The 60948-nt window shown below is 39.8% G+C and overlaps 2 protein-coding genes across 7 annotated transcripts; one reads left to right on the forward strand and one right to left on the reverse strand.

Annotated features, from left to right (window-relative positions):
* Window positions 1-4565: 4565 nt before the first annotated feature.
* On the reverse strand, window positions 4566-23654 carry LRRC38 (leucine rich repeat containing 38). Of its 3 annotated transcripts, none has more exons than XR_015260845.1 (3): window positions 20065-20315; window positions 8404-8471; window positions 4566-5749 (listed from the first exon to the last, which is right to left on the reverse strand). XR_015260845.1 is itself a non-coding variant. In XM_086764547.1 (2 exons), exons 1-2 carry the CDS (start codon window positions 23652-23654, stop codon window positions 8218-8220), a joined length of 882 nt encoding a protein of 293 aa, XP_086620673.1. In that variant the 3' UTR covers window positions 6207-8217. The 3 variants fall into 3 exon arrangements, 1 of the variants encoding a protein (XP_086620673.1); XR_015260846.1 differs by lacking the exon at window positions 20065-20315 and adding an exon at window positions 10791-10855; XM_086764547.1 differs by lacking the exons at window positions 4566-5749; window positions 20065-20315 and adding an exon at window positions 23027-23654 and having other exon boundaries at window positions 6207-8471.
* A 19372-nt stretch (window positions 23655-43026) lies between these two features.
* PDPN (podoplanin) lies at window positions 43027-59959 on the forward strand. 4 transcript variants are annotated; one of them, XM_086764543.1, is made up of 6 exons: window positions 43027-43291; window positions 55382-55467; window positions 56074-56206; window positions 57619-57654; window positions 58020-58121; window positions 58753-59959. In XM_086764543.1, the coding sequence occupies exons 1-6, from the start codon at window positions 43222-43224 to the stop codon at window positions 58767-58769; spliced, it is 444 nt and encodes a 147-aa protein (XP_086620669.1). In that variant the 5' UTR covers window positions 43027-43221; the 3' UTR covers window positions 58770-59959. The 4 variants fall into 4 exon arrangements, with proteins under 4 accessions (XP_086620669.1, XP_086620671.1, XP_086620668.1 ...); XM_086764545.1 differs by having other exon boundaries at window positions 56113-56206; window positions 58020-58131; XM_086764542.1 differs by having other exon boundaries at window positions 43028-43291; window positions 58020-58131.
* Window positions 59960-60948: the final 989 nt, after the last annotated feature.

Genomic DNA, 60948 nt, shown 5'->3' on the forward strand with positions numbered 1-60948 from the left:
GCTGATGTAATCACTACTCCAGCCCCCTTTCCAGCCCCTGCGGAGGACACACGTCTGTCTGTACACTTGCTCTGACAAGCCTCTCTTTTCCTCAGTGCCAAGGTTTTTACTGTATTTGACTGTGGTGCTCTCTCCAACCTGCTCTCTCCTACCAGGCATTCACGCCGAGCTAGGTTACAGTCTTGCTTTATTCTGGTGGGAGGAGATGACTCACTATTTGTTCTGTAAGAATACAAGGAGACACCTTGAAGCAAAAAAAAACTGGCTTGCTTGTACCAGCTTGCTTCGCAGAACAGATGGCTGGGCTAGGCTGAGGTTAAAGACATTCATTATAAATCCATCATCAAACTAGGACATAGATGTACAGTGATTATCAGATCGAGGGAGTGCGCTTAAAATGACAACTTCTGTGTTGCTGTCTGAGCTGCACAAGACTGCAGTCGAGTTTTGGTAAGTAGGGTCAGAACCTCCTTTCACTGAGCAGAGCTCAATACTACTGAATCCAGAAAGAATCTGGAAAAGCTGTACAGCTGCTATTTACACAGAATGTCTGCAATCTCCAAGTAATGCCACCTATAATCCTAAACAAAATCAGCATTCACCTTCCAATGCAGAAACCACAAACCGTACTGAGTACGTGCACAGTACACACAGATCACCACTACAAAAGGCCCACACGGAATTATTTTCTTTCTTTCTGTATGAAAACACAGAGAATAAACACACACACATAGACAGCTGCAGAGTTTCTATTGTCCATGCCGTATCTTCATGAGGTAAATCAGCATATTGCAGGAGTAAAGTTAATGGAGCCCTACCGATCTTTACCAGATAAGGAAGGGATTCCAAATAATTTAGTAGCGAAATCAGAATCGAGGCCACTGTACAGTTACAATTATTTTTGTCAAAGTGTATGTCAGGTTAAACAGAGAGCAATGACTTCCTTTGATGCACTCGTAGAGTCTCACAAACTCCGCACACGACTCAGTAGTGGATAATCTGCATCCCATATGCCAATACTGAAGAAAACAGTCTGCATGAAATACTTTCCTCTGAAAACAATACAAGCTTCCCAGCCTAATGACTTCTGTTCCCTCAAGGAATAACATCAATTAGACTACGTTCAATCTGTACTCATTTTCCTGCCATATAGTATAATGTTCATGAGTTTATGGTTAGAACACTTTCTGCTTTCATTTCAAATCCTACATTGCAGGGTTTACTTTAATTTGGTAGTTAAAAAAGCCATTCCAGACCGAATAATCTCTAAAGCAGCTTTTTCTTCCTATTTTTGTTTTAAAGAAGATTTTATTTGAAGCTGCGGACAATGTATCTAACTTTGCACTCACAACATTATACCACTCTTGGAAACATACTTTACTACTGGATTTTTAGAATTTCCAACCTCAAGTTACTCTACGATAAAGTATTTTAGAATATATTTAGACATCACTGCCCTGTCACTTTTTACCAAACTGTTATCTTACATCAGTAAATACAATGACATTTAAGACTTGCTAGAGGAAGAAAGCAGTGAATCCACTTACAGAGCATCTCCTTGTTCTGTCTATTGAAGATGCAAACTGGGTTTTATTAGGGTCTTTTCGTGTCTGGTTGGGTTTTTAATCAACACAATTACAAGGCAACCGAATTATTCTGAACACAGCAAGGGTCTGCACAGTGAAGCAGCACTGAAAGGCAGACGTTTCAGGTTATTAGCTAGGACACTGCAGCTGTAAACCCCTATCTAGTGCTAATTTACAGCCGATATTCCACACTTCCCTGATGGTATACAGGCTATAATATCACTATGTTAAAATTAAGGTAAGTACTCAAAAAAGTAGCTAACTCAAAAATAACGGTCACCTGTGAAAATACTAGTCAATCTAATTATGCCACAGTTTCCTTGTTAATGATTTTACAATACATCTGCCACATCTCGCTGTTTGGCCTTGTATTTTTAGAACTATCAAATGCCATATTTAAATGGATTCTTTTGGAGTGCAGAGAAGGGTTTTCCCATCAAGTATACAATTCATATTGTTAATAAGGGCCTCTCGATGCATTTGCCCAACTGGCCAAAATGACCTTATGGGATTTATTCTGGTCATTTCCTCCCGTGACCCAAATTCACATTTGAAGCCAGATCTTCAAAGGATAAAGAGTAATACTTTAACCCACCGCAGATTGCAAACCTAATCTACTCTTAAGAGAGAGCAACAGTTTCTCAATTTGAGGAAAACTAGTGGGCAAAATTAGACTGGAATTGTTTGTCAGATATGTTCACAGCCACTTCATTCCCTATGAAGACCAAACATTATTTCTACTGCAAAATCTTTCAACACTTGTCCTAATTAAAGAGCAATGCTCCCACCCCCAGCAGCAGCAAGCTATGCTTTGGAACGTCAGTTAGCTGGGCTGTATCACATTTAGATTTTACGCTGACTTTTCTCCTCAATTCTCAATTCTTTTTTGCTCACTCGTCCAGCTAAGGGGAGTTTCCAAGGTGGTGTACAACACCTCTATCTTGTACTTTGCTTAGCTATTGATGAGTAGCATGACCAGGAGAAATAAATGGAAGAGTGAAAATCCAATTGCTTATATTCCAGTGATGTCAGCTTGGAAGAATGACCTCACATACCGAAATAATTGAAGCATATCTTGCTAGCACCATTGTCTGACTTTCTCAGTTCTGACTTTCTCAGTTCTGAGTTGATAACGGTTTTTTATACAGTCTACTAAGTGACACATCACATTTCAGATTCAAATTAAGTCTTTTAAATAGGCAAATGGTGCTTTGACTTGCAGCAGTAAACTTTAGAAATTCAAATTACATCAATTTCTGCTTGACATAGACTATACTACTTCATACCTGGGTGGGAACTGGCTAACCTCTAGACCTCACCACTGCCAACAGAAATTGGTGCAAAAGCAGCTCCGAGATCAAACAATGCTGCTTTGAAGCAAACTTGTCTTTACTGAACAACTCCAGCCCAAGCTGTTTCACTCCATTTTTGCCGCTCGCCTCCCTGCAAACGTTTCACTTCCCACAAAGCTAACAGCAGAAGCCTGCTCTGAAGTAGTTACTCTTTTTTTTTTTTTTACAACTCCCAAAAAAGCACATTATGTGCTGCTAACCCAGTGTCACACAGTTTCACACGGCTTCATGGAGCTCTGGGTGGGATGTGAGAGCTGATGGGAACTGGAGAGACACATCATAATTCAGGCATTCTGCTTTGCAACAGGTCTCCTGTTGCTCTGTCAGCTTCAAATTCAATAGTTTTTTTTTCCTGTTAAGTCTTTACAATCACAGATGGATGGCTGGGCAGCACCAACAAAACTGTGTTTTTCCTAGTCTGCTGGTTGGTTACTGCTGCTGGTGATTTGCATTGCTGTACCATGCACAGATAGTACCAAACTGGGACTCTGTTTCTCCAAACACAGTCAAGATATGAAGATACAGAAATCAAGACACAATGGGGAAGATGATGGCAACATGAGAGTAGGAATCTGATTGGCAAACTAAGAATTTTTATTACAAAGCATCAGCTATCATCAGATGATGTATCTGAGGTTCTTCCATGGCTATTTTCTACAATTCTAAGGCAAGGTTGTATTGCTCCAATGTTAACAGATAGGACATGAACTAAATTTTTCTGGTGGCTTGTGGATATTACAGGCTGCTTTGCACTCAGAGTCCATGGTAGATCTTACTCTCCAAGAAATTTAATTTCCTAATATATATTTCTGGTTTCTTTTGGAAAGAGTATGCAAGGATTCAGCATTTCAACATCACCACAATGAAACACGACTTACCTCCACAGCAAAGCATCTCAGTTGCCACTAGAGGTCCGTAAAACTGGTTACATCACAAATGAAAACATCGTTCTCTGAGAGGAATAGTCAGATTCAGAAGCTCTCAAAACCCCTGCTCCTTTATTCTGGGGGACATGAGCTGAACTTATCGATGTGCCAGCTAGCAGCCCTGCAAACTAAAGTAATTTACTCACGTAGCAGACAGGCAGCACATGCTGAATCAGTAAAAGCCCTGCACAGAGTTGCTCCGGTGGGTTTGAAAGCCAGCACAGAGGACCTTCCACTAGGGATGAAGGACTGTCTCAAGCTCAGCATCCCCATCAGGCTTCAGCTGTTCCACTCAGGCTGTCTACAGGGGTGATAGTTACAGCAAGCTCTAGTATTGTTACACAAACACCTTCTCCCCGCCGCACAAGTGTGCACACCCTATGCACACGTATAGGTGACTGCACACAGTTCTTCCCACAGCCGAAAGATGAGACCATTTTTTGTCACCTCTAAGCATACCAGGCTAAATTTTAGCTGTCAGTGTACAATGGTTCACTCTCTATTGCATATCTGAGGTAGGCAAGCAGTATGCTCCTCTTTACGAGCTTCCAGAACCACCCCTTCAAGGTACTTTCTGAATGCATCTTTCTGCTGCTCTAAAAAAATGAGCAATTAATATTCACATCTGAGTAAGAATCACAGCAGGACTGAAGCTGCCTTAAAAAGCTGATGGCTTACTGAGGATGAAATGCTAGTTTTGGACAGTCGCTTCAGGTGATCTTTATTTTACTGTTCTGTGGATTAGAGTTTTTTTAAACCAACGCGCACACTTCTAAAAAGCCAGGCTATCTCAATTACATCATGCAGATTTGCTTTCTTGCACATTTTTTGGATCCTCACACATACCAAGATCCAGCATCTCATCAAGGAGACCTATCTGCAGGCAATGTGACAGCTGCTTCCTGACTCTTTGAGCCTGCAACATTTTATTTGGGTCACGCGTAGTATCTTTCCTTCCCCTTGAAGCAGGTAAAATGTCTGCTCATTGCTGACAGTGAGAGACATCACCACTAAAGTAAAGCCATTTTAGAAGAAGTGGAAATGAGGACAAACTTGCTGCTGCACATTGAGAATCACCTACAGGCAGTGCTTCTTGAACTAACGACGTATTGCACAGGGAGCTAAATTCAGCTCTTATCCTTGGCACTGTTGTAACTTCCCTAATCTTAACGGGGGTTACTGCAGCCTGGGAAGGGAGTGCATCCCACAGAAGAACCCTCCACGGGAACACTTCCCACATCCGCAAAGTTGGAGTTGCGATTACCTCCATGTTACTGCCTTCGTGGAGGTAAAACTGCAATAACAATCCAGCCTGCAGGCCACTTTCTATTCATGGTGAAACTGGCTTTCAAAGTTTGGCAGGGGATCACGATGGTGATCACTCGTTCTGGCAATATTCCAACAGGGGAATGTTTTGCTCTGAAGATTACTTAAGAAAAATCCCACTAAGCACTAAATCCAAGTTCTGTCTCATTTACTAGCAGTTAGAAGTATGCAAAATCAGTATTAATAGCAGGTAACTGCTGATGCTTACAATGAATAAATATTACTGACTAGATGAGTTCAATACTTATGAAACATACATTACTTACAGGGGAAAATACCATTACAGTTTCTTATCTGGAAAAAAACATACTTTGCAAAATCACTTTGATGTGATGGAGCATCCAGAATGGCAGCTTCATTAATAAAGCTTTACTAAGCCTTGCTCTTCAGCTTGCACTGGATTATGTGGGTGTCAGCTTGCTCTGCTCCTTGCTGCTCTGAGGGGTGCTAAGTTCCAAATACAATCAGTGCTTTCAGGGCTTTACGCTGGGTTGAACAAAAAGCTACGAACTATAAACAAATCTAGGTCTTCATTTTGAGGCACCACGGTAGGATGAACCTGCAAGTAAGAGCAGAACCCAGTCAAAATAGTTGAGCCTGAGACGTGACCTCTGCAAAGTTACTCAGCCTTACAGGGTAATGAAACAAAACCATAAATTCGTTACCAGAGGAAGGGTCGACATTTGCTGAAACATTCACTGATGTCTCACTGAAAAGTTTTGTAGGACAAATCATTTTGCTAACTGGTTGCAAGTTTTGAGTCCATAATAAAACTTGCAGACAAAAAAGTATGACCCAGTTTCTCATTCCACGACTGAACAATTTGCACAGGTCTAAATATAAAACTGTTGATAACATATCCGTATTTGTTGCAAATGGAGTGTACTTCATGAACTGCAGTGGGCAACAAGTTGTATATTTCCAATCGTACTGCAAAACCCAGCTTCTAAACGATGAGAGAACCAGGGATAGCTTTTCTCCTTTTTTTCACACTCACACATAAACAAACATGAAAATCCATGTTGAAATTATAAATATATTTGTGTTCTTTATAATCATGGCACTACACAGTGAAAGTCATGTCATTTCATTTTTCTTGAAAGAATCAGAATAGAATAAGACAGTATTGATACAGAATATCCTCTCACTGTCCTACTTAATTCTGTTTCAGTGTGGTTTCAGAAATAATAACCTTAACAATGGTAGCATTAAGTCGCATTGAATAAGCCATAGAGCTAACAGAAATAAACACTCTTGTCCTGGTTTTGACCTCAGCATGGTGCAAAATCCATTGGGAACTCTGTAAGACAACGGAGCAACTCCGCTGGTGTCAGTGAAGCCATGCCGATAGGAGATCAGATTAGAGCTATGGCATAGCATCTGCCTCAGGTAAGGAATATAACCACTGTACACAGCCCCAGTATAGTGCCCCCACTGCATATCTCAAAGCACTTGAGAAAGAGAAATAATTGTTATGATCTTCCGTTTATAGGTAGTGAATCTGAGGCACAGACAGATAGCGATTTGCTGAAGGTCTTTAGCTGATGGCTGTTAGATGGGGACAACGCCCTTGTTTTGTACCCCATCTGCTGGACCACGTTACCCCTTAACGCACAGTGTCACTCACTCTGTCTGCCTAAACAAGCAGCACAACAGATACAAGAGATTTGGAACCAACTGTCCATAAAAGACCATTCATATTAACTGAGCAAGGCAATATTTTAACCAAAGGTTGTTTTTTAAGAAACAATAGTGGTTACAGTAGTTACCTATATGCTACTTTTTATCAATCTAATTCTTTCATGATAGCATACAGTCCTTGGATCGCTTTTTACTGTTACTCATTACTCTAAGCCCTCAGAGCTACTCTAGATAATACTTTAAATACACAGAGCTTTAAAAAAATATTTCCGTTACAAATATTTTAAAAATATACTTATCCTAAAAAGCTGTCCAGCACTATTCCAAAAATCTCTTGTAATAAATGTCTTTTTTAATTTTAACAAAAATATCTACTGTTATATAGAAGAGCTCAAGTTTTGACAAGTCTATAATACAGTCAAACATCCTGGGGCAGATTCCACTCTTGTTTATACAGTTGCCAGTTTGGATCCTGGTGTTCACTGCAGTTGTGTTACTCTATTATAACCAGGAGCAGAATATAGCCCTTAGCATTTTAAAATAACTAAATGAACTAGATACTGCAAGACTAACTTGTGCCTAGCATTACAGGGAAGGGAAATCCTCTACTTCATTGCATCTAAAAATGCAACAGAACGTTATATTTAGTACTTGTGCCATGACCAAAGAGGTGCCAGGCTGCTGCAGCCGATGACTCAGATTTAGAATCGTATTCACTCAGAGAAAAAAAATTTGGGGTGAATGATGCCTGCAACTACTGTCATCGAATGGAGGATGAATGTATATAGAGAAAATTTGTAGAAAGAAAATGCCAACCTTCCTATGATGCTTTCTACAATTCTGGGAATAATTTTAATTGCATTTTGTTACTTAGAAAGTTGTGTAAGTTTAATAGAATCTCCCACTACGTAGATCTAGGAAGGACACTGTTTTAAATTGCTTCCGTATTTTCCAGCTGATGCCTCCATCTCGCCAGGCCTTTCGGAAGCGCGTTTAGAACAGGCTACTGAGCACTTACAGGAATCTGCATCTCATCAGAAGGACAATCTGGAAGCTGTGAGTTAGTCTTTTAAAACACTGGAACTTTTTTTTTGGCCTTTCCCCCTTTGTCCTCCAATCTTCAAGTATAAATGCAGTGTTTGATTAAGGATCAGAGAAATTACCCTGGTCTCATTGCATCAGGTTACGTACGTATGCAAAGCTGACAGTCTCAGATGCAAACTGCAATTCCTTCCTGTGACCACCATGAGATTAGAATGGATCCTTACACATTGCGATTTCATTTAATTAATGTTTAAATCTTTTGCTCTACTTGTTTTCTTCCTAGACTTTGGCTGATGATCTAGTAACTTACAAACCAAGGAAACTTAAGCATATACACTAAATTCAGTCCTCACTGTCGTCTTCATCATCATCGTCATCTTTACTGGGAGCACATCTTTGGAAGCAGTGTACTAGAGTTGCTAAGAAGAAGCTTGATAGAATAGCAGCAATGGAGACTGCGACTCCAGAGAAGATGATGATAAAAAGGTCCGTCAATGACAAACTAAATTTGCATTCACTAAAGCTGACCTCAGATAACTCATTCAGAAAGATTCTTCTATTTTCTACAGGCAAGGAACACTGGATTTCATGGAGACCTGCAAAGAAGAGGAAAGGGAAACAAATCAGTGGAATATTGATGAATCCTTCTGTTGCTCAGATCAGAGATTGAATGGCTGAAGAAAAGTTTTAGGGTTAATTCTAGGTTTATGAATTTGTACAAAATTCAGGAAAAAAAACCCAAACAAAATCTGTCACTATCCAAAAGCCATTACATAACCCCCTTAGGTGGCTCCTGGAAATTAAGTTATTTCACCTTCAGTTTTCCAAGAGGTCAAGTATAACCTAGGACCATGATTTTGACGTGAACGTTGAATCCCGGGTGCATCTAAATCTGCGGACCTGGAAGCACTTCCCAGCTACTCCATCGAGCACAATTCTGACTCCAAAACAGAGTAACAGGGACACTGAGGTTCCTTCCACACTACTATTTCCCACGTAGTTCCAAAACTACAGTTGTCTCTTTCTTCCAGTCAAACCAGCAGCTTAGGGTTAATGGATGCTTGTTTGCCCATGACCTGCTTTCCCCTTTTCTCTCTGACTGTCACAGGGACATGCAGACTAGCAGATATTATTCCTCCATGCATTATTGAAGAATGCCTAGAGCTGGGTTCTTTATAGTGAAAGCAAAAAAAAAAAAATCCAAATTTAAAAACTGGTGGGAATATAGTTTGATACTGGACAATAAAAGCATACAGGTCACTGCACATGCCCAACTCCCCCTTCATTCACCACGGGGGAAAATCAGGAGAGTCCACTAAAAAGGTCAGAATAGAACAAATAATGAAGTTAATTAAGTCTGTATGGCTGTTGGCAAGACAGCTTTTATCTTGCTATTAAGGACGTGAATGTAAAGAGGAAATACAAGAATTGTGTATTAATGACACGACATGAGAACGGCCGCTGGTTCACTTGATACGCTTTTCTCTTTGTCTTCTACTGATCACAGAGTGGACTCCCTGGTTTGGACTCTGTGTTGCCGTGTGCACACAGTGCATAAGGCGTTTCCATCACACAGCTCCACCCTGTAACCATTATGTCACTTTAAAAAAGGAATGTGTGACGATAAGATTTCCTCCTTTGTGAATTCTCTTTTTCTTGTGGCTCAATAGCTACGGCATATGACGTCTCACTATTAAACCCAGGCTCTGAGGGTTAGTGATGCAAACCTGACTGGTTATCTGGATCCAGCCCAGCTGTTCTGTTGATTTGAGAGGGAGTGTCAGCTAAATCTACTATGGATCCAATTATCACCTTAACGTATTTGACCTTGTAATGATGATTGTACTAAATTTTGATCTCTAAAAGCCATCCTGTGTCTGTCGCATTTGCCTGAAGTTCTGTTGCCTTCCCTCTTTCTCACTGACAATGTAATAAAGCTGCCAGCAGAACAGGACAACAGTCAGCACGCCCAAGGCTGAATGGTTTCCTCTAGGCAAACTGCCACTTGAATCCATGCTAGATTTTTCCTCTGAGCCTGGAGCGCACTGGCGATGGATACCAGATGGCGAGGCAACTTGCTCTGCAGATCTTTGAAACCTCTTGTCTATGGAACTGGCCTGGAAGGTAAAGAGTCAGATGGTTTCAAACACCCTCTGAGACTTTTCGAAATCTGGAACCTGCAGTGTTCATATAGACCATGTCTTGTATACAAGCTGACATACCGGAGCACTTGAGTGCACCTGGGACTGCATGGATGGCTAGAGGATGGCTACTGTTGCACCCTATAGCTTGTGACAGCTTTTTGTACAAACCTTTCTACTGAAACAAGTGAGGGTTGTTCACAGAGTCCATATTTTCTTTTCATCAAGACTTAGGAACAGCAATGCTAGGGAGTAACAAGCAAAAAGGGACACAAATGGATATCCTTCCCTATTTAAAATCTTGAGAAATAAGGAAGGAGTGAAAAACCATAGGCTGGAATTTCAAGACCTGTGTCTTTTTAATCAGATTTTTAAAAGCAATCCGTTTTCAATAAATCAAACATGATGTTGACAGTAATTAATGCAGTTACTGCTGTTGTGTACAAACAGCAAGAAAATAAATGTTACATATCACAAATTCATTCAAAAAAGAAGTTCCTTGCTAATAGGAAAAGATCATTGCAATATTTTGGCAGAAAAGCCTGGTCCAAGTGAATATGGCACCTAAACAAATTCTATTTTACTTGTAGCAAGCACAAGAAAAAACAAACCGAACCACTATAGTAGCTGTTGAGACCTTGTGAGAACTGGTGTTTTCATAGCCGCTGAGCCAGTCTCACAACATGTCTAAAGAAACAGTGCACAGGTGACCATCAACAGCTCTACTTTTTCTATTTATGACCAACCACAAAATAAATTCTTTGGTGTTCTCACCTGCCAGCTCTAAAAAGGACCTCTGTGCTGGAGTGACCTCAACAAGCTGCAGTATCGGATCTAAGCTTCCATAAGGAAGGAGAAAAAGAATATATTTTAAAAAAAGAGACAAGAGTAAAAAAAGACTCCAAATGAAATCTATGGTTCTAAGTAGTTCTGCATACTGCAGGCCCTTGCCTCTAGAAATACTTAGGAAGGTAGTGTTTGCCCAGGATCCTTGAGATGGAAAAGTCAGAGCCCTCTTATTCATTACCAACAGCAGTTTTGCCATGGAGCAAAACTGAGCCCGTATACAGAGTTCTATTCCTGTTTCCCAGAGGCTTTCACCTAACACCACAGCACACAGAATACAAATAGAAAAGAATCTGAAACATACCAAGTCACTTAGAGGGTATTTCTTGTTATGAGAATCACTGTACTGTAACGATTTGGAGTCTGATTATACAATAATGAGAAACAAAAAAGCTCCTCTCCATGTAGCCATGGGTACTGCAATCTAGGTCATGTTCTCAAACCAAATAGATTCGATGGGAATTTTCTACTTGCTTTCTTCTGTGACTCCAGTGTGCTAACTTAGCCTCGACTTTTTACAGAATTCTCAGTCATTGAGAATAGTAGGTGCCAATCGGCAAAGTACAGCACCATAAGCCAGGGGCCAGCACAGAGGCATCCTGCCCCCAGCTATAGTTTCAGCCACTCTGTTTACGTACCATCTTTTCAAGAAGTCAGGAATGAACAGAACTCTCCTATCCACACACAGGCAAGTTTGTTAAAATTGTGCGGGAAGCAACCTAGAAGGGCTGTGGAGCTCGGTGGAAGCACATACCAGTGACTGAGTGCGAGAGGAACATTTGTCCATCCTGTTCAGCAAATGTTTTTCTTCGTGGTGTTGTGACACTATTGCAAAACCCAACACAGTTAACAGAAGCTTTTCTTTCAACTCCAGAGATAATCTGGAACAGACTGTTCAGTTGTAACAGCAGTAAGACTAGCAGCTGTATCTCTGGTGGCACAAGGAGCTTCTCCTCCCAAAGCGAATGCAGCGGTTGTGGCACCAGAGCCTCCAACTGCTTACCGGAGAACACCATAACCTGAGGGTCACACACGTCTGCTTAAGATGACATATGAACAATACCATTTAATCTGCTTCCTTCTGTAGCAATGTTACTTTCTTTACATTATTTAAAAGCAGGTGGTCCTTATGACATAACAATCCAGTATGTGTGGAAAACTGCTGCTCTGTACTCCACATGTCCTGTCACATTCCTGCCTAGCGAGAGACCCAATTTTGTTCTTTGCTTGGGGAGGAAGTAATCCCATGTCATCATACACCCTCCGCGTGAACAATGAACAACAGAATGGCTACTATAAAGCAATCAGTATTAATTAATTATTAATTAATAAAAAGGTGTGGATTTTTTCCTCTAGCTGATTCCATTGCGTACAGACTGGCTCAATCAAATTACCTGTCCCCACACACAGGACCTCCAGAGAACAGGAGAGGGTACTGAACCTTAGTGCTCTGCTTTCACAAACGCTTTAACCACTTGAATGTTGTTCGGTTTTTTTTTTAAGAGCTTGTTTGGATCTTTTTTTTTATTTCTGTAGAACCTGTTCAATTTATTCTTTTTAAAAAATCAGCCGGGCTTCTTGTAAAGGGTATCTCAAAGAAGTCTGATATTTAGTGCTTGGCTGCAGCAAGAAACCCTTTGATGATAGTTATATATATCTCATCGCTCCCACAGCATGTTCAAAGAGTTGCTTCTTCATACCAAACAAACTTGTAAATGAAACAACAAGTGTGAGTGTGTTATAAATATATAGCTTATGTTATTTTTGTCAAGGCCATCACATTATCTGTAATAACTCGAGCTGTCCCAAGGACAATGTCAGACACTATCTTTCTGCTACGTCATCTGAAGAAGCAGATGTACTTATACAGGCAAGCTGTAACATATTGTTTGCTTTCAAAAAGAGAATGCTTTGAAGTCCCAGTTGAGGGACAGGTGCTAGTTTCTATATAAGCTTGTCTCTTAACGCTGAAAAAATAAAATAAGATTAAAATATGGGTCTGTACCCTGAGGAACAGATCGTCTACGTGACATGGGAAATGAGAAAATGCTGGAATTCTAGAGTCATAATGTTAAAAGGAGAAGGATGTTTTTTAAAAAAAAAAAAGATATATGTGTTTATAAAGAAGTGATGCAGGAAGATTCCAGATAGAGTTTATTTCAATGAAATTCCCTAATAGGTTTTAGAACAATATGACTTTGAGATGCCTTACCATTAGAGGATTATAACTCCACTGATGTCTAGCACTTAAGCCTTGACGATATATTGTAGGTAATTAAGCTGCAGCTAGAACCTAACAGACACTTTGCATTTTTTTCTGTAAAGCATTACTCACAGGCCTACTTGTCTTGCAGTCAGAGGCTGAAATACTTCCCCTGTAAAAATGAAACTCTCAGAAAATGGATGCTGTCTGAAATCAGGTTTTATACAAATTAATAATTTCCTTGTAAATTAACGAAAAAAGGCTGACAGCACTGTAATGTCCCAAGTTATAATGGCACTGATCTTCCCATCCCAGAAAACCTACAAAACCCCAGATAACAAGTTTCATTAGCATTCTGCTAGCACTTCGTAGCCATAATTCAACTGGTTTTCTCATAGGTACTGTTTGACCAGCAATTTTCAAACAGTGCATTGGCTGGACCATTGGGTGCATTGAAATTGCCTGCTCTTGGATCTGACACGAGTTTTTCCTAGATATCTTGACATACTGCATTGTGAGTTTGTTTTTACATTCCTCCAGCTAAAGACAAGCAGGAAGAGGTATCACTTACTCCAGATCTACTTGACTTTGTTTTGAAGCATGTCCTTTTGTGTTTCTGTCTTTGCTTATTTCTTACACCTATCCTAACTATATCCTTTGTTGGAGAACTTCCGAAATTCATAATTACTTCAATATTACGGTCCATTAATCCTCAGAGTGAGGTTTCCCAGCTATAATTTTAGATGTTGAATTTAAAAAAAAAGAACAGGAGGTCCCAATTCTGTTAGATCTTTGTAGAGGTCACAAAAAGGTATCAAGAGAAATAGTCTCCTAAACATTCAGCAATGTACAACAGTATAAGATAACTAAAATGCCCACTCATACATACACTGGTATGTATAGGAGATACATCCAGAAAAATATCTGAAGCCATAAACATTTAAGTGAGCTTAATGCACATGAGTTCATTACTGTCTGTACAATAAAAGCACTACAATACGCTACTTCAACATCTTTTTTTAAAGTAAAATTGGTGTTTGTCCTTTTGGGTGGAATTCAGCTGTTCTCTCATGCTGCTGAACATAGCTGACACAGATTTGAAACGTTTTAATGTGGCATTTTAGTTCTTGTATGGTATTTTGCCTTCAGCTATAGTTCTCGTTAATCTACTTAAACACTGTCACTAATGTATTAGCTGTATTAACAGGCAGTGAGAGAGGCATTGCCTCTGAGGAGATATGAAATTCCATTGGAAACAGCCTCAAGCTACCAGAACAGCAAGGCTTAAAAAAAACCCCTGAAGCCTAGATTGAGGTCCCTAAATAAAACTTTTTATGGCCAAGTGCCCTAGGGTCTCACAGATCAACATTAGAGGGCACTTAGCAGTTTGTCTCAATGCCTAAATATAAAATTTAACATTAACTGTTCACATCTGCAAATGCTGTCCTCACATCTTCAAATCCGTGAAAGATGGAAATACTCCAAAAACTCTTAAGATGGAAGAAACAGAGTGAAAAGCCAGTGGCAGTCAGATCATTTTACTGAAAATGACTGGGATACCAAATTATATATTTATATATGTATATATATAGAAACTGATTTGATGTGCTTGTTAGGGAATCTAATTTCTGCTAGGAGTTTCTGCTTGAACAGAATAAAAGCTGCTGAATGTGTGAAATGTCATAGGGCTTTTAATTCCTTCCCAAAAAAACAGATATTATGTTCTGTACTAGCGATGTGCTAGCATGTGCAGGGTACTCAGGAAAGAGCTGAAAGGCTGTAACGGACAGAACAGTCTGTCCTTTTCAGCTGAAGCTTGCTCTGGTTCTGTGTTAGCATATGAAGTTCAGGCAGCCTTCTCTACATAGCAGATCATAGAATCATAGAATGGTTAGGGTTGGAAGGGACCTTCAAAGGTCATCTAGTCCAACCCCCCTGCAAGGAGCAGGGACATCCCCAGCTAGATCAGGTTGCTCAGAGCCTCATCCAGCCTGGCCTTGAACGTTTCCAGGGATGGGGCATCCACCGCCTCTCTGGGCAACCTGTTCCAGTGTTCTATAACTCGCATTGTAAAAAAAATTTTTCCTAATTTCCAATCTAAATCTACCCCCCACTATTTTAAAACCATTACTCCTTGTCCTATTGTAACAGACCCTACTAAACAGCCTCTCCCCATCTTTCTTATAGGCCCCCTTGAGGGGGTACTGATAAAGGTACTGATAAAGAATGATAAAGCAAGAGGACTTGCAAAATGCTCAAGTTTTTCACTAGCTTTTAGCTAGGTTAGAAGGCTGAATGAAACCTGTACTCACACGTAATTATGATGCTTTGATTTGAAGACAATGTTTGACATTTTCAGTGAGCCTAGGGTTACTATAAAGGCCTGCATTACTGGACTAAGACATTATTTTATTTACAGAATAAAGTTAGTAATAGATTTTAGATTGGAGTAGGATTCTAGAAAGAGCCCAAGAAACAAGAGAGGATCACCTCACAGTGCAGTCTTTCTAAATAGGCTTACAAAAATCATTCCAGTCTCCTCACTACACTAACTCACTTATGAATCTAATAACTGCTTTCTTTTAGTACTGAATTCAGTCTGAGCTTCCTTTCCCAGAACACTGCTTACAGTTTCATTGTCACTTGCTCTTGCTTTTTTCCTATCCCCTCTCACTGCTATCCTTCTCTCCTATTCTTTTGCACAGACAGCCTTTACCTGGAAATATGCCACTTTGCCAGAGTTTACCTATCCATCCTCATTGAGGAGGTACTAGCTACAGAAGTCTTGAAATTAGCTAAACAGCATCTATATCGGTATTGGCATTAAAAAGCCATTTGGGTGTCTTAAAAGTAGTCTTGCACACACAACTTTCCAAAGTGGAGCAACACTGGACCAAATGAGGAGGAAAACATGGTCCTAGCTTTGTGTTGTGGCATAGGATTTGCTACCACTAACAAACTTTCTTCCAGTAAAGTTCAGCAATGTTCTGGTTTTGTTTAGTGAGGGGGGGCCTAAGGTGGCAGCTTCTGTAGGAAACTGCTAGAAGTCGCTCCCCTTTGCTCAGTGGACTCGGCCAGGCCTAGGGTGGACCTGCTGCTGGCCAAGGCCAAGCCAACTGGTAGCAGAATGTCCCGTGATAACGCCTCTGCGATAACGTATTTAAGAAGGAGAAGATGTGAAGAAAAAAAGAGGAGAAGATGTGAAGAAAAAAAGAGGAGAAGATGTGAAGAAAAAAAGAGGAGAAGATGTGAAGCAGCTGAGCAGAGGCAGAGAGGGGGAGGCATGAGCCTTGTGGGCCTTGCAGGCCTCACCCTCTGGCCTCCCGCCGGGCGGCCGACTGGGCCCGACTCGGCCCGGCCCGGCTGCGAGAAGTGGAGAGGAGATGAGAAGTGAATAAGATGTAAAAAGATCCTGAGAGGCATCTGCCAGCCTGTTGTGTGGAATTTTTCTTCTCAGAGGAATGGCTGCAGACACCAAGGTCAGTGAAGGAGGGGGAGGAGCAATGCGGCTCCTGGCCAAGATTCCCCTGCAGCCTGTGGTGATGACCGTGGTGGAGCAGGTTGTCCCCCTGCAGCCCATGGAGGTCCACAGAAGGGCACCTGCAGCACCCCACGCCGGGGCAGGTGGAGGCCTGAAGGTGGCCCGTGGAGGGCCTGCTGGGGCAGCTGTTCTGGAGAGACTGCACCCCGTGGAAGAGATGACCCACGCCGGAGCAGTTTCACGAAGGACTGTGGCCCGTGGGAGGGACCCCACGAAGGAGCAGGGGAGGAATGTGAGGAGTTCTTCCCCCGACAATGAAGTAGCAGCGTAAAACAACCCGTGATGAACTGACTGCGACCCCCATTCCCTTTTCCCCCCTGTGCCGCTCGGGGGGCAAGGCAGTAGAGATAATGTTAAGCCCGGGAAGAAGGAGGGGTGGGGGGGAAGTTATCTTGTTCCCTGTCTCATTCTCCTGCTAGTTTTAGAAGTAAACGAATAGTTTTCCCCAAGTCGAGTCTGTTTTGCCCGTAATGGTAACTTTAAGGATTTCTCCCTGTCCTGATCTCAAACCTCGAGCCGTTTTTCTTACATCATCTCCCCCTGTTCTCTCGGAAGTTGGGGGAAGTGAGAGAGAGACTGCGTAGTGTGGTCCTGATCAGGGCTGAACTACAACAAGCAACTACCTCAGTTTAGGATACAGTTCTGCAAGTGGACCCAGTTCTCTCTTCTTCAGGCTTCTTTTCCCAGTTCTGCTTCCAGCGGTGTGAAGGTAAATGTTAGCATTTGGAAGGATGGAGCACCGACACTGTGCCAGTTTATCCCGTCTGTAACAGGGAAGTCTAACACTGAGCACCGATCCTCACTTAAACTTGTGCTACTTTAATTTCAAACAGAAATTAAAGTAGCACAAGTCAAAACATCTACTTCCTTTATTTATCACACAAGCAGTGCAAATCTATTTGGAATTCTGTCGCTGGCCAATTCTGAATGAATTTTTCAAGTCTTTCTGGAAATACCAGTATACACAGGCTACCCATAAAAATGCTGAGTCTAAACCTTCTCATCAAATTGCTAAAAGTCTTTCTTATACTGTTTTACTAGAGGGCAGCATTTTTTTTTATTCTTGCAATGGATAGTGGGGAACTTAGAGTTTTGTATTAAATGCAAAAGGTTGAGAAAACACCATTGCATCTACCACAAAAAGCACAGATACCAACTCTTTCTTGCAATCCCAGAAACTCTACACACAACTTCCCGAAAAGGTTTTTCCAAAGATACTGAGAATAAAAAAAGCAAAAAGCAAAATGAGGGCAAGAGTCACACTCCAAGGAATACTTAAACTCTAATTAAAAGTAATGTTAAAAATGCATTAGTCATTAGCAAACAAGGTCACAGGCACAGCTGCCCAAACCACGTTCACGGAAAGTAAAAATCAGCAACGGATCTCTCTGCAGAGCCACATCAACGTGGCCATTGCAGCCTACTTGTGTTTCTTTTTGTTCCATGCATTTTATCCGAAACCAATCCCTTCACCAAGATGAGATCCTCAGAGGGGTTCAAGAAATGTCTTTTGCCGTGCTGCGCACTAATTTTAAACAGCACCTTTCACAACAAATTTATTCCATCAAAGTAATTTGTATTTAAACACTGAAATGGAAGTGTTCATAAATCTTCGTTCCGTAGGTCTTGTGGACCAGCAACAACCTTTTGGTAGATGAGCCCTGAGTTTCAAACAGTATTACTAAAAAAGGCAGGTTAAGAGATCAGGCAAGAAAGGAAAAGTGGATTTTTAGCCAAGATAAAATGTGATATAGAACAAATTCTAAAAGCAGAAAAAAAAGCCCTTCCAAATATGAGAAATTACTGAGTATTTTTGTAGGACTTCCAGCTCCCACTGAAGCAGAAAATGCAGAAATCTCAAAGGTGACTCTTGATCTCAAAAAAATGAATGCCAAATTTCCTTACACTTCTCTGAATTAAAAATTTTGAAACATTATGTCCTCAAGTTATTTAACTCAACCTCTAACCATCCCTCCCTTTATTCAGTACCTCACTTGCTTTTATTCATATTTTTCTTAATTTCTTCTGGCAGAGTTCAAACAAACTCTCTTCTTTCTCCTCTGCTTTCTTCAGTTCTCACTTTAGAGAACTTCAGCTTTGTCAATCGCTTTTTGTAAAATTCCAGATGATGGATTAAATATAGGCAAGCAGAGGATAGAACATAATAGCGTACACTTCAGGTATATGATTTCCTTGAATTTTTTTAATAATTATTTAAGGCCATCTTGCACATTTGTTCTTTCAAGATTTTTTTTTTTTGTTCAGAGAGTTTGCATTCCCCTCATGGACTAAAACTTTCCATGAAAGTTTTTACATCTGTCAGTGAAGGGGCAGAGATCTTAGAATAAATTTTCTATTTCCAAAAAATTATCCAATATTCTTAATCTCCATGTTCCTCCTAATGGGAAACCCTTAATAGGAATCATTGGCCACCATGCTGTCGTTCAGGCTTAACAAATATCTATGGAATCAAACATCCTCCTACAGAAAAATCTTCCTAAGTTTTACAACTTAACCACTTGGACCCACAGTGAACACTTCATCTTCTCTAGGAAAAAGAGCAACTGATATATAGTCACTTATCAGCATTTCAGTGATCGTCACAATTCCTCTGTCTACTTTCCACTACACACACTAATTTGGTTTTAATCAATTAATAAACAAATCACAGGGAAAAAATGTGGTTTGGTTTTGGAGCATGATGCAAATGCTGGCTTTAATATCTTTTTACGAGCATAAAAGTATGTTTGCTGTTTTAAAGTGCTGGGTTTGATTGCAGGTAGAGTGCTGAGTTTAACTGCAAAACTTTTAGGGCAGTTTCTTTAATAAGTCTGCCTGCAAATCTGGCATGCGAGAGCATTCACTTACTGCCAATTAAGCCTTTATTTAGAAATTTCGGTTAGATGAGTAAATGCTAGGATCTGCAAAATGATTGAAATCCCAGCTGTTTGTGTGAAGCGACACAGTCGACATGCCAAGGTAGCTCAGCTGGGAAGAGGCTGTAGTCAGCCAGGTCAGCGTGAGTTATACCTTTACAAGCTATTTCTGGTTGCACGCCAGAAAGAAAATGGACCTGGCTTTTGCAAAACTAATGAGTTAAAGTATGGCTTTTGTTCAGATCACTGAGTTCTCCAAAGGCCTTAACTGCAGAGGTAGAGAGATTCGGGATCAATTATTGGGATTTCAGTTCACATTGACAAAACCCCAATTTTTAAATCAACTTCAAATTTCTTTTGCAAAAAAAAGGGTAGCTTTGACTAACATGCTATTTTACTGCAGTGCTAAATTAAAGGTGGAGCAGTGGCTGGGCTTAGTAAATAATTAACAACTTGAGTGATTTCTCTCAGACATGCAGACAGGAGATATTAAACTATTTTAAGTGTCATTCAAAGTGAGGAATCAAAATGAATGTCTAGAACCTAAATCTATCTGTCAATGCATTTCTCCCAGCCACTTACCTCCTGTTTCCTGCTACCAGTTCTGAATCTTGAGGGACTGCTCTGCTACAGCGACACTTGCAAACCGCAGCCCTGGATCCCAGTTCACCCACAAACTGGTTGGAGCATGCTGCTTTTCTGCTTTAGCATACCCTTTCTTGTCTACCCCATCCTGAAGCATCCCAAGCCAGTGTAAGACACACAGCAGTGTACAGAGCCTTCAGTTTCTTTGCAGTGCTGTGTACTTCTCAGTGAAAGGTGGGGATCACCGATCCAAGTTTCCTGTCATTCATCCTTCCACGCTGTTTCCCTTCTGAGAAAACCCAGGTTACAAACTCTGCCATTTAAAGGCTGGGGAACTTCAATCTGTCAGGGAACCGTTCTGTACTGCTAATCACATTTTATTCTTAAAGAAAAACCAAGAGAAAAAAAACATCAGCCAATTCCTCTCTCCTTCCTGCCGTTCCCCATTTGTAAAGGTCACACAATGCAAATGCTTGAGCTGCTGCAGAATTATAAAGGAAAAGCAAGCAGCCAAGATAACAAAGCTCTTCTTTTGGGCCCTGAAAATGTGTCCCTGTCTTTTTATTTTGCAGTATTTTCAGACATAATGCTTGCTGCCCTACTTACCGTGATGTGTTTGCTGCAAGTACGCGGCTGTCTCCAGCCTCATAGCAGTATCACGATGGACCCAGGGAGTCTGAATGCTGAATCTTTCCATGAGTTGCTCTTCCCACTCCTCCCAGGAAAGGCCCAGGCAAATGTGGCTTTAGGCCAGTATAACCAGACAAGTAATGCTAATGTGATTAGTTCCTCATGGGTATAATGTTGCAATATCATTAAAAACTGAAAACTGGATATAAAATGCAATCAGATTGTAATTCTAAGAATTAGTTTTACACTGACTTTCCAAAAGTTGTTTGAAAGGCACTCAATCGTGGCCATACAGTTTTAAAATGTCAAGACAGTCTTTCCTCTTTGGTTTTGGTTTTGCGCTCACCTTCGTCAAGAATGTTTTGCTAATTTATTAAAAGAGACTGTCAGTATTTTTGTGGCAGCAGCTCACAATAACCAAAGAAAACACTGACCTTGCATGCTTTTCTGCATAGATGCACTAGATCTCACTGATCCGATTGGCTGCAAAGATCTCAGGGGACACACTCCTGGGAACAACTGCAAACCATTTGCTTAGGCCACGCTGGGAGGACAGCTCTGATAAAACCAACCACTGGAATGTTTGCTCCTTCCCTCCTTGTCTCCCCAAATCAAATCTAACTGAAAGTTTGGAAGATCTGGATGAGCTAGTAATTTTTAAGCTATCTGACTCAAACACAACTGTGGATGAGAGACAATGCTGTGAGAAAGCATCTCTAAGCTTGCAAGGCACTGGGGAACACTGGCAACACTATGGGAAAGCTCAGTCACTTGAGATTTCCAGATGTAAGTTCAGATGCGCTTCAAAACACTGACAGGGCAGAACAGAAAAGAGAGATGAGCTGGGACAGACTCCCAAACTGAATGGACTGTCTGGATAAAGAGGAAGAAGCTGAAAGTTCATTAAAAGAGGTAGAAAGCATGCAAAAGTGAACTGAGGTTTAGCATGAGGGAACGGCAAATACTTGGTTCAAATAGAGCAAACTTCAGCTAAAGCATCATGGAGGGTGGGAGAACAGGCCCAGGTTGGGTTTAGAAAGAATCAAGACGAAAGTTTCACTGAGGCAGACAGGAAAAAACCCAGTGCTTTTTCCTGACACGACTTCTTCCTTAAAACAGCTGTTTTATAGCTAAGAATATTTAGGGCAACCTAGATGAGTACATTAAAAAAATGCTACCCAAAGTCACGAGCATAGGAAGAACCTGAATAACTGACTGTAGACTCTGATGGTCAAGAAAGGAGAGAAAAGGCCTCTGAAATTTGTAGGCTCGCTGTGTTTTTCTCCCTTTTTGTCTGAATTCAATGAAACAGTTACTTGACCTCAACCTGTTCTCCTGATCTCTTCTCCCCCAGCATTTTAGCTCCCACCATCTTCTCTACAGCCACCCCCCCGCCCCCCGAGACACAGCCCAGACACCAGGGATTTCATGTCCTGTACACCCTCTGCAGCCCTTACTGAGTTTTTATGCTCCGAGCAGTTTGCCTTCTGCGGGCAGCGGGGTGGCTCAATAGAGTGAGTTTATGCCCTAGAGCTTGTCAGGAGGCATGAACTGTGAGCTGATCTCCTGCTAAAGCTGGATTAACAAAGGCTTTGGGGTCGGGTGGGAAATGTGGAGCAAGAGGCTGCACTCCCTATACATGGCAGTCTTAATATTTACCCCCCCCGCCATGCTTTTCTGAAAATTACTGGCCCAAATACCAGAATTACATATTCTGCATTTTGGGGTGTTCCAGAGCCATTTCAATTTATTCCTAATCTTGGAAGCAGTGCTTTTTAAATGAAAAGAGCTAAAACCAAGCCACTGAAGAGAGTTTCAAACACAGGGTATCACAACAAAATACTTTCAGGAAAGGGCTGACAACCACAGTTGCATAAAATGGGGATTTAACTCTTCTGTAGCAGCTTTATAGCTGATGAGTAAAATGAGAGAAAAACCAGTTTTTCTAAGGACCTGGCACAGAATGTTTAGCTGCTCAAAGGGCTTATTGTAGAAAATACATTTACCAGAGAGCAAATGAAGTCTGGAAGAGAACCAGCTCTGGGCTGAATGAATTTGAAAAGGCTCTTTCACTGCCTATGCAAGTTTAGTGTATAAATCAAAATTATTAGGGGTTAATTTTTAAATTTTATTTCTTAACTGGGAGGAGGACCTGCTGCTAAAAAGAGGCCAATGTCATTTTAATGGACTCATTTATTGAAAGCATGCAATTACAGTCTGACCAAAACGCAGTTGGGTCACTGCAGGCAGCACACAGACCTGACCAAGAACCCTCCTTCCCTCCGAGACACACACACAGCGCACCGCACCGACAGCCGCCGAGCTTTACCTTTCTGGAGCTTAGATGCATTGTCCTGTATCCAGCTGAAAAGATTGGCAAAGTCACAGTCACAGACCCAAGGGTTGCCCTCTAAGCGTATAGTCCGCAGGGAGGGCAGCGCTTCTAGGGCAGCCACGTTTAGGCTTTGTAAGTTATTGTCATTCAGTTCTAACACTTGGAGCTGTTCCAGGTTCTCAAAAGCAGCTTCATCCACATCCACCAGGTTATTGTTGCCAAGGCTCAGTTTTATCAGTTTTTCGGCTGATTTGAATATCCCAGCGTCAAGCTGTGTTAAATTATTGTAGCTTAAGTCTAAATACACCAGTTTGGTAGAACTGCTAAAAGTGCCCTCTTCTAAAGAGGTGAGGGAGTTATTCCTGAAGTCCAAATAGACTAGATCGCCATAAAATATAAAGAAATCAGCTGGTATCGCCTGAATGTTGTTATCAGCTATAAGAAGTTTCCGTACATCCAATGGAAATGGATTAGGAACACTTGGGAGTCCTTGATCCCGGCAATCTATGGTGTGGTAGTCCATACAGCTACAGACAGCAGGGCAAAAATGACCCACAGGTAGGAAAAGCAGGCAGGCAAAGACAGAAAAAGGCAGAAGGCAGAAAGGAAAGCATGGCAACATCGTCAAGGATTTGAAAGCTGTGATGAGCACCACTTCTAAGAGAAAGACATTTTGCTCAGCTGAGCAGCAGTGCCTGGTACTTGTGTGTGTGTGTGATTGTATCCAGGAGATCACATATCATCACAGATCCGATGGCAGCAGTCTTGGGAGGGGGAGGGAGAGCGACTGAAGGAAAGAGGGAGGGAGGCAAATGTGAGGATTTACACTGTCAGAATATTCTAATGCTGTGCAGCGTAAGGGAAAGCAATGATTGGGTAAACGGAGGATCTTTCAAAGGACTCCCTTGCTTTTGTGAGCTAAAAAAAGCCGAGAGCCTGTCTGCATATTTGCTGTATATTCCAGCAAATGGGAAATCACACCCTGCTCCTGTGACTCTGACAGCAACAGCTTATGCTTAAAAAGCCCTTCAGCTATAAACCCTGATGAAACTACTTATTTTGTTTCTTTGCATGAACCTACATCAGGGTAACCAATACCCTCTAGAGATCTAAGCAGGGTGAGGGAAGTACCTGGTTGATGGCTAAGGACTGTTTTCATCTGTAAAACAGGGAGCAGAAGAGCAGCAAGGGGGGGCAGCCCAAAGACAGGGAACACCGACTTGTGCTGTTTCTGGATGCCTCCTCAGCTTTTAGAGCAAGCATGTTAACATCATTTAAATATGACTCACTCTCTTTTAACCAAGAAGTATAACCTACTGTAGCAACATGGTCTCAAACGTGAGGGTTTCTCCCTTCCTGTTTTAATGATCAAACCAGCAACTTTCTACTACGGCACCAGTCATGTCTGTTGGGCCACAGAAAGTAAAAACTGTGGATCAAATCTTCAGCTAGTTAAAACTGTATGGATTTTCTTCATTTTCAGGGGGTTGAAATATTTGACAATCGATCTGCCTGTCTCCCATGTGACAGCAGAGATGATTTTGCAACAAGGCATCTGTCTTTTTCTGACATCCCCAAATCCACACCCAGAAAGGCAAAGAAACGCAAGCCCTCTGCCAGCTGCAAGCTGAACATTTAACTCCCTCCCTCCCTCTTCATGCATATTGTGTAAGCAGAGTGAAATGGGACTCTAGTGCTTGGGCCACACCAATGTGCCAGGAGGGAAGATTTTTCTAAAGAGACAGATTGTATTCGGTTGTGTTATGTTCTGAAGACCCGAGAACAAACTCAAACACCTTCGGAAAGCTCATTCCTAGGTCAGAGGCCAGTAATCTCGATTTAAGGTCACATTTCATAACTGGATTCAGAGTACCTTTCATCCAGGACGTAGCACAAAAATTTCCTTCTAAGACAGCCCGTCCTCCCAAGATACCTGCACTTACACTCAAATCCTGAAAGCAGTATTACCAACTCTCCTTCAGTAAGTACAAAGAGACACTGAACAGCTGAGAGGGAAATGACAAGGGAGCCAGACTGTTTTCAACAGCGCCCACTGACAGTAAGAGGCTATGGGCACAGACTGAAAGTCATCTGAACACAAGACAAGACTTATTTTTTACTGTGAGGGCAATCAGACACTGGAACAGGTTGCCCAGAAAGGCTGTAGAGTCTCCATCTGCTCAGATATTCAAAACCCAACTGGACACAGCATTCAGCAACCTGCTCTGACTCTGCTTGAGCAGGGGGGTTAGATGAGATGGTTTCCAGAGATTCCTGCCCACCTCAGCAACTCTGTGAACTGCTGTTAGGGAATGAACATGCCAGGAAGGGTTACACCTTTGAACATCTCTCTCACATTTTGCAACACACCTTTTTTCTAATTCATGGGGTCTTTTAGCTAAACCACCTTGAATCAGCCTCTAGATCCCTCCTACAAACACATCCTGCTCCAGGTTTCCTTCATGTCTTGAATTACTTTTAAAACACCACCCAGAAAGAAATGGGCACTGCTGCCTCTGTAAATCACTAAGGCAAAGCCCAATTAAATCCCTGAGATGATTATTTAAATTATTTACCTTTAAATTACAGTGGAAGCGGAAATTTGATAGATTACCTCTGAATAAAAATCATGCAAAATAACTCTCATGGTCAGGATTCAATGGATCAGCATCAACACGTAACTGCAACTGGTATTTCTCATGCAGAACTGATGCTTTTTAAACTTGGAAGGTCATATCTTGCAAACACTTGCTCCTGCTGTAACGTACTGGGTTTTTTGTCCCTAATTCAATTAAGGCTTTAAGTCAGAGATAAAGTTGTTCCTAACACCTTTAAGTAAGAAAAGCAGAACTGATATCTTGTAGTAATGATAAGTGTATCTATAGAGCTCTAGCTCTCTATTGGTAAAGTTATCCGTACACATGACTGAAGGGTCCCTCTGGCTCCTCCTATGCAGATCCATTCTCTTTCTATCAAATCCACGTAATCAGACTCTGACATTTTCTTTTCAAAGATGCCTGAGCATTATTATGCCTGTTTCACAGATGTAAGTCTACAGACAATAAAGCACAATTTGTGAAAGATCCAAGAACACGTTAGTGGCAGAGGCAGGAACAGAACTCAGCTTCCCTAAAAATTCCACCAGCCCTTGCTAAAACTGCCACTCCTGTCTGTAAGAAACAGACTTGCCTTTTGCTCAGCTGCTCACGTGTATTCTGTACGTATTACCCTCTGTAGACGAAGCACTGTAAGCAACACTCTCTTCACAGCTTATTCTGCACACCCATACGCAGTTGGCTATTCCTCCACAGAATCTGTGGAGCTTTCCCGTCTGAGATGTTTGGGAAGGGGTTGGCAGGAGACCAGGGCTTACTACCAGGCTCTGGATATTTTGGGTTAGGTAACCCACAGGTTTGTCGAACATCAGCCCTGCTCCCACAGCATCCAGGCAAACAGAGTTTCACTGCCAGCACATAACAGCCCTGATCTTCAGCTACACAAGACCAGCTGCTGTGCCTGCCATCACAGGCCACCTGCCATGATCTGACACATTTCTCTTGCTGTCTGTGATTTCAGAGAGTTTCTTCCTGACTTGTCTCTCTTTGTAACTCTGTAAACAGTTCCTGGTTTATTTTGTCTGTTCAAGCTTTATTCATTCCCTAGCTATTGCCTACTTCTGCACCTCATGTGTCCCTCACAGCACAGAAATTCTCTTGAATCTTTCTGAAGCTTCATTCACTTGCCAGACATTTCAGACAATTTTGGATTCTGCAAAGCTTTCTATCTAGTAACATATTAAAGCTTTACCTCTTTCATCTTTTATTTGTCCCAGTCGCAGTAACCTGTACCACTGGCCAAGGGGTTGCCTGCTATCTGCTGGGTGCACAGCACCCTCTTGTGCCCTGCGGGACAGCGGTCGCTCCACAGCCACTCCGGTCTCTTCTGATGAGCTGTTAGCAAGTTTTACCATACTCTGAGCTTCACTTCTTCCTCTTCCAGTGGCCTATTAAAGAAATCCCAATCTCTCCATGCAAGAAAACAAAAGATATAATCCAGGTGGTGTTCCTATGTGCTATTTTTAGAGAGACGTACAGAAAGACAGCAGAGTTGTCACAGAGCAAGCCTAACTGATGCAAAGAACTGAGAAGGGAAGCAAATGCAAGGAGCAAAGCAAGCTTCCAACTCCCCACTTGCAGTCAGAGGAGCCAAATTACAATTGCTATTTGTTGCAATAATAGGGACATGCCAACCACCTATTGGATACTTCTTTTTTTGAGGAAATTTTAAAGAACATCGCAACAGATAATGCTTATCAGGACTTTGGCTTTAACTGACACTATGGTAAGATACAAAATTGCTCCAGTGAGTAGTCTCAGAAATAAAGATTTGTTTATGACCTGTGCTTCTTCAGTACTCCCAAGCAAAGCCTTCATAGCTTTCTCAGCTGTTATCCAAAAATACTTCCACAACTAAATTTTAGTTTATATAGTTTTGAAAAAGCACAAGCTTCCCAATCAGAAATTGATGCCAAACAAAACCCAAATATTTTTCTCTCCACACAGATGGGATCCCAAATAGATCAAATCTCAACTATCAGCTCATTTATCTATGATCCTGGCTTCCAGGCTCCCCTAAGGTAAGGGGGACAGGATGGGTTTGAAAAACATGCTTGTAAAACAAACAGGGTGACAAGATCATAATCAAAGAACTATGGAGGAGTTCATGTCAAATCCTTTCATGGTGAATGATGAAGCAAAACCAATTTCTTGCTATACCTCCCAGTCGTAGGAGTTGAATAAGAACAACAGCAGACAGGCTTTGGACTATGACAACGAATTAATTTTCTACTCAGGAAACTACTAAGAGAAACTTCTAAAATAAAACAGGGAGTGACAAGCCATACTGGTCCTGGATCTTTGCTGTGCTTGCACTGCATGGCAAGCAGTAGGAAACCAACAAAAACCAGTCACTCCCTGGCCTAGTAAAGTAAGAAACACCTGTGTGGAAAAATGACAAAATGACTTAGAAAATTTCAGCCCTCCCCTTACAAGTGCTCAAAACTTCCCCAAACAATTAGACTAATGGGGAAAAAATAAAAGAAAGAGCAATCACAGTACAGACATACACAATGATTCAGATCTCAGCCAATAAATCCTTACTTAACAAGAGACAAACGGAAAACTGCCCATCCTCATTCATATTTTTGAGCAGCTAATTGAGCTCATTTTTCCACGAGGGAAGTTATTACTCTGGGCTCATGCTTCATTGAGCCAAGGTCCATGTCATGTCAGAGGCTGCCGTGCCAGGTGCACAGAATGATTGCGAAGGGTTTTCCTCCTCGTTATCATACATCAGCAATGTGTCATGGAACCAATGCTCAAACCTGAATGACTAACAGTGTGTTAATCAATTAACCAAACACTGAAATCCAGTGCTAAACAACATCTCTGAACAGAAGTCTAATTGTTATTCAGATATTTATCACTTTGGCTTTATCGCTTTTTTTTCTTTAGAGAAAAAAATCTTCCCCTGCTAAGATCAGGCATTTTTTTTAGTGAATGCAGCCAAGGGGCACTTTGGACAGCTTTCCCTCTGGTCTTACATCTACAAAGGAGTGAAAAAGTAAAAGAGAAAGTCTATGTTCCTTTGTCTTACCATTTATGAGATGACAGAAACTGTGAAGTGAACTGACGCTTGCATTACACCTGCCCAGTCCTTCACTGCTGCTGTCGCTGCTGCTGCTGAGCCATGGGGAGGGAAATTACATCAAAATTAATCAATGTGGCAGCAGCAGTGATTGAATTTGAAAACTTTAGACACTGCAGTCCAGCAGCCAAATGAGACCAGCCTAAATCCATCAAGAGACTTCCATCATCTGCTCTAGACAACGTGGCTTACACAGACATGTGGTCACTATCTTATTGTAAAGCATTTAAAATCACCAAAAACACTCCCAGAGATAGAACAGCAGAAATTATGTCTTTTCCCCCCTCAGGAAGGAGTTTGTATCCAGCCACTACAGTGTAGTCAACTGCCTGTGCTCTACATAGTTTATACAGTGGTCCAGTATTACCACAGCTTTGAAACAAATTAAATGCAACTAAAAAGTTATCCTAAGCTCTTGAATGGAGATATGCTCACGTGTATCCACTGCTACTCTCATACGTAATAAAGTCACAAAAAAAGCTGGTCTCAGGTTTCTCCTCAAACACGATTTACCTGGTCAGATCCACCAGGGGGTCTGTCAAGATCTGAAAAACCATGGGGAGATTAGAGATGTGAGATTCTTTAGGAGCTCAGAGGTTCTAAATAAAAATATATATATAAAATCCAGCTAGGCTTTGTAGATAAAAATTGATGGAAGTCAGTGACTTTAAGTGGCAGTTGGAGTTGAACATAACATTCACATCTGAGATGTGTTCCAACCTGCAGCCAAGTTTCAAGCAGGGAAGCTAAAGAGAGAAGGAAGTTTGACTGAATTCTCAAAGCCTCAAGATGCCACAAAATTAATCTAGCGCTGATGTTAAGCTAATGAGACTGTTATTAACCCATGGTTGCCATTATAAACATGGCATATTTGCTGCAAAAGACTGAAAACTAATAACTCTGAGGAATCGATTTCCTCCAAATTATGCACTTCATGCTCATGCTTTCCAGCCCTGCTGTGGAGAAAACTGCTAAACTCTTCAGCAAAGCACTGGGAGGCAGAACGCGCCACTACAGTCTGGCTGAGCAGAGGGCAGAGCGTGAGAAAATGGGGGATGCTCTGGTGAAAAGAAGGCAGGCTTTCCCTGCTTGTACGGAAGGAAAACCAAACATTATTCTGAAATGTCTGAGAAGCAAATTTGTATTCTCTCAGTAGGAAGTAGATAGTTTCAATTTACACTATGTGCCACCTAGAAACCCTTTGGAGAGATCTCTTTGTTCTAATGAACAGTAAGGAGATTTACAGCAATTAAAACAGCTGACAACTGATGCGTATTAAAACACCACATACATATTATTTAAGTATAAAAGCCTTCCAGATCATTAGGTCTGCATGGTACAGCAGAGATTAAAAAAAAATCAACCAAACAAAAAAACAACCAAAACAAACAAAAAAAATGACTTGAATTCATTTTGTAATTAACACTGTAACATTAATGGGCTGAATGTCTTTTCTGGACCAAAGACGATGGCACACTTGTGAGGATTGATATGCCAGACCATACCAAATTCATACCATTTATACAGCCAGTAAAAAAACAGCTCCCTTTACGAAGGCACAGCTAGGTTAATTGGAGGTCAAGGTCTTTTAATGACTCCTCAGTTTGCTTTGATAAGAGGATTTCACAAAGGCATTAAAAGCTACCTTCCCTGATTGTATTAAGTTAACTTATTTGATGTGGTCAAAGCTAGTCACAACAAGGGGAAAAAAAACAGGCTAGATCTTCTAGATCTTTTTTCTAATGCAAAGGGAAAAAAAAAAAAACAACAAAAAAACCAGGAGTCATTTGTGCTTACTTCCCTTCTGACTATTCCTTCCCATAGTGACGATTGCTGCACACACTTCATGGATTTAAATATGCAGAAAGCATGTTTGTGTCAGTGGGAACTCCAAACATCAGCTGAGTGGTAGAAATAATGGAAGTAATTATTACACCCCTCTCTGTTGCCCTTTACCATAAACATACTTAATGAAATATATAATGAAGTCTTCAAAAGATCAGACTGTAATTTCAGAACACGGCTTGAAAACTGCCCTTTGAAGGGCATCCCACACTCATTAAATCACCATTCCCACAAGTGTGCAATTCCAGATTTTACAGGTTAATTTTGAACACTGACTTCCGGCAAAATAATTACTCCACAAAAATGCATTCATCTCTGCCCTGGAACCATACAGCACTAAGAAGTACAAAGGCATAACAAACAATAGACTAGGACTTGAGGCAGGACAAGGAACATGAGATTCTGGCGCTGTGTTCCAATGGAAGTAAACTGACAGAATAATGGTGTGCAAACGTGTGTTTGTGTGTGTCCATATCTGAACGAATGCATGTGCAGTTCCTTTTTCTTTTTTTAAAGATAACCAAATACAGAAAATTGAGAGAGGGCAATCTAACAGAAACAACTGAAAGTTTGACCCTTTTTAATCCTACTTTAAATAAATCAAATCCCCTTTCTAAAGTGAAAAAATTCCCCGTTCTTTTATTCTAAACCCAAACAAAATGCTGACAAAGATCTTTGAACCAATAAAATGAAATCCCCTGATGCAAAGGATTTCTTTTTGCCTTTAAAGTAAACGTTGAAAAGGCCTGTACACTTTACTGTATGCAAAAAACATTTGCAAGATGACAAAAATCTCATTATAGTTACCAATCTCTTGGTACAACTGAAGGATCGACAGTCCTGCTCATGATAGATAATGCTGGCCATTCACTCGTCTTCACTCTAAAGTGATCTTTCTATCCTCTTACAAGTTTTCTGGCTATGCAGGAGTACAGTGTCCCTTAGGGAACGCAGCGCATTTTGACTTAATGTCTTCTGACATTTCACTCGCCTTGTTAATAACATGGGTGAAGTGTCAGGCAAAATCATATCAGCGAGTGCAGCAATCCCCAAAAGGGAGATGTTTGGAACCTAGTAACACTGCCTCTGGATTTGCATTTCAAAAATATGTTGATAACCAATGCTCATTATTACAATGACCAGCTTTTGTAATTTCTTCAGAAATTACTTACCTCGCCACCAAAGAATTGGGGGTACTTTTCTCTTTAACACAACTCCTTCCAGCCCACATGCTGATACTGCAGCGGCACATTGTAGTTTTAAATACTAGAACTTCAGTAGGACCCTCAGTACTGGGAGGTGGAGGTGTCTTGGTACCTGGTTGCACATTTCCAGCATCCAAGAGTTGTCCCATATGACTATTATGCTGTTGGGCAACGGTAACTCACCACCTTTTCTCAGGAGGCATGGCTGGTTTGTGTAGGTAACCAATGTTTGGATGAACTCCTTCATAGATCTGCTTACAGAGTCTTCTACAATTTGTGGGGCTGCCTCATTTCAGCAATGTTAAAGCTGAGAAACACCACCAAAATAAGGTAAAGCACAATTTCCTCCCTGGGGAGTGTTAAGTGAAGTTAACGGGCATTAGTGCTGGCAGTATGCAGAGTGTATTTCTCAGTCGTCACAACCTCCGAGATGGTTCTACATTCTTTTTTTTTTTCTTTAGGAACATAAAAAATAAGTCAATCTCACAAAAATGGAGTAAGTGAAGTCTTAAATCTCAAACTTGAAGAGAACACAGAAGAAAAAGTATGTTTGCTTCAGGCTCTTGTAAATTTTTCAGGAAGTTAATGGCACAGAAGATGAATACGGTAAAAATATTGTTCACATGGTAACATGTGGAATGGACTATACTCTCCATTGTCTCAGGCTGTGCTATAAGCAAAAAGATATTTTTAGGGATCATGGAATGGCTGCAGACTAAAAACAGAGAAGTCAAAAATGTCCAACAAAACATTTTTAACAAAAACCTTAAAAGTTAATTTTAACTGCTAATTTCTGTTTTCTTTTAAGAAGTGTTTTCAGTTTTTAATCAGGGATTAGAAGTTATTAATTCTTACTTTTTCTCTATTATATTCCTCAGTAGGATATAATCTGAGTTTTCAAAAAAGTAATCTGTTATAACTTATGGTCAGAAATGTCTTATCTAAGCCTATAATGAAAGGCTTCATTTTATTTCTTGACACAAGTACACAAATTACTTAGGTCCTTCTCCTGAAGCTAGACAAACACTTGCTAAAATTATACATGTGGCTTCTTCCGATACAGATTTTACTTAACACATTTTATTTGCTTTTCCTGCAAATGTAAGTCTAGCTTTCTGCTTTTCTTTAATCAAGCGTTACTTGTTTTACAGAGGATGGTTTGAAGTTAACTCCTTCATAGATGCACAAGCAGTCCAATTATTCAAAGCTACTACAAACAGTGTTACAGCAGTGTCAAAGCATTTACGGGACTGTCGTGGACACAGGCACCTGTGCAGTCCTCCTTAAAAGTTCCCCACTAAGAAACAAGCTTGGAGTGTTTGGAGTTACTGACAACGAAAGATTGTGATGGTGGTGGGAGCAGCAGTTAGTTCAAAATTACTTTTTGCTATATTGCTATTGTTGGGTCCCTAGAAGTGGGAGCTTTCTTTTCACCAGAATGGCACAAGAAGTCCCATGCTACACAGAAGAGGATCTCCTCTGGCTACTATTCCAACCAGGTATTGCATGCTATTCTGCGGTACGGCCAAAGGAATATAATCACAAGTTGTACCACCAAGAAGTGTTTTAATGACTAGTTTTGGAGTAAGATGAATTGTTGTAGGTGCACTTTTGATGCTAAAAAAATATCATCCAATAAAGGGTTAAAAAGCAAGCATTCAAGAAAGTCCTAATGATTTTTAGTTTGCTTTTAGACCTGTCAGTTTTCAGAAAATACAGTATACTGAAATATTGTCACTGATAGCATGGCTACTGGGCATCACTCTGTAGAGGAGACACCTTATTGTTACTTTTTAAAAGTAATGTCTGCTGCTGCCTGCTGCCTTGCGGCACAACATTATTCCTTTAAGTGACAGAGGGCAAAAGCAGAAGGATACAGGGTCACAACTGCTGAGCTGAGAACAGAGCTCCATAATTCTTGATGAGGTTTCTGGAAGGTTTATGTACAGTTTTATGCAAGATAAATATCCAACACTTTAACAGAGTACAGGTCAAAGTCCCTGGATACGTGTTCTAAAGCAAAAAATCCATCCAAACCCCAGTGTTTTACTTTTACTCACACTTACAATGTAATACCTCAGGGCCTCAGTTTCCCTTTTTTATACAGGGGAAGGGATAAAACTGCTGTAAGACTTACAGGCTACACAGGGAGTAAGATACATGGATCTAAATCCCTTGTTTTAGGAGTAATCTTTGCTATGAAGGATGCTGTATTACCAATAGTGCTTGCAGGCAATTAAAATCATTACTATTCTTTGTATTGTACTTGGCATATAGCTGCCTACGCCTACAAATACTTTAATCATGGTCCTCCAATTCAGTTTCCTGCAGGGAAACCAAGAAGATAGTAACATTCCAATAAAGAAAAACCCTCTTAATTCACTAGTTATATTTAATGAAATAACTTATAGAATAGAGGCAGCGTTGGCACTGGAGGGGAAATCTGCATTACTTATTTCCACTCCTGATCTTGGAAAAGTCACTACAGCGCTCAGTGCCTCATTTTCCCCACTGTTTCATATGGAAATAACTAGAAGCAGCAACTGTATGGAGCTTTAAAAGTAGATGATGTTCATCTCAAAAGCTTTCAATATTTCCATTTGAAAAGGCATGGGCTTTAAATATTTGTATTTTAACAGCACAATAGTGCCTTGATCCGAAGACACATGTAGGTGGCTTGGGCCTATTAAAATGGTGAGCAGGCCTCCAAGGAGAGCAACTGTCTCATTCCCCTTTGTGTCTTAGAATTAGTTTATGCAAGACCGGTGTTGCCAAAACAGTGCAAAGCATAAAACACTTATTTCCTAATTTAAATCACAAATTAACTTACCCCTTAGATAGGAAAATCCTGCATTTGAACTGCCTTCCCCTTCTCTCCTTGGAGTTATTATTGACAAGCTAACAGCACAGAAAGTGATCTCGTGCAGTGGTTTAAGTAATGCAAAGATAAACTCGATCTTTTGAATTCCAGTTTAATCACATTCCTCTGGGTCCACCTTCTAAACTCAGACTGGGACTCCACCCATCTACACATTCTCAAGTCATCATTTCATTTTATGCAGACATAAATGATTTATAGTGTAGTTCAGAGACTAATCAAGCTCTGAATCTAATAATTGTTTTAACTATAATGAACATACATTAGATTTTTTTGGTGTCATCTGTTTTTGTTTCCCTTGCTATGATACTTGCTAACTTTGTTTTTCAAGAAAACAATCCAATATTATAAACACTTGGCAAAAATATTTGTAAAACCATGCTATTAGTCTGATATTTCTCCTAGAGAAAGCATTAGCAGTTGCAGCTGAGACCGTTTATTAAATTCAGTGGTGTAGAATTTAACTTTAAGAGATTACGGTACATGATTCAGCTACATGTCAGTGGAATAATATGTGAATGAATCCTCATTTTTGCAAAATAGCTGAAACATCCATGATCCCTCCCCTAATTTCAGTGCTTGGTTTTATTTTCATTTGAGGTACGCTTTGCCCCTTAGTACAATTCTTCAAATTGCTGCTATCTGTTGGATTTGGTTGCCAGTCAGAAGGTGAGCTGGAGTCACCACAACAGCTGTCACTTCAAGAAAACCCACAGTTTCTACTGCTGAAAAATCACTATGGCTTATTTCTCTCACCAAACCCTTCACTGAAGCTTGTATTTTCATACCCATTTGGACACATAGCCAGGATGGAGAAACCTGCTGCTCCATGCAGATGTGGCAAAAAACCCTGCAGCCCAAAACCTTACGTGTCTGGAGCACGTTTCTCCGCTCAGTTTCCTCCCTGGGCCCAGGGAAGCGGTGGATCCAGCCCTGCAGCCAGGGCGTTTTAAACCAAACGGTACCTGCGGACAGACCACCCCCTCTGGTGGCTGCAGAGTGCGATGTCGATGGTCTCTTTCTGTTTACTCGCATCATTTGCAGATTATATCATAGAATCATGAAGCGTGTCTGAGAAAAAGTCGCTAGAGAGCATCACTGTGCTCACTCCTCCACATTCCTCAGTATCCACCCCACCATCGGGCAGCTTTTCTGCCCCAGCCTGCCCTAGCCCCATCTGAAGCACAACTCTTCTTTCCACCATCTTGTGTTCGTCTTTGCACTTCCTTCATGAAGCTGCTTATTCTTGGGAACATGTTTTGTAAACAGAAAGGAAAAGAAAGCACATTCTTTTCTATGTGATTCCTCCCTAAAATCAGAGTTGAAATGGGAGTTTTGTTACTGAATTTCATAGGGGCAGAATTTCTCATTTATTCATCCACATTATGTTTTCTCTCTTCTAACAGGCTTATTCGAAGAGACAATTACTCATTTACAGAAAAACTGGCTGCACCCACATGCTGTGTGTGCCTCATTCTGCCCATCTCTTTGTAAACCCAAATCCTGGCCCATACTGAAGACGCCCAGATGCTGATGGCCTGCCTGGGATGGCTTCAAATAGCACAGGAACTGTGCTGGGCTCTGCTCAAATTCCAGGCAGGTGTGATCTCAGTCACATTGTCAGGATTACAACATTTCTTGGTGCATTTTCAGCGTGCTAAAACAATGTGTATTTTCAAAAAATGAGGACATGTCGATTCCTAATGACAGACATTTCCTTTATCTGTATAAACAAACTGAAAGCAGTGAAAGTCTTTCAAAGTATTAAGAAACAAACTCAGAGAGCCATTCTGTACTAAAGGAGAGACTGAACACTCAGTATGTGTGTGTATTTTCCTCCCCTTTGGCTCCATTGCTTTCCTTACATAACTGTTCTAGTTAAAAGAACACTCCTGACCTAAGAAAGCCTATGTCGACCTTATAATTTTTTGTTAAATACATGGTGGTCATCCACAGGTTTAAAAGTAGTAAAGAGTGGGCACTCCATATTTAACTCTGAGTCACTCCATTGTATGTCACGTAGAAACAACTGCTGGCAGACTTTGGAAAGAGTTTTGCTGGATAAAGTACTCACTGACAGAAAGCCCATGTCCTCAGGAGCATGCCCACTCCCTACAATCAGCTCTTACACTGTAGGTAACCTGGTGCATTCGGTGAAATTTGTTTTGAGGATTGTGCCCCCAGAGAACTTCACTCAGGAGAAAGTTTTATCAAGAAAACAGCTCTGCTCCAGGGGTCTTTATAAACAACCAACACAGATATCCTCTTGAGAAAGGCAGTGTAGACTATCTACCAAATGTGTCCTACTCCCTTCAAACGAGTATTTTGCTTCAGGTAGGCAATGGTGTTATTCTTAATTAAAAAAAGATTAAAATTTATACTTTTGTGTTAAATGGCCCAAATTCATCTGCTTCTAATGAAGACCCTTATAATACAAACAAAAAAACAATTTCAACTTTGAAATTATAAAAGCAGGAAATGAAGTCACTTCAACATCAAACCACAGACTTTGAAACCTCATAGAAAAATCTCGACATTTTACACAGATCAACTCATCTTACATAAAACCACTGTGTAGCCCTCTCCACCCTTTCCTTCTTCCAGTCCATCTTAATCAGGTCTTTTCAGGACTGACTGAAACAGCATCATGAAAAAAAGCAGCTTGCACAAAGAACAATTGCCCATAAATCTAAAGTGGAACTACAGCAAGTGTAGATGCTTACTTTTCCCTAAAATACTAGTTTATTTTGAGAGTCAATACAATACATCTGGATTTCCTGGCTAGGATGCGACCTGACTGCTTCAGAACTGCTCTCTCTTCACCAGCCTGCTGTACAGCCCAGAGACACTGGCTCAGCATGTGCCCATTTATCAGGTCACAAAATATTTTACATTGCCTTGATGCCCCATGGATTGGAGCGCTGGTTTGTGAACACTAGTGTATATTGATTTTGGTGAAACTGAGTTATATACCTGAAGATCTAGCCCCATCTTTAAAACCAGTGCTATTCTAGCAGAATATCTCTAACTTCAAGCATTGCAGTTTTCTGATTCAATAATCTCTTCCCTGTATCTGACAGCTCTGGTTCCTCACACATCTGTGCACATAATATTCTACAGTCAGCAGCCCAGATGGTTGAGCAACAGGATTTGATTTATAGTTGTTTATCTTAAAAGTAGCTGTGTAACAAATATTTGAGTTTGTCAATACTAATATCAATACCTTCCTTTAGGACACATTTTACTTTTCAAACAGTGAATTCTTCTTCCATCTTATATCTGCTGCAAGTCTGAGTTCAAATCAAAAGTGGTGTCCCTGTCAGTCAGGAAAGGCCACCTGAAACAAACAGGGTGAAAGCAGCATCTTCTGGTTCTCCCAGTCCCTGACACCTGCCTGATGACAAACTTCTGGATTGCCATTTAAAAAGCTAAATATGGCTTTATGTATTCTGGCTAATATGTATTCTCATATCTTGCATATGAAATGCATTTCCAGAAATTAGAAAATAAAAGCACAGTGCCTCAAAAGCAAAAGCTACCACAAAGCCACAGCTGTTTAAGCCTACACAAATCAACTAAGAGATAGGATGGATTTCAACAATTTGTGGGTAAGGGAAGGCAGAAGCCATTTCTGAAGCAAGGGTCCATATTTCTGCAAAAGCCTTGCAAGAATCTGACTTCCATGTAAATAATTCCATAAGATGGGAACATAATTATCCATCCTCTCAGTTTAGAGTCCAGTATGTAGACCTGAGCATGTACATATACAGATGGCTTCTTGCTTTATACACACACATAAAAAGGCCACAGAAAGGTCTCATCTCTTGAAACAGGAATATCCAAATTATCCCTCTGCTGTTCCACAAAGTCCCACAAGTTGTCAGAGACTGTAGCACGGTGACAGATTTGAATGTCCTGGCGTCTGTCTGACTTAGTACAGAATTTTCCAGGAATGTGCAGCTCGACTTTCTCTTTCCACAGAGCTGTCTCCAGTACAAGTGAAATCTTAGCTTAAAACATCTCCAGTACATAGAAAGTAAACCTGTATTTTCCCTTCCTACTCTTTCACTAAAAATACACTAAAAAAAAAGTGTAAATTAGAAATCCAGTTGATGATATCCTTTGCAAATCTGCTGTCTAACTAAAAGATAGTCTCTTTCTGTTGCCGAATTTCCTGTTTCTGTACCCCAGAGGCAGCTGTGGGCCCTGCAATATTTGGTCAGAAGCATAAAAACTGTTTTCTGCAAGCTTTATTAATCTTTAAGCCATTTCCTGTTTTCCCTTTGCAGCCAAACCCACCCCTTTTGGCAGGTACTGAAATACAAAAACACTCGATTCAGTTTGAGGAACTGTTCTATTATTTGAAAGAAGAGGAGACCCAGAATGATAGCTATTAATTTTTCATTACCTGCTTTCAAGGAGGCAGCTTTGCTTTACTGTGAGGTAATCTTTCAGCAAATCACACTGTATAGAATTGCCCATCTCAATTTTTGAATCCTTTACATAATAGATTTAGTCTTAGAAAACATTGTATAAGTCACAAGCACAGTGTCATCTACAAAATAAATTCTTCTGGAAGTGGAAACAGAAAGCAAATTCTATTCATAGGTTGCATTTTTCATAACTGATGTTTAGGCAGCTTTTTTTTTTTATATGTAACCCAAAACTATAGAAATTATATTCTGTCCAGTTTGAGACACAAGAGTTTTGGTTTGCAGAAGGGACAAGCATGCACAGACTCAGACAATTTACAGCAGATCTGCATGCTTGGCACTCCCGAACATCAGTCCTAGATCACACAGGTGTCCTCAAAAGGTTTCTAAAAAAACCAAACATGAAAAAATCAAATATAAGTTCTGGTAATACAGCCCTAAAAGGTTTAGACCTTGGATGCATATAATTCCTTCTGTTTTAGAGACAGCTGTAGTGAAAATGGGAATAATTCCTGAGATATTTCAGGAAAACAGTAATAATTATCATCTGAGATAAAGTACAATTAACAGATTCATGCTACACCTGGAGCTCTAACAACAGTCCCTTCTCTCCAGCCCATTTATCCCAGAAACTGAACCAGCATTGTCCCTAGAGTAGACTGTCACACTTTGTCCTATGTTCTGGCTCATAACAACGTTCACTTGCAGGGAAAGGAAACCCTAGCAGAGTTACACGGAATGAGTGGCAAGGCTGCCCTTGACGATACTGGAGTTGCTGTTTAAGGCCCAGTTCAACGCCTGTTTGTGACAACGGGGAGTCTTCCATAGACTTTGGAGCTCCTGGGTTCATATTGCAACACTGACCGGTTCAGGGGAAAACATCATCCCACACGACTTCTGCCGCTGAGGCGCAACACTTGGCAGGATATAATCACTATTTTTCTCCTCCCTTAGCCATGTTTCATTCTTTGCTCTTACTGGCCTGAGAGAGCCTAAGCCTCTCACAAGGCTGTGTGACTGATACAGACAGAAAACAGATTATGAAATGAAAACATATGGGCTGCATGTACTCTAGACCCTTTCCACCTCCTCCCTTAAACTGCTGTGATTAAAAACAGAGTTGCCTAGGGGAGGAGGGGGGGGGGTGAAGAAAAAAAAAAAAAGAAAAAGAAAAAAGAGGGTGACCCATGCACTCCTATCCTGGCAATTTGTGGGAATTGTCATAACATGCCCAGAACAAAGAAGGCCAAATGACAACATCTCTGCATGGACCTAAACTTAATTTCATTACAGCACTGGAGCACACGCGCAAGTGCCCTACCAGTCAGCCAGGACACACGCTTACATATAGGTATGCACTTATCTTGAAACAAACAGACCACAGAATGAACTGCTGCTTTAAACATAGACAGATCGTCAAATCAGAACCTTAGAACAACTTGATTATTTTCACAAAACCAAGGGCTTCACAGAATTGTAATACAATGAACTATAGTTTCATTTTAAAAAACCCTTAATTTGGTACAGTTCAGAGAAAAACTGCTCCCCCATCTCCCTCTGGCTCCATACCCTCTTTTCAAGGGTATTTTGGCTCTTTTGAAATAACTTTGTTGATGTTTTAAATCGAAGGGCTCAGCAATGGCTCCCAGCTTTAACCTCCTTACTCAGCAGCATGCTGTCCTCACTAGAAGCCAAGCTCCTGTCCCGGTTGTCCTTAATTTTATCCAAAGATGACAATTAGTAAGGCATTCTTAGCTTTTTCACTGACTTGTTTCGCATCTGCAGGCAAATTTCTTTCCCTTTGTTGCACTTTGATACTGTGACAGAAGCTGACTTTATGAAATCCTTCATAGTTCAATAACTTTATCTAAAGGGTTTTTCTTTAAGGAATAGGCTGGTATAGGAGAAACTACTCCTTATTGGGAATTATAATAAAAATGTTTAAAAGTGTTGACGTAGCCACTGGAATTTGGACATCTCCAATTCCTGAAAGCCCAAGAGCTCCCATTCTATACCTAGAATACAGTACACTTTAAAGAAAGAAATTATTTCATTCAGCAAATAACTTATCCTTCTTTAGAAAGGCATATTCCTAAACCTGAGACAAATTTGTTTATATCAATAATCATAAAAATAAAAGGTCTTCAGAGTACCTTTGAAGAAAATTGAATCAAATTCTAAAAATACCTTATTTCTGTTCCTAATGAGAATTTTTTTTTAATATTAAAAAGTCACTGTTTCTTCCAGTTTGTCTTTCACAGTGTACTACATTAATTTTTAGTTCTGAAAATACAGAAATCCAAACACTCCATTCTGATAAGATAAAGAATGATCCGCTTCTATTTTTCAAAATAGTTTTAATTAAAAACTGACATCCTCCCCTAGCAAATTTCAGTTTCATGAGTGGCATTTCCCAATGAGCACTATTTGAAATAAATTTGAAGCAGCATTATCAAGGAATAATTAAGTCCAGATTTTAAGATTCAAAACATGTTGAAAGTTAGTACATGGGAATATTTATTTTACTGGTTTTCTACAGACAATAAGCTAATATTGCCTGTTGTGTTTCTTTGCACTAGCATTGCCTGTTTTCATCCTACTCTCCTAGTGATTTTCAATACAAACATAATTATAGCACCATAATTTATACCTATAGCTAACAAATTTCTTTGTCATCTCTCACTTTCAAAAGCAATGAAAAGCCCTAGGAAGGTGTTGCACTTCCTATCTGCAGCCCTCTTTGCGTGACTGTATCACTGCTTATGTTGGGACTTGCGTTGTCCCGTTATAGCACAAAGTGTTGTGGGATCTTAATGACAGCTCTGCCTCACATTCACTGAGCAAAGCCACCTAGCCATCTGTTTTGTTTTGTTTTAAATAAAAGTCTCTCCCACAAGTCTGCCCCACTCTTCTGCAGAGGTTACCTCCTCCACAACTGCCAACAGAAAGGAAATAAATCTGTGCTTCAGAGTCTGATGTCCCTGCACAGCAAGACTTCAAGGTAAGAAAACTGAGGGAGAAGGTCACGTTCTTCCTCGACTCAACTATGTGACACACTGGAATAGTTTGCATGTGAGCACTGATGAAAACTCACCACATTCCTAAGTGGATGTAAATCAGTAGGTTATTACAAGGGAAAATTCAGAAAAGGATTAATACAAACTGTTGCTCCCCAAGTCCTGTTTCAGCCCCAGTCCCTGTCTAACAACCATTTGCAAGAATAAAAACATTACAGATGTTGGCATAGTGTTAATCTAGTCTTGCATATATGCCACACAATGCTGATATGCAAAAACATGCAACAGAAAGGCAACCAGCCTTGCAGAGACCAGCGTACAGCTGTACTACTAAGAGTTACATTCAAAAAAGAAAAAATCCTCCATCTCTGTAGGGTGATATTAGCACACTGGGGCCAGCAAGTCTGTGGGCAGAGAAATGCTAGAGTACAGCTAGGATGTCACTTGAGGACACAAGCTGAGAGACACTTAGACATGCAGAAAAATTCAGACAGTATTTACTGCAGAATTAAATAACCTATCCTAAGACTATTTCAGTATCCCTAAATGCACATTCACTACCACACTTGCTCAGATAAACATGGGGGCTCACTCTGAAATTAAAAACCCATCAGTTCACTGCTGGAAATAACAGGAAAAATATCCTTAAATATTTTTTTAAGGCCAGTTTGCAGAAGGGAGGGAACTCCCTGAACACCTCGCTCTGCCCAAATACCCTTTCCCCCTTTGCTAAATAAAAGTCTTCTGGAAGCCGCAACGGCTCCTGTAACTTTAAACCTGGGCTGAGATCATAATTTTGGTACTGACCAAACAGAGCACAGAGGGCGGGCCTGGCTCTTCTTTGAGGACCACCTTAGGCATGCTCCCACCCCTTGGCTAAAGAAAATAATGCTGACTCCACTCAGTTTTCTTTAGCTGTACAGTTATCATCAGAGTAAACCTTCCCGCTGTAGACTACAGCACTTAGAGGAATATTTGGAATACCAAAGTATTTTTTGCAGTGATTTCTTTTTGTGATCTCAGTTCTCTGTCTCTAAAAAACTTGATCAGAATTTGAATCCATCTGGTCTCGGGATTGGAAAGCTATTCTCTAAGCAGATCAAAGATGTTTATTAAAGTTCAATTCTTCATCTTCGTTCTAGGGAGCATGCCTTTCATAGCGCTTGCTGAAGAAGGTAAGAAACTTTGGTTAAAGTTATTTCCAGTCATTTCCTGTCATTTAACAGTTTGTGTGCTTACTAACAGGCAATGCAGTTGCTCTGTCCTGTTTATAAAACTTTATTTTGAATTCTTAAACTATTACTAAGCATCTACTGTGGCTGCAATCAGGAAAGAAACATCAAAAGTTTTCAGATGGGCTGAGTTATGGTCTATTAGAAAATAATTTTCTGTGTGTGTCTGTGTGAAGGAAGGAGAATGGTACAAGAGTCAGGGAAGGCATCAACAGCTGCTGGAGGTGTCTCCAGTTTCACTGTAATGTGTGCAATAGAGACTGCAAGCAATAATTCAGTTGTAACTGCCATTTAGGTGGTGAAACTCTTTATGAAAATAACATCTAAATCTTTCCATTCAAGAGGTTCATTTCTCTACTTAGAGGCATTACAACAGCTTAGAATTTGAGCCTCATGCAGGGTTTTGCTAATACTAACGTAGCCATAAGCAGTATATACCAGTGAGGGAAACTAAGCCAGGAAGAATCATTACGTAAGACAAATCTGAAGTGTTACATATCTACTCAGAAAAAGTTTATTTGGCAGACTATTTTGTTTGCATTTTATAAGAAAAACACAATATACAGTTTTAGGTAAAGAAGATGTTTAAGTCTTTTTACAGCTAAAGAAGAAGAGTGATTTATTAACAGTAAATCAGAATTACCCTGATCACTACTTGATTCCAGGAACATCACATTCAAATTTAGTCTTTCTGCACAGTATTTGACTCATTATGAATGAATTAGCCATCAGGCAGTGTGCCTGATGTAGGATGTATGCACAAACTGGATGTATGCCTGTAGTGGTGAAATACAGCTACCGTTGCTATGGAACATGTTCCAAGCACTAGTGCTCTGAGAACAATAACCCGAAACTCAACCCACTGGTCTTCCAAAGCGTAAATCTACTTGTCTGACTTGGATTTGGCAATCCCAGCTGAAAGATATGACCTGATTTTGGCCTGGTGACAGTCAATATCATTCTGCTGGAAATAACAGAGCTATATCAATACACAGTATGCGTGGATGTTGGCTTGAAACTTCTAATGGGAATTCCTGGTGTTCTGTGTGTCAGAGTATGAGACCGAAAGTTTGGAGTTATGCTTCAAAATTTCACAGAAAATCTAAAATCACCAGATACTAGCCAAATCCCAAATACTGCTTTCTAGGCTTTCTCCAGGGTAAGCACATACAGCTCACCCAGCTAGCTTATCCTTAAAAAGCATCAATATGAGATGTACCAAAGTTTAAGGCCATTAAAAATTAGGCAAAACTCACCACCATTTTATAGAATGACCTTAAGCGGTTTCTAGGATAGCAAAATAACAGAAAAAAGGGTTTTTCATCTTAAGGCTTTGGGGGAATTTTTAAGCATGTTTTCTCTCAACTCAGAGAAGGAGAGTCCAGCAACAATCAGGTTGAAACCCTACTAGCAAGAAAAATGTCAATATTTCCTCCTGGCAAGATGCTACCTCTGTTTCATTAGCAGTATCGTTTGCAGTGAACTGCACAGCTGGATCTAGAACATGGTTTACAGTACTTATGGCTTTCTGTGTTTGTTTAGGTTTTATGACTTTTTCTTCCCATGAGGCCAATAATTTAGGACAACTTCCAAAGGATATAGAGCAGAAAACCTCCAGATATAAAATAAGCAAGTCCCAAATATTTAGCATGTGTATCACTGCTGTTTACCGATAACCATCAGCAATTTTAACTTAGAACAGACTTAAAATGACAATGCCTTCTTCAGCAATCTCTGACTGCACTGACAGTGAAGATTGAGAATTTTTTTTGGCTAGTACAGTAGTAGGTGGAGTGGATATATTCAGGCACCTGAACCTCTGGAGTAGACAATTTGGCCTGAGGGTTTTAGAGAAAAAAACGTTTCCTTATCGGACTCTGATACCTCTTAACCCTGATCAGGCCACTGCAGATACTCTTTCATTATATTCAGTATCTGCAGATACTCTTTCATTATATTTAGGCGCTCCATTTTCTGGATTGAGATTGAATCAAGAAAAGCAAGTTTGTTTCGCTTAGGAAGCATCTTTCCAAAAGGATTATTATTGGTTCTAAATTCCTCCTTGAATTGCCAGATAAATTGAATTCTGTGCTGTTCATCCTAGTTGTAAGCACAGCATTTTCCCCTTCCAGGCAGTGATTCACAACTTGAGTAGTTTCATTAGTATCTGATGTCTTTGAGTTGCTGCAACTTTATGAAAAAGCTAGAGGCACAGAAACCATTTCAGGACAACTGTGAACCAGAAATTTGATTTGAAAATAGCAGTTACCACTGACCCAGTAACAGGACTATCAGCCAACCTATGAACCACATCTCTGTGAAAACCTATGAAACTTAAGGGAGAAGTCAAATGCTCAATCTTTGCTCACAGAGAACATGCAAATTACATCTAACACTACTAAGTTAAAAATGAATTAAGATTTCTGTTAAAATTTCCTGTATTTGTGCTATTCTTAACAGGAATATTTGGGCCCAGTCAGCAATATGGTTTCCAAAAGAAACAATAAAAGCTCCTTTAATTGGGTCACATAAAGCAAGACACAACAAAGCTGTAAAAGCATAAACCACAATACTGATGTGGAGGAGAATAAGATAATTAACTTATTAATTGATTTCACTCTTCATATGTGAGCTTCCAAATTAGTGGCAGAAATCAGAAAAAAAAATAGAAAGAAAACCTAGTAAGAAATCTTACATCACTATCTACTTACAATACATTCACACATGCTCTGTTATCTGTTCATGGTTTAAATTCTGACTGAAACAGCCAAGTACATTATCTTTCTTACAGCCTTGAGCACCTATACAAGCATGTGGCATTTTTAGACTAAAGCATTTCCTATTGAATGCTTAGCAGATCTGTATTTGCCCTTCTGTGATCCTGTCCAGCATTAAAAAACTCAAGCAAATCATAGCACATAGGGACCAGACCAAACTAATAAAAATGGAAGTTGGCCTAAAATTTTTCTGGGCACAGCATTAATCAAACAATTAAAAGCAGAAGCATTCGAATCAGTGCTTTACAGAGGCAACACATTTCCTAATTTGAAACCTTTCCCATGGTGCAAGTATTGTTGCAGAGAAGATTACTCGATTGGCTGTCACATAACATGAACAAAAATTAACATGATCGTTAAGCAAGTTACCACATGTCACTTGAGCTGTATCAACAGTCCACGTGCCTGATCTCACCTAGAGGCAAATACTAGATTATAACTCCTTATGCAAGGCTCAAAATTAAACAGGTTTACACTAGGTCATGGTACTTTACATTTGCTTTGGACTCAAAGTAAGCACTTGGACAGGACAATTCAGATGAGAAGTGTTTATATGATAAGAAAGGAAATGGAAGTTCAGAGTCAACCATGAAAGACAAACATTTTGTTTTCCAAAATCATAAAAAGCAGAATTGACAAAAATCACAAAGAAGGATTTTTTAAAAAAGTATTTTGATTTACCCAAACTCTGTTGCCAGTTCAGTGGCAAAACTAAATGACAAAGTCAGACAACTCTAAACTCTTCCGAAAAACAAGTTCTGTAACTGCTCGTAGTAAATAAAAATGAACAATCCAAACAGCCACATGTGACTCCAAAAGCAAGTCAGTTTTCTTCCAGTTCGACAAAACCTTTCACTCTGAATGTGGCTGCACAGTGAATGATGAGTGCACTTGTGTCCCCATTTACTCTTGTAAACTACAGTAGCATGACATGAATCTAGCTCTACATTTCCAATATCGCAAACTTAATTATCACAAGGAGGAGAAAAACATCTTCCTGGATCTCGATTAGTGAGTCTGCAAATCAGCGAGTCAGTATTTCGCGGTGTCTTAGTAAAGGCCAGCAGAGAACAGCTAAAATTTGCTCTGTCATCATTGGGAAAGCAGAGGCTTGCCCATCTGTATCTCAAAAGTTAGGTTTTGAATCTGTGTAACTTTACAAGCAAAGGAAATAGTTATATTTAAAAGCTCACAAGCAGACCTTTCATTAACTCAGGCTGCACAGTGAACACTGGAAACAGAGGCCAGGTTCTCAGCTCCTGTAATTCAACAGCTTCCACTGAACCCGTGCATTGACCCCAGCTCTCGTACTAGCAAGTCATCTGCAAAAATAAGCAGCTGAGAACCTAGAGAGATAAAAAGCATTTTAATAGATAATAAAAAGCAGTAAAGGAAGGATAGCCCACAGCATGCAGGCTGTTGGGCTCTGACAGAAGCACATAGTGTTTCCTCCTTGTGTCATTTGAGGCAAGCCATACATACATGTCTACCGCAGAAATGACTACTGTTTGCCCAGCTCTAAGGTATGGTCTGTCTCAGATGCACGTTTGTTTTGTTGGTTTGTTTGCTTTTTGTCTGGATGTGGTCAGGGACTACAGGATGAAACCCAAATGCTGCCAGATCCACGCTGCAGCCAAGCAGCCTCTAAAAGGGCCTCCTCCGATCTGCGTGCACACACTCAGTTTGAAATAACACTGCAGCAAAGCTCACATAGCTGCGTGGTGCACAACATCTAACACAGCATTTCAGAAAAAGACATACAATTGGGAATATAGGTGTGTTGGGATGTTCTAAAGAGAAACAAATGAGAAAAACAAGAGAAATTTACTATTGATTTCCAACTCGCTGCCTCAGAAGCCTGGCCAAAGACTCTCAAAGGAACAGAAACTGTGGTGCTGTGCACATTCTCATGTTGCTTTATGACTTCCTCATGTTTTTCTATCTTTGTATTTGTTGATTACAAATACTACAACATCCAGCATAAATTGCATCAGAATAATCCTTTGTGAGGGCACAGTTCAGCTGTGTACACCATTTCAGGCAAACAGATAATCTTAGGAAGGCTTGAGAAGTAGATGAGCCCTGCTAAATCTGTAAATGGGGCACACTTCATTCCAAATTTGTATTAACATGTTTTTATCACTACGAAACCAATTCAAATATTAGCTAGTGCAATATTAGTTAGTATGAAAGTCGGACTAAACATTTGAATGGATCTTGCTTGCTGTGTGGCAATATAAAGCAGCTAGCCAAAAATCCTTGTGTGAACAAAATTAAAGCCCAGCCAGATTCCAGTTAGCATTGAACACGCATATTTCAAACAAATGAGTTAAGAAATGATCATGCAAACGGTTCCGCTGGCAGATACAAGGGGTTAGTAACCTTCCTCAAGGCAGCTGTGAAAGGGCATACAGCTACAGCCTCAGAGTTTTGGGAAGGAAGTGATTCAGTGAAAAGATTAGTTTATTACTGTGTTAGAGGTCATTTCTTAATTCCTTTCATCTGCATTTACATATCCCAATATTTGTTCCTAGATTATCTGCTTTCTACTGCACACCACATAAAATTTGCTGATCTATTACACAAAATTTTATACTGTTCTCCTAGTCTTAGCTCCAACACTCATTCCTTGTCAGTCGTGCAGTGATAAACCCAGTACTGTCATGCTGCAGTTTTACATGCCACTTACAGAATGATGCAAAAGAGACTTATCCCTTGATCACAACTCCAGTCTTGTTGCCCCAATCAAGCCCTTACTGCTCACAGAAAACCAGGAAATTGCTAGTAAGACTACAAACAGTTGATACAGGGTCACAGGGCAGCAAATATCAATAAGAAAGTGGTTTTATCTTACATTCATGGGGTAGTAATTCCGAGATCAGTGCACTTACCAGACAAGAAAGAGATCGACACACCAGTTTTAGTAAAAGAATAAACCTTAGAAGACTAATCTCTGGTTCTGCAAGGAATATTTTAAAGGAATGTCCCATAATGGAGTTAAATAGTATCTTCTTGATGCCCACAGCTCTGTGGCTGATTTTATCATGCATAAGAGAAAGCTGAGTAAGTTACCACCTTTTCCTCTTGTGGCTTTGTTTCGTAACTTTGGTTGTGGGTCATATACATATAGCACACACTTGAAGAGCAGTTATTTTTCTCTATGTCTTCCCAGTTAAAAATATATTTTGGTTTGCTTTTCTGTGGCTATTCTATATACAGGCAATGTAGAATATTGTAACAGTCAGAAGACGTGAGTTACTTCAGAAGCAGATGAGTGGTTCTTTGCCACTTGGCACTGTAGATTTTCACTGTGGCTTTGTTCCTTTGGCTAAGCCAGCCGCAGCAATAGAAACCATCTGTAGTAGGGTGTGGTCACCAAAGGAAATGTTTCTGACAATTCAGCAAAACACTGTCATCATGAGCTCACAGAATACCTGAACTCAGTTATACTCCAAATAAGGTTGAACTAAAACCTTCCTGGCGCATCAGGACCATTTTGCAACTGGCAGATGCCTTCCAAAGTTACAGAATTCTGTCATCCAGCTTCCTTCATTATAAAATGGAAAGCTGTCTGTATTAGGAAACTGCAGTAACCACTTCAGGATTTAGACAGCACATACTTTCTCCTGAACAACAAAATTCTAGACACAAACATATACCAGGGCATTTCTTTATTATGGCATGATATACTACTCCAACTTCCAGAAGGAATTAACAGAAAAAGAGAAAATGCCAGTGCTGTGGCCCCAAACAAGCTAAGCATACACAGTTCTCAGGATACTGCAGATCTCAGGAGTTTTGCAGGAGTCACAGGTACAAATGAGAATTTCAGTTCTCATTAAGAAACTTCCTTGCCTTTCCAGAGTCTGGAAAATTTTAACTGCGCAAAGGCGCAAAATCCAGAAAGCAAAACCCAGAATCCACTATATAATATTCTTCAAAACCACAAATTTTCAAAGTAAAAAAATTCGGCGGCCTAGATTTGGCAGGATTGAACCATTTCACCAGAAAAAAAAAACCCCACACTTATATTTTTTTTTAAATAATCCCAAATGCTTAAGCAATTATAGAACAATAATGGAAAACTCCTTTCAGATAAAATTAAGCTGATGAGATAGGTTTTGGATCTGACTATGCAATACATTTCAATTGAGGATAAAGTCAAATAACAAATACTGTATTTGGAAACTACAGAGCTGCTGCTGAGACTTTATGTATTCAAAAGGCAGGTACCTTATCAAATCACACATTTTTGTTAAACTTCCACCACCATGAATAAAAGTTTCCACTGAACTACAACCAGATGGATTCCAATAATGAGACACTGACTAAGACTCACTTTGCTCACGATTAAGTTCAGGTCTGTGAGGGAAGACTGCTTCCTCAGAAAGGGAATTCCTGTATCAGGACATAAACATTGGGTAAAATATGGCCAAAACAGGATGGCTAACACACAGAGTCCTTCAAACACCACCACTTGCTCTGTAACCACTCAGGAAGCAGATACTGAAGAACAGTCAGCTCTGCATAGGTAGCTCTGCAATATCTCAAACAGAAAAGTGGTATCTCCCAAATAACCAGTCCCTCAATTCTGTCCCTTGCTTTTCTACAGCAGTACTCCACAAAGCATCTATCTAGCACAGCTGGGTAGGACAAAATATGATATTGATAAGATACAGATAAAAATAAATTTAAGAGCAAAGCTTTTGTTTGACAGTTAACATGCTAGTTAATTTTTTTTTAGCCATTATAAATAACTAAAGGTGCTGCTTTTTTTTTTTTTCCCAATAGGAGCAAAGGAGCATTGAGCAATAAAGATTATTCCAGATTTTGCTAGAGGGAATCCTTTAGGGTTAGCGATTTTTACCTACTGCCGCTTACCACAGAGATGGAAGCTCACTCTGTTTTGAGGGCTTCCTATTTCAAGGACTAAGCTAAAATCCAGGCTCACAACTGCCTTTGCCCACTGGTATCTGGGTTTATTCAGACTGCTGGGAAAGAAACAAGATCCTACAATATTTTTCATCTTCCAAAGTATCTTTGTTGGTTTTGGAGGTACCTGAAAGAAATGCTAACGAGCAGCAGTTTTACAACTCGCTCTCCTTTCCAACTCAACCGCTGTGCTTTGAAAGCAACCCTAAGAGGTTTTTCTAGTAAACTGTCACTCCATGCATAACAATGAGTAGTGAGCTCATCTTCCCCTAAGCAGTCATGGGATGCCTAAACATGGGATGTTTTCAAAGCAGTATTAAACTTTTAAAGACATCAGATTTTCTCCTGGTGTGAGAAGCTGCGGCTTGACAGCAGCTGGGGACTTTGAACTGAAATGCACCCAGCTGGAACTCTGGCAGAACGAGATGCAATGATAACTTTACATCTGCAGCAACATATAGCTGCAAACAGAAGAGGCCATGGTGCTAGTTGGAGACAGTCAGCACTGTGAGGCAATGTTTTTATTTACAGCCTCCTCTAAGACAATATTAAGAACACATGCAGAAGCACTACTTAGCCCTGTGGCCCTTGCTACATTGGCCCACACTGGATGAAACCAACAAATCACTAGAGCACATGCACCCTTACATCCCCTTCACGTTCTCTTTGATGTCAGTGGTTTATATGCCTTGTCCTCGGTACAGGAAAAGAAGTTTTGAGTCCAACAGTTTATCTCAATTTCATTTAAATCTTTTTACTTTATTATGACTTTCCCCGACAGAGTTGTCTAGCATCAAATAGCCCTTCCTACAAATGCAGCACACTGATAACAAATTACCTCCCAGTCTTTTGGTCATAGTTCAGCAGTGTCTGCTTAACTGCCACCCACAGCACCTCCACTGTCCAGGAAAACAAAGCTGGCAGTGCAGACCAGGGACCATTCTCCAGCAAAGACAGCACCTCAGCTTGAACACAGCATTACGCGGACTGGATGGGGCAGGACAAGACCTCCACACTGACAGGAATCACTTCCATCTGGGAGCTTTTGGAAGTTCGTAAGGGAGCCCTATTATTCTAGTTTCCCTTTACAGTTAAGGAAAAGTAGCACTAGCAAGCATGACCCAAATCTCAGGAGAGATGAATTACCTTCTGGAAGTATTTGTCTTTCCCTCCAGACTCTAGAAGATAAGGGCAAGCAGACACCTTATTTAGGCACCTTTATTAAGAACCTAAAATTAGGCAAGATTAATCTGGGCCACCTCCTTTTGTCAATCATGGCACACAGAGGGCACATGCACCAAAACAGATTTTCTACAGTCTCTCATTGCCAAGAATCTGCAATAACTATCACACAAATAATTAATTTTCATGTTTCTTTGTGACATTAACTAATTCTCTACACCTTTGTTCTGCAACACTTTCCCTGCCTGCCTCCACTCTCAAGTAATTCTTCTCTGAATAAGCTGCTTGTTGTTAACATACAAAACTTATTTCACTTTCTACTTGGGGTTTTTCCTCTGGTAATTTGTGTTCTTCATCTGTGTTTATTTTGTAACTAGTGAATAAAGGATGTTTTTTTCAGTTCCAACTGGGATTGCACAGTAAACTGATCCATACACTAACTATTCATGTTGTCGAGCTCTATTGCTATTTCTTTCTTTCCCCTTAGCATTTACATAGCATAATCCCAATATTGTACTTGGAAGATATTACTTTATAAGCAAAAAAATAAGTTCTGTAAAGTAGTGCCATATCTTAAAATACCCTGCTATCTAGAGGGTGGCTAAATCAACATACAATAAAGTCAAGCCCCCTTTGTGCTATCTCTACAGCCAGTTTTCAAGGCTGCTCACCTAGGGCTTTGAATCAAAAATAAGCAAAACATTATTTTTACCATCTAACTTAGAAATACAATTTATCCTGGCCTGGTCCAGTCTTTCCATGGATTTTGGGGAGACTGGCTGGCTTAATTAGCCACTATATTAGACCTCATGTTAGCATAATATGAATATACTTTCTTCATCTGAGTGCCTAAAGCACTACTTGCACACACTTTTGGCTCTTAAATAGAAAGTGCATCTGTATTCAGGCTTATAAAGGTATAAAAATATAAAATTTTATTTACTGGAGTAAACATGGAATTAGAAATCTAAGTTTAGATCAGTGTTTAGTCTCTTGGCAACAGGACAAAGCCATCAGTCTCACATTGCTAGAGGTGGATGAGAAAATTTTAGTTTGGTTCAAAAGTGAGTTTTGGGAGCAAGGAAAAATATTTGCAAGTTTCCAGTAGAATTCAGATGAGAGTTTCAAGAAAAACCAGAGATTTTTTTTTTCCCAAGGTTGAATCATTCATCCTCTATATGAAAAATTTCCTTTAAAGTACCAGTGCATTTTTTTCCCATTCATTTCAAAATTAAATATTGTCTTTGTCATTTGAAATAACACTTTTATTTTGAAAAGGGCAGTTAAAAATGACAAAAGTTAAATGGAACTCAATTAAAGAAAAATAGTTTCCAAGTGATATATGCACAGCTGGTCCAAAGTGATTCTGTCCGTTTTTCAATTTTTTGGCTGATATTGAGCAAAATGCCCATTCTTTCTGATTTCACAGAACAAAAAAACTGTTTACTTGCTTCTGTATTTATACAGCACAAGCCAGGTGCATTTGACTCAAAACCTTTCAAAAGAAACAGTCTTACTATTTGGAACTAGTCTAACAATTCAAAAATAGTGAAACTTCAAACAGAACAGATGAGAATGTTTTAGGTCACTCAAAAGAGATGAAATTAGCAGAAACGGTGTTAAGATTTAATAAAACAAACAGGCCATGAATATTTCTCTTACATAAATTATTCAAATAGCACAGTAAATCTCTGCTTTTAAATAACTAATATGAATAGCTGTCCTCCTCCCCAAAGAGATCACTACTAATCTTACTATTCACCAAATTACAGAGGTATTAAACTATCTTGCAAAGGAAAAAAGGATTAGGTATTCTCTGTTTATAATTAACCTGTTAGCAGCTGACAATTGTTGCCTTACATATATCATAGGCAAATGATGTGTGAGCATCCAGGGTTTTCTCCAACAGTCTTAAAACTTCTCTGCTTTTCTCAGGAGAATTAACATGGCTCTTATTCACATAACCTTCAGCTGTCACTGAAGTATTTCCCAGCAGTAACTCAGTATTATGTTGAAAAAATATAAACTGGATTTGAAAATGTTTGGACAAAGTTTTGCTCTGCTGAGATAAGTAGAAGTTAGATGCAAAATTTGAATCTGGGAAAGAACTTTCCAGAAGTTTTAAGGTTTTTGTGCCTGAAGTTTTTCTCAGGACAACGTTTATTATTAGCTCTTTGCTTTAAATTTAAACACTGGTATCTGGAATTAGCAGAACTTTTATGCCGCAGGCAACAGCATAACAAGCTGCCTCACCTAGCTTTGTGATAACAATGAATTAGAAACTCCTAAGAGACAGCACACTACATTAACACCATACTGCGTATGGTCATAGTTTTAGCAATCAGCATGAAACTTGACCAAATGATACCTATGTTGTCAACATTTTCTTGATACTGCCAGTTATCATCACATACCCTCCTCTTGTGTTCTACCTTGTTCCATCTCATTTTTCCTATTGATGAAGTTTGACTGTATTTGTAAAGAAAAAGCATTATTGTGAGCCAAAATTTAAAAATCCATTATACCAAAGAGCACAGATGACATACATAGGTCGAGAATAAAAAGGGAGACCTTACATTGTTACCTCAAAAAATCAAAGTATAGTAAGGCTTGCGACTTTAGAAAAATCCCTGAACAGATTTGTGTAGGAATATTTTCTAAACTATAGCTACACCCCTAAACATTAATTACAGTCCTAAAAATAAAGGCTGCAGCTGGGACTGAGCTGAAAGATGGGAGAAAGCTCTTACTATTTTAGAAAATGGAAGATGCTAGAAGTAATTTGTCCAAATACATAAGCTAATGCTTAGAGATCTGGAGTAGTTGCATCCACCTGAGGGGGAGAGGGAAATTTTTCTTAAAATAAAGAAATCTTTTTCTTGGACAAAGTGTTTAGTAACCAGTGTGTTTCAAGGTTGTGCCAGGCTTAGGCGATGTGTACTTAAGCTCTTTGTCCTACAGCTTTGTACAAGAGTACAGCAGAACACCAAGTCGATCCAAATAATTTTGCAAACCTAAGTGCACAGGGGCGGGGAGATAGAACACTGCATAGATCTCGTGTTTAACAGTCTATATGTCAAAGTAGCCAGAACATGTGACTACCAAGTAAAATCACAATTCATTTTTCTACAATTTTATTCAGCAAGCTCAGTTCTAGAAGGAGAAGAAAGTGCAACAATTGATTTCAGAGACAGAAATGACACAGAATTTGAAGAATTACCAACCCTGGTGAGTATCATCCTAAATAAAGGTTCCTTTAGGTTACCCTGATTTCATATTCCTGGTATTGTCTTGTTGTTTCAATTTTGAATAATCATTATAAAGAATAACCTTGAGTTCTAACAAAATCTAACACCAATGCTCTTGCTTCACAAGCAATCAAGTTGAAGGTGACAAAGCTGAAAATGTTTTTGCCAGTTCCTCTGTACTGCACGAAGTGTTCATAACCTGCTTATTGACTGTCCTTTGCCTCTTATAATTCAGTGTCTCTCCATTAGCTCCAGTGAAACCAAAATGAAACTAGTGTAAAAAAAAAAACAAACCAAAAAAAAAAACCAAATGAAAAGAGGCAGGTCTGCAATATTCTGCAGTCCTCTCCTGCAGCTTTTGTAGTCTACTGAGAGGCTGTCTGATCTAGCAAGCCTCTATCAGGGAAGACAAAACAGCTTACTTTGGGGTTTTTGTCACTGTACACAAGTCAAAGATGACAGGTGATAGCTAAAAAAGCATTCACGGGGCGCCTGACAGACTAAGAAATTTAAATGCTTATCTCATACATGTAGACTGAATGTACTGAGGCTTTCTTTTCCCTCTTTTTCCCCCCAATTCTTGTAGTTGCCCACAAGACTACACAATGTAACCAATCTCTTGCAGTTTGGACAACTAATGACCACAGAAAGCGCATTTGCCCCAGCTGAAGACAGTGATAATTCTACTGGTTATGAAATTAACACAGAAAATGTTGATGGTAAAAAATCTTTCATTTCTATTTTATTATATCAAAGTCCTACTGCCATTTACTAATCAATATCTGGAAAATTCAAATACCAAGTTTAAGGTGTTCTCAAAGGTCCCATCGTTGATTTTTGAAAGAGAAAAGTGAGATTTTTTTTCTTAATAATCACGCAGCATCCCAACTTCATAACAGAAGTTATGCTGACAAAAGGAATGAGTAGCTGTACCATTTTGTTTGCCAGTGCATTGCCAGTTCTACCCCAAGACAGGCAATAACTCTCTGAAGTTTAATGAATCTCATTTTATAATGGTCAGATGAGCTGTTACAAGAAAAGGTCTTTTTGTTTCTAGACTAACTTTTGATAACTAAATGCAAATTTAGCAGTGTCTAAATAAATGAAGAAAGGCTTCTCCACTTTATGTGAACAGTAGTAGCCGTTGCCAACAGTTGCTCAGCGCACTCACCTCAAGTGCAAACTCAGATCATAAATACTAAAAGTCTGTGAGGCTCACAAGTATGTTAGATTCACCTGTCAGAATAGATAAGTGATAAACTTAATTCACATGAATGGCAATCTGTCAATCACATTTCAGGTCAGTCTGCTTTTAGCATATAGGCTTTGCTTTGAAACAGAGTCAAATCAAACCTGGTGGGAGTTGTATTTCTGCAAAGTCCTGTAGTACATATATTATTTAATACTTCTCCCCTAAGTAGCCTAAGCCAATTACCTGTAGATAGCAGCTATAAACAAGCACTTTTATTTGGTTAGCTTCTTTTTCAAGCTTCCATGTTCTACTGGAGTTTCATATCCCTCAAAGCACACACATTTGTTTAGAAATTGTACGCGCTGTTAACTCCTTTGCCAGCCTGCTTGTCTCTTCTGAGAGGGTGGATCCCTCTTGCCTACAAAATCAATTCCAGAATTAAACAAGTCTACTAAACAGATTTTATACAATCTTCCACACACAAAAATTGAATTAAGGAACTTGAGGAACTTTTAAACTGACAAAAAGCTTTTACAGACAAAGAATAGTTCAGCAAATGCACTGAGAGCAAGGCAAAATTTCATTAGCATAAAACTATCTCAGACAATTAAAACCTGATTTCAATCTTAATCACAGTTATTTTATACGAGTTATATTGTTATTGATCTTAATGTGATCAGGCTTAAGTTTCACTAATATATATTAAGATCATAATCAGTCCCTTATATTTTAATTTATTTCTGTTACTTCAGAAAGTTCTTTGCACTCATTCTCTCAAGCACTGAATTTGCTCACTGCCTGTCAAAAACAGAACACAGCCCTCAAACCCTTCTCATATAGTTGATAAAAGTTTTCCTTTGATATGGCATTATCATTTAGGATGCAAAACTCCACACAAAGCAGAGTAATTAAGTAATTATTCTCTTTCTGGCTTTACAGGTGGACTGAGTGGGGAGCCAGAGAAAACTGAAAAAGGTATTAAACAAAAGAATTGCTTTTAAAGACAAGGGAGAACCTAACTGGCAGGCAGTACCCTTCTAGAAGCCACTAGCTATGCCCATGCTATTCTTAAACAAAAGGTTTGGAAGGAGCCACGACCTGCTCCCTGATGTGCCTCCTCTAGTCCACCCAATTACCATCTCCATAGCTACATCTGCACAGAGCCCTCCAGCCAAGGGCACGTTTGCAGGCTGCAAATAACCCTGCTGAAACTACCAAACCCACTTCAGAGCTCACAAGATACAAGGAAGTTTTGCCCCAAGGAATGGGATGCAGCAGAACAGTGTCAGCTCTATCAGTAGCCTCTTAACAATGCTAGTATTCCCAATTTCCTCTTTCAGGTGGTCTGGAAACAATTGCACTGGTTGGAATAATTATTGGAATCATAGTCGCAGTTGGAATCCTTGCAGGAATAATCATCGCTGTTGTAAGGAAGATGTCAGGCAGGTACTCGTAAGTAAATTGCTGATTAGGCTTTTCAAACAAGCATCATCCTCTGAGCAAGGTCACAGGAATCACTTTGGAAATTTCTAATACTTATATTTGACAAAATAATCTATTTTCATGTTATACAGTGCCTATGGATTCAGCAAGAGCTGCCAGTGTGATGTGGGTGATCTAAACCCCCTCATATGCTTCAGAAAACTTTGCCAGACACTGCATGCATGCTATTGTAATATTCATCAGGCGCATGGGGTTTGGATTACTCTACTGCACAGAGATAAAATTCACAGCAAAGTATGACAGGAGCAACTTCTGGTGAAGTGCTGGATAACATGAGAACATTGACAAGCAATCTTACCACTCTGGACATTTGTGAAGGATGCTTTGATACCAACAAGATTCATTGGTGCCATGCAAAACGAAAGTGCTTTACAAACTCCAAAGTAGTAAGAAAACCACACTTCATTTAACAAATACTATTCACCCAGCATTAGGAGAAAGCAAAATATGAACTGGGAAGAGAAAGAAAGCAATGACAGGAAAGGCAAGGAGAGCAAGGAAAAACAATCCCACAAAGATCACATTTGGTTAACTATGAGCTACAATAAAATGTCTGTGTTTGTTTTACAGGCCCTGAAAACAGTTGAAGCAAGCAACCATGCCATTCTACACTAGAAAAGAGAAGTGCTTCTTATTTTATAAGAACTAAAGACTATTCCTGTATTGGTGTGGGAAGATGATCCATGGAAAATATCAAAGAATTCCAGATCTATGGGGATCCCACACAGCTCTAAGGACTTCCCTCCTGCCCCTGACTACAGAGTATGAAATATTTAATAGGATTTTCACTAACCAGGAGTTTACTAGAGAGAAAAAAAAAAAAAAAAAAAAAGATTATTCCATAAGAAAAAACCCAGCGACAATGAGATTTACATCTGAAATGTGACTTGCTGATCACATAATACACAGGTAATATATGCTAGCTTGATTTCTAAATGCTACCAGCAAGGATTATTTCACAATACATTTTATGCATTTCTTTAAAATATATCCAGAATCTTTTAAGTGTTTTTGGCTGGTTAAGTGCTTGTGGCATATTTATCTATTGAATGATATCTCGAAAAGAAGGAATTAGCCTCACAGAGAACCAACTATTTACAAATTTAGAAAATATTAAGTATTGGAAGCTCCAAGTCTTTCCACCATTCTGTATCCATTGATACAGATTTTCTGCTCTTGATACTTATGTTATTATGTGGCAAAACACGGTAGGCCCAGCTGGAACTGACCTACCAACTGAAAGCTTGCTCAGCTGACTATTGCACCAGGAATTTCCTGTCGTCTTTTGTTGCAGAGACATGCAGGGATCAAAATACACATCCTGAATTAAAGGGTGCTTGGAAAATACCCAGTTTTGATGGGTCACTTTAACAAGTTAATTAGCATGCTTTAAAGCTGACATGTATAAGCTTTTGAATTAGTGTATACTTTTTTTTTTCTTTATAACTGTCTCATTTTCTAACTCTATACTTGTCTGATAACATCGAAGCAACACTAGATCAGAATACGTTAGTGAGGTATAATGCATTTTTGGACTCTGCAGCTTTTCTATGGCATATTTAGTGCAGCAGGACCTGAATGCAGAGTTCAGAGCAGAGGTTTTGTATGTCAAGTGGCTGCAATGCATCATGTTTGGTGTAAAAATAATGATAAATCCATATTTGTCAATAACTGTTAAACATGTCAACTTATCTAGATTTGCTCTTCTGTTTCTTTCATGTGTCATGAATATGATATCAATCCAAGCTTTGGAAATAAAAATTATGATGTAAATTGTCTTATTTTACAATAATTGTTCTTTATATTCTTTTTTTTTTTTAAAGTGTAAAAAGTTTTAAGTTTACCTCAATCTTCCTAAATTATTTTGCTACTTGTCTTGCCAGTGCAGTGTCTACAACAGACTCATATGACACTGATAAATGAAACTATCAAAACTAAACATGTGAGAAAAAAAAAAAATTTACAAGTCTTTTTAGTGCAGTTCTTAAGTTCATGTAATGGGGGTCATCAGTCTGTGATGACCAGTGAGTAGTAAGCTTATATTCATACTGGTCTCTGCAGAGAACTGCAGACTAGATCCAAAGACTGTAGTTTCCAGATATTGGTGTTGGTTTTTTTTTTGTCCAAGCTATAAAAAGAAACTAGTTTCCTGAAGTCTGAATTTAGGCTTTTTGTCAATCTCAGAATTAAAGCATATTTGGATACAAGGTTTTGATTGTAGATTGCTGGCTGTCTCCAAACTGCTGAGATTATACTCCTAGTCATACTTTACCTGGAACATTCTCTTCCTTAAAGGAAGATTCTAAACTAAGGTTTTGCCACTGGAATGACTTTTCCTTGAATAACTACTCCCATTACAATACAAGCAGTATCTACAGGTGGGCAATTTATAACGAAACTGAAATATACCTTAACCTGCATGCTTTCGAGAGCTTGCTCTGATACAACACAATCAAGGTTGTTACACGCAGAGTGAAGTTACGGAGTCTGTATGCACCCCCACACAGATGCAACTGAAATTAAAGAATTTGCCATGTATTTGGATTTAAGTAGTAATCCCATCTAGTACACCTTCAGACACCATATACATATACATCCCAGAATTTGTCTACAGTAGTACAATATATTCATGTGTCACTTGCAGCATAATCTCATTTGGTTTACTTCTGCTTACCCTCAAAAGCTGCATAAAGCTGAAGTAATGGAAAAATTAATGATACCGCTGTACAAAGTCATGTATGCACTATATAAAAATCTGTAACAAGT

The sequence above is a fragment of the Chlamydotis macqueenii genome, chromosome 21 (genome assembly GCF_036417535.1).
Source record: "Chlamydotis macqueenii isolate bChlMac1 chromosome 21, bChlMac1.mat, whole genome shotgun sequence".
Classification (NCBI taxonomy): domain Eukaryota; kingdom Metazoa; phylum Chordata; class Aves; order Otidiformes; family Otididae; genus Chlamydotis; species Chlamydotis macqueenii.

Bases quoted from the DNA above. Each gene is read 5' to 3' on its own strand.
- PDPN (XM_086764543.1), top strand. From the start codon at position 43,222: ATGTTTATTAAAGTTCAATTCTTCATCTTCGTTCTAGGGAGCATGCCT. The intron at 43,292-55,381 runs GTAAGAAACTTT...AATTTTATTCAG, and splicing joins CATAGCGCTTGCTGAAGAAG to CAAGCTCAGTTCTAGAAGGA. The intron at 55,468-56,073 runs GTGAGTATCATC...CAATTCTTGTAG, and splicing joins TTGAAGAATTACCAACCCTG to TTGCCCACAAGACTACACAA.
- LRRC38 (XM_086764547.1), bottom strand. From the start codon at position 23,654: ATGTTGCCATGCTTTCCTTTCTGCCTTCTGCCTTTTTCTGTCTTTGCC. The intron at 8,472-23,026 runs GTAAAGCTCGGC...TCTTCTTTGCAG, and splicing joins TGCATCTAAGCTCCAGAAAG to GTCTCCATGAAATCCAGTGT.